Source organism: Scomber scombrus, chromosome 11, assembly GCF_963691925.1.
Source record: "Scomber scombrus chromosome 11, fScoSco1.1, whole genome shotgun sequence".
In the NCBI taxonomy this organism is placed as follows: domain Eukaryota; kingdom Metazoa; phylum Chordata; class Actinopteri; order Scombriformes; family Scombridae; genus Scomber; species Scomber scombrus.
The window spans coordinates 8,527,656-8,590,124 of record NC_084980.1 but is presented as its reverse complement, the minus strand read 5'-3'; the positions used below and the strand labels follow the sequence as shown (position 1 = coordinate 8,590,124).

The 62,469-nt window shown below is 39.8% G+C and overlaps 6 protein-coding genes across 6 annotated transcripts; 3 read left to right on the top strand and 3 right to left on the bottom strand.

Moving 5' to 3' along the window:
- Window positions 1–4,143: 4,143 nt before the first annotated feature.
- LOC133990929 (homeobox protein Mohawk-like) lies at window positions 4,144–11,279 on the top strand. Its single transcript, XM_062429354.1, has 6 exons — window positions 4,144–4,316; window positions 4,700–4,859; window positions 4,990–5,143; window positions 5,368–5,691; window positions 10,535–10,568; window positions 10,869–11,279. The coding sequence occupies exons 1-6, from the start codon at window positions 4,144–4,146 to the stop codon at window positions 11,206–11,208; spliced, it is 1,185 nt and encodes a 394-aa protein (XP_062285338.1). The 3' UTR covers window positions 11,209–11,279.
- A 1,814-nt stretch (window positions 11,280–13,093) lies between these two features.
- On the bottom strand, window positions 13,094–17,805 carry LOC133990920 (ras-related protein Rab-18-B-like). Its single transcript, XM_062429345.1, has 7 exons — window positions 17,622–17,805; window positions 17,160–17,215; window positions 16,981–17,042; window positions 16,228–16,300; window positions 15,786–15,904; window positions 15,412–15,478; window positions 13,094–14,730 (listed from the first exon to the last, which is right to left on the bottom strand). The coding sequence occupies exons 1-7, from the start codon at window positions 17,693–17,695 to the stop codon at window positions 14,558–14,560; spliced, it is 624 nt and encodes a 207-aa protein (XP_062285329.1). The 5' UTR covers window positions 17,696–17,805; the 3' UTR covers window positions 13,094–14,557.
- A 1,978-nt stretch (window positions 17,806–19,783) lies between these two features.
- On the top strand, window positions 19,784–22,599 carry LOC133990988 (patched domain-containing protein 3). Its single transcript, XM_062429432.1, has 4 exons — window positions 19,784–20,497; window positions 20,593–20,714; window positions 20,833–20,978; window positions 21,080–22,599. Exons 1-4 carry the CDS (start codon window positions 19,784–19,786, stop codon window positions 22,597–22,599), a joined length of 2,502 nt encoding a protein of 833 aa, XP_062285416.1.
- A 246-nt stretch (window positions 22,600–22,845) lies between these two features.
- Window positions 22,846–31,140, bottom strand: yme1l1b (YME1-like 1b). The gene is made up of 18 exons (XM_062429230.1): window positions 30,950–31,140; window positions 30,270–30,404; window positions 29,949–30,132; window positions 29,531–29,620; window positions 29,146–29,255; window positions 28,381–28,531; window positions 28,055–28,138; window positions 27,508–27,681; window positions 27,203–27,355; window positions 26,914–27,046; window positions 26,397–26,459; window positions 26,132–26,244; window positions 25,722–25,877; window positions 25,365–25,516; window positions 25,129–25,255; window positions 24,957–25,030; window positions 24,772–24,858; window positions 22,846–24,658 (listed from the first exon to the last, which is right to left on the bottom strand). The coding sequence occupies exons 1-18, from the start codon at window positions 30,980–30,982 to the stop codon at window positions 24,515–24,517; spliced, it is 2,163 nt and encodes a 720-aa protein (XP_062285214.1). The 5' UTR covers window positions 30,983–31,140; the 3' UTR covers window positions 22,846–24,514.
- Window positions 31,141–32,526: 1,386 nt separating this feature from the next.
- LOC133990756 (acyl-CoA-binding domain-containing protein 5A-like) lies at window positions 32,527–37,770 on the bottom strand. The gene is made up of 12 exons (XM_062429160.1): window positions 37,689–37,770; window positions 37,182–37,305; window positions 36,706–36,778; window positions 36,086–36,230; window positions 35,860–35,898; window positions 35,239–35,454; window positions 34,397–34,612; window positions 34,041–34,135; window positions 33,326–33,509; window positions 32,940–33,148; window positions 32,753–32,803; window positions 32,527–32,646 (listed from the first exon to the last, which is right to left on the bottom strand). The coding sequence occupies exons 1-12, from the start codon at window positions 37,768–37,770 to the stop codon at window positions 32,527–32,529; spliced, it is 1,554 nt and encodes a 517-aa protein (XP_062285144.1).
- A 1,138-nt stretch (window positions 37,771–38,908) lies between these two features.
- LOC133991282 (abl interactor 1-like) lies at window positions 38,909–62,132 on the top strand. The gene is made up of 9 exons (XM_062429812.1): window positions 38,909–39,115; window positions 44,866–45,033; window positions 50,610–50,786; window positions 54,800–54,903; window positions 55,209–55,349; window positions 55,529–55,629; window positions 56,487–56,702; window positions 61,664–61,849; window positions 61,957–62,132. The coding sequence occupies exons 1-9, from the start codon at window positions 38,999–39,001 to the stop codon at window positions 62,130–62,132; spliced, it is 1,386 nt and encodes a 461-aa protein (XP_062285796.1). The 5' UTR covers window positions 38,909–38,998.
- The last annotated feature ends 337 nt before the right edge of the window (window positions 62,133–62,469 follow it).

The window sequence follows — 62,469 nt, the reverse complement described above, 5'->3', positions numbered from 1 at the left end:
AGATAACATTTAATTAAATCCTTCAGATGAGGCAATGTGAAAACCTGTTTTATGATTTTAAATTGCATAACTGTGTACATATTGTGTGTATATGCTTAACCCAGTGTGTATGTTTTAACAATTAATGTAGCAGATATGGTAGAATGCAGGCTTTGTGTATTTTTAAGCATCATACACCAAAACCTAACTCTATTTTGGATCATTAATCCAGGACTTTTATACAAAAGCAATATGTTGCTTTTGTATTATTTTAAAATAATTGGCAGCAGCTCATCATTAGTGACACTCCATTAATAAATACTCTCATTTGAGTATCACTGCTGCCTGTCGGCTGCACATTCTACTGTTCTCCTTTACGCGAGCGGCCTAATCTGATACTTTTGGATGGCTGCATTCCTCTAAATTTGTGGTGTTTCCTTCCTCTTTTTGGATGCTGGGCTCAATTGGGTGTGAAGGAGTGTTAATGTGTCTATCATGTTGTGTTTGGGAGGAAGAGGGAGCAGTATGATATGGCGAGACTGTAATGGCTTTCTAGGGACTCGGGCCTTCGCAGACGTACGGGGAGAAAGTTACGACCGCACATAAAAGCTTACAGTAAAAGCATGGTGGGGCTTGACATGGTGGATTAGGCTGCAGGGATAAAGAGCATCCATAAAGTCTCAGGTATTTATCTTACTTTGGCAATGTCAAACGCAATTCAGTACACTAGGAAAATGGTCGCACAGATGCAGGCGTGGAGATGCACTCACTGGTGTGTCTACATGTCTGGTCACCAAAATGTACAAACCAGACTGTCAGGACAACAGTCACACTTCTGCCAGGACTGAAAGCCTGAGCCCAGCCAAGCATGGCAGTATAATTTCATCACACCACTGAGAATCTGCAGGCACCCTCTGAGATCATAACAATGCCATTAAAGACACCAGAGCGATCCAATGAAAACCCACCGTTTTATGTTCACTGCAGCCCCCGCTTCAAACATTACACAGAAGTATGATGTCAATTGGTTTCGGATAATTTGGCTCAATCATGTAACTGTCTTTTTGAAGTATGTAAAAATAAATACGACAGATGTTATACTATATCTTTGTCTTTGCTTGAGATATCAATAACTTTTAAACAACCAGCACGGTAAAGCACACGCTAAAAGTATATGGGAGTAAATTAAACCAACTGAAATCATCAAGGGGAAAGGTTTTCATGCAGAGTACTGTAAATCCGAATATAGTCATCTACTAGCAACTTTGTAGTGAGGGCGACACATTAAAATGGGTAACCTTTGAATGAAGAAATGAAACAATCCTCATAAGAAACCTAAGCTAACTCCTTAGCAAAAAAATACAACCTTGCTCAGTTCGGTACACATTTTGTTGCTACAACCTTACATATTCTGGTATGACCACCTATAACTGCTCACGGTGCCTAGTATCAGCAAACTTTAGATAGATACTGCTGTGTAAATGACATTTTTGACACAAGTCTCTGACTTTATGATTCTCTAGGCTACTTGTTCGACTTTAAAATTACACGTTAGCTTGTTTCGCTGTATTCCTTACCAGAAAACATGTTTGTGGTTCCTGCTTGTAGTCCCCAAAATCTGGGTGAAAGTGAATAAAAGTAAATTGAAAGGAAAAACAAAACTTACAACAAAATTATGCAAGAGTACATTTGATTACAATATTCTCCACTTTTCTTTTATTGATGGGGAATTCTCTTTAGTGGTCACTTTTTTCTGTTTCACTGCTTAATTTTTCAGTTCTGACCCAATACTCTCTTGTGGGCAGGTGTCACAGGGCTGCGTCCCCATTGGCCAATTACTTTTGGAGAGCCAGGTCACTGGTAAGTCATACTTCTTGTTGCACTTCCAGACCATTGACCTGTCCCTCCAAAAGTAATTGGCTGATTGGGATCGCAGTACTGTAACACCTGAACACATGAGAGATTTGTGTCAGAACTAAACCTGAAAAGTTCAGCAGCAAAACTTAAAACTAAGCACTGAAACAGCAGTGAAAAACAATTACCACAAAAGAGGAATTCCTATCAGTGGAGAATATTTTAATAAAAGGTTTTTACTCTTGTCTAGTTTTATCGTCAGTTTTGTAAACAGGGTCTTTTTTTCAATTTTTTCCCCCTATGTCACTTTCAATTTAATTTCTTATTTTGCTTTGATTATTGGGAGATTTTGTTCAATTATTTTATCCCTTAGATAGGTAGCGTGCAGTAGGTTTACCCGTGTTCCTTTTCATATTGCAGAAATTTGATCCTGTGTTTGATCCAAATTTGATCCATGTTGATAAAGAAATATAAATTAGTGCAGCTTTAAAGCAACTGACTCAAGACAGTCCTGGTCATTTTCCTGTGATTTCCACTTGTGGCCACTGTTCAGCAAAAGTGTTGGCATTTAATAGCATGAAACACCCACTGATGGATATTAACAATAATTGGGTTTTTCTTTTGGATATTTAATATAAATATATTCTCCCAACACATTTTGCTTGATGTTTGGTCCTCTGCCTGATACTTGGTGAAAACACACACGTGTGCCAAACTATCCAAACACAAAGAGATATATGTCCTTCCATGGTGGTTTTTACAGGTCTCCTGGCTGTTGAACGTAGGCGTGTTCCCAGCTAATATCAACAGTTGAGCCGGTGAACATATCACAGAGGGACAGAAGTAAATGGTGTGTGATAGCATGTAGCATTCTCCTACCGCTGCTGAGGAATGTGAGCGAGGAATTTACTGCACCTAACGGGGATGCTTCTGGTCCATGTGTTTTTCAGCTTTGAAACCATCGAAACTGAGCCTCCCACTGATACCGCTGAATTATGAACAGGGATGAGAGTTATAAAGTCCTTTAATATGTTCAACGGTTGAACAAGTGCTGCTCAGACTTTGGTCATAACCATCAAAAGTTTCAACTGTAGGCAGGAAGGGCAAAAACATATTTTATCACACTTGTTTGCTTAGGGATTATCACATTATGGTTTGCATGGCAAAGTCATTACTATATATCCAAACAGTCTTACATAAGAATGTTTAGATGTGAAGAGGAAAAACATACGTGGTTGACAGTCAAAGTTGAACCATTGAGTTGTTGATTACTGGTCCCAGTGCCCACATGTTATCATGTAGTTACACTAATGGTGACCTTAAGCTTCTGTCAAACCCTGTTTTTTCCCCCTGTTTCTAAATGTGACAACAAAACAGACACACTGACAAATATGTGCTTCTTTTATTAGATTATCACTGCTCACACTGCAGACAGTATAAAATGTGCACAATTCAGACACTCATGCACATGGCCACACACTTACAGACTCAAAAATCTGACCCACAAATGCAACACTGGCTGAAGATTATAGGCAAAGATAGATTTCATTTTCCAGTGCTTGCAGTGTTGACTCCATTATGGCCCAATTTGTACTGAAATCCACGATCCGCTGCCTAACACGAGGCATAGCTTGGTGGTTTTGCTAGTTATTAGGAACCTTGTAATTACACCCATAAATTTCCAGAATCCCCTGGTAAAACATGTATTATTATTTGCTGACGCGATTTTTGGTAAAACCACAAGCTCCACGAGATTCGTGTGCCTCATGTAGAAAATATGAGAGCATGTCAAACTGCTTAACACAGGCTGCAGTCACACCAGACAAAATCTCACTAGTAAATCTAATGACCACATTTGCTGGTATTCTTACGTGTGCAATAGTTTGCATATCGTGGGGTGGAACCACTGCTTCTGCTGCTGCTGCTGCTGCTGCTCAGCAAGCTTTTCCTCACACAGCTCTCCAAGGAAATGATTGGACGGCAGGAGAGCCAATAGGCAGCAGAGCAGCAGGTTATTTGAACTCTCCACAGTCAGCTCAACTAAACCAGACAACATCGTCTGACTTTTCAAACATTATTCTCTCATAAGTAACTGCGAGACTGTCATCATCTGTCTGTTCGGCCACTCCGGCTGCTTGTCTGGGCTCAGAGAAAAAACCAAGGGAAACTTTTTCAGCTCTTTTTCATTACTTTTACATCAAGCGTATCCAGGATGGGAACCTACTGCATCCACTTACATCTGGAAGTCTGCTGATGCACCTGTTGATTGTGGAAAAATCTGCACGTTTAAGAATGAACAAAGTTGCTGTGATGACGTCTGACACTCTGCTTCATTTGGAGGACAGCAGGAGAGCAGAGGAGAGGAGCAGATTGAACTGTGTTGATATAGCTCAAACTGGTTTAACAGACGGGAAGAACACAGACCTTCTGCGATGCCAGGAGACCACTGAAAGCAGCTCTTCCATAAAGTACAGAAGATATGGGTACGCCCCTTTTGTCTGTCGGAAATATACAGTTTAATCTCTTAATGGTATTAAAAAGGGATTGTTTTCTGTGTTACAATTATTAAATGCAGTTTTATTGCTGTTACTATTAATATTACAACACATCATGTCGTGGTAATATGTTATTGATCTGTCTTTTAATAAAAAAAAGTTCTTTATAGTTCTTAAAAATGGAAGATATGATTAAGAGTTACCATAATAGATCAGTTGCATGACATTGTGCTATCACTAAAATGTCTGATTGGAGGAAGCTTTGCAAGCAGAACAGCTTCAAGATGTTTGGTTTATCAATATCATCAGACCAAACAAAAGTTAATGAAGTGGCGTTGGTGAATCTATTAGGTGATTCTTGACTTCTCCAGGTCTCGTTTGGGTGGGGTCAAAGTTCGCCACAAGAGACAGGTGCTGCAGGATATGGCACGACCCCTGAAACATTGGCTTTACAAACACCGGGACAACCCGTACCCCACCAAGACTGAGAAGGTCTTGCTGGCTTTGGGCTCACATATGACACTGGTACAGGTGAGGCGTGCACATGCAATTAAAGGAGGGGTGCAATAAAAGTGCTTAGCATGTTCAGTGTTGTGTTGATATTACGCTTTGTCACTTAACATTAATTCAGCGCTATCCTGTAATTATGCAATCTGTGCAGGTTTCAAACTGGTTTGCAAATGCCCGACGGAGGCTGAAGAACACAGTGAGACAGCCAGACCTGAGCTGGGCCCTGAGGATCAAACTCTACAATAAATACATCCAGGGAAACGCTGAGAGGCTGAGTGTGTGCAGCGATGACACCGACTCAGATGGTAAGGGCTGGTGTATTTAAGTTATTAGTTTATTATTTAGGTGGAATTGTCCTTTAACAAAAGTCAGAAGACTGAATTTAGATGTATAACTTTGACCACTGAAACAACAATCATGATTTGTACCATCTTATATTTCCATACGTTCATTTGAATTGGTGCAATTTGAAATAAGTCACACTGTTGTTTGCATATTTCTTACTTACATTTGTGTCTGTTTTCTGCAGATGAATGTCCTTTACAAACACCTATCAGCCAATCAGACTTTGGAAGGTCATCTTCCCACAAGGGTGTGCTTGAGAAACAGGGCATGGCCGACTCCGCCAACAGTGACGACAGTGTGTCGCCTCCGTCCAAGTACAAGAGCAGTTTACTGAATCGGTATCTGAACGACACCCTGCGGCACATGATGGCGACGAAGGCCGATGGCGTCACCGCAGCCCGCAAGAGGAGGAGCCACTCTGAGTCATTCAGCTCCAACGAATGTGATCGAGATGTTGTCTCCCCGGCATCATCCTATGAAACAGAGACCAACTTTGTCTACCACATGGGTGAGAGATGTCAGTTTTTGTCTATGTGTGGGTCTTCAATCATCATACATTAGACCAATTAGACTAAAGATTTCCTACTTTAATGGGAAAATTGTCATTTAAGCTCAATATAAGTGAATAGAATCATGGAAAACTTATAATAATGCAAACATTGTGTGCAACATCATATCAACCCCAAATTTTGCATAAATCATGACAAATTAAGCAATCAAATACAATATAGAGGGTAAATTGGAAGGAAAAGAAACAATAGCACCCCCTGTCCACAGTAATCATTAAAACATCCTCCTTGTTAATTGCAGATTTATGCTAAATGTGAGGTAAAATGTCAGTTTAACAACCCTGCTTCCCCTCAGTTCATTTTTAACACACCACTGTGTACAGTAAAATAGGAACAGAACGAACAGAAACTTCCACATGGCTCCTCAGAGCTCCCTGACATTAATAAATCTATGGCATTCCACTGAAAGTCAGAAGCTCTGCGAGATTCAATTATAAAGTTTTAGCGCAACTGGGAGGGAGTTTGACACCTGGTTGCCCTTTCAGACCTATAGGGAGCGCAGCACACTGACAAGCTTCAAATCCGCTAAGGCACAGGAGCCAAAGCCTTTACAAACATTACTAATAAAGATTCATGCAGACGCTGAAATCCCTCATTTTAAAATTGGATGGAGTTTGTGCTGGCTGCTGCCGCACACCGCAAATATCATTTCCATATACTAGAATGTGCCATTTGTTCCGCTTCAGCTTCTTGCCATGGTGGAAATGTCCAGTCCAGTCTCAAGGACAATTACAGAATGTCTGAGACTTTATTCCTCCCAGGGTGAGAAGTGGAGACCTCAGCCAAAACATAGAAACGAAGCAGTCTGTCAGTAAAGTACCGAAGACGTCTCGTAGAGTGGCTGTCACAGCCGCCACTCAGCTGTGAGACCACGCAGAGCGAGATCACTAACATGCGTTTGGCTTTTCTCATCAGTGTTTGAGGGTGTAGATTTGCTGCCTTGACTCATGTGTGCTTTGGCAGCATGTTCCCCACAAGTGTTACTTTCCTACTCAAAATCAATAGAAATTTACATCACAGGACTACAGTTGTGAAAATACTTTTGAAACCAGTTCTACTCTTTAGCGCTTCTCAAGTTTAACTCTAACATTAAACATGGCACGCTTTATGTTCCTTTTCAATTATTTTAGGTTTTCCTGGAAAACAATAAAGCCTATTTCCATCCATCCATTTTCCTTAGACTACCGCTTATCACGGTCACAGGGGAGCTGGAGCCAGTCTCAGCTGACATTAGGCGAGTAGATCCTGTACAGGTCGCCAGTCAATCACAGGGCTAACATTTAGTACAGACACATTCACATACACATTCACATCTATGGACAATTTAGAGTCACTGATTAATCTAATCTGTGTTTTTGGTGTGTGGGAAGAAGCTGGAGTACCTGGAGAGAACCCACACAGGCACAGGGAGAACATGCAAAGTCCAATAAAGTCTAGTTCCAGTCTAAATAAGGTTATTTAATGGATTTTGTTGTAGACTGTGAGTCTTAATCTGTATCCAGGAAACTGCAGTTGTAACTTGAAATATTGGAGGATAGTTCACGATCTTAACAGACTGGTACTTTGGAAATGGTACAAGAGCTATTAAACAAATACGGTATCATTTTGAAAACATAATTAGAGGTTATATGAATTATATAAAAGTAATATAAGACCTCTCTTTACCTCAGTCATTATTGATGTCTGTACTGTAAATGTAAGCTACTGCCTGCCGCTTTGCTTAGCTTAGCACGTAGATTTGAAACAGAGGAAACAGCTAGCATGGCTCTGACCAAAAGTAACAAAATTAGATTGTCAGCATTTATAAAGTTCACTAATTAATCTGTAAAAAAAACTGAAGCGTTAAACAGAGTTTCATTTTATACCTGCATATAAGCCAAGCTAGCTGTTTCTCCTCTATTTTTAGTCTTTATGCCAAGCTAGGCTAACTGGCTGCTGGCAGTACCTTCATATTCATTGCACTCTTACTTCAAATCGTATTTCCTTTGGAGTAATTTGGGGATTCTTTCACACAATATGTGGGCATCGCTGTTGAAATGTTTGTAGAAACTTTTAATGCATCCTGCTGGTCATATTAAGGGTGTTTGCAACCCCTTACGGCTCCTCTGTGGAGGTGAAGTGGAAAGTCAGGCTGCCAGATTCATGACAGGCCCTAACACCATTAACAGGTTTATACTCCACCCGGGAGACAACTAATACAGTTGCTAAAATCAAGTGATGGACTAGTAAGCGATGGCACTACAAGGGCACTTAAAACATACCAGTCTGAATCCCACCGTCAATACACATAATGTGATGTTGCTAAATTCACTGTACAAAGATGTAAAATCTGAATGTTTACACCATAAGATGTGGTAGGTTATGTGACTCGAGTTCATAATATCCCTTACAAGGACTGGAGAGTCATAAATGTGACTAGAAATGTGTTTTATTGGACACAGAGCACCAAAAAACATATCTGGACAAACACCACACTGTGTTTTCCTCCCATTTTGCTTCAAATGAAAACATGCATGCTGAGAGGGGAGTCTCTTTTTTGCAAATACATATCCTCATTGAGGAAATTAAAGTATTACATTATTTTCTCAGTACATGGTTGTTTTCCAGAAATACACCTGTGAGGCTGACTGAAAGTCATTGACGTTAGGACATGAGGGGATTCAAACCCATATTGTGGGAGACCACCAAAGACATAAATCTGCCCATGAAGACATTATTTCCTTGTGAGAGGGTTACATAGAGGATTTATGGTGGTAAGAGAGTATTAAATCCTATAATATACAGTTAGTCTAAGTTTCATATGGAAGGAATAGTCCTACATTTTGGGAAATTATTTGCTTCTAAGAGTGAGAAAGATGAGAATTCGGCTCACATGGCTGTCTATTCAATAAAACTAGAGCCAGGTTAGCTTAGCTTAGCCTAAAGAATAGAAACAGGGAGGAAACAGCTAGCATGGCACCTCTAATGGCTCACTGATAAAAAACATTAAATCCCACATGTTTCATTTGTGGAAAAAAACAAAGTATAAAAACTCCAGGATATGGCTATTTTTTTACTATTATTAAAGTCCCCCTCCACTCAACAAATATGTTTTTCTTCTTGTTCCTTAACTTGGATGTTTGAGCTTCACGTGCAGAATGATGTATGTGTAGGGTTTGACACTAGACGTCTGTTTTCACATTCATCTGCAGACGGAGGACAGTTTATCTGTGCTCACCAAAAATCTGATTTTGAGCAAGATTTGCGACATCACAACAAGTTTGGAGCCAATCCTTGTCTGGTAGTATGTAACTGACAGAAGAGTGATGTGGAAACTTTAAAACTATTTGCATGTTCATAGTTTCTGGAATTGATAATAAGGGAGAAAGAGTAGATGTCGTTTTAAGGATTTTAAAGTGCCAATTATACTTTTCTTTATGGGAAAACCATATCAGACACGCATTATTATTCCAAGCAAAGTATTTTTGTATGTCTTAATACACGTCTGGAGGGGATCTTTAAGTTACTCTAACATGAAATTATAACTATACTGCACCACTGTTGCACAATGTAATATCACAAAAGCAGCAAGCTGCTTCATTACTTGTAAAATTTTGTAGTAATTGAACCCTGCTGTAAATTTGAGCCTCACCAGAGGTTAAACAATGTTTTTTTTTCTTGGTAATAAATACAAAAGAGGCACAGAAGTACTTTCTTGGCAAAACATGTAATGGCTAAAGAGAGAAATGCTTGGGGACGTTCAGTAGCAAAAAAACATAAAATAGCAAAATGATTTACGATCAACAAGTAGTTGCTCTTGGCTCCGGCCTGGCTAAAGAAATCAGACACGGGGATGTTTCGGGCTGTTAGCGTTGAAAGACTGTGTTTCATAGTGGGCCTCTAATTTCCCTGTCTATTGCTCTCTGAAGAAAAATTGGTTTTGACCAGCCTTTATCTGCTCCAATGAAAAGAGGCAATATTCCAAAGCTCAAATGGAAAATATGTTCTACACATATCGCATGCTTATGCACAGGACAGAAACACAAATTGTGTAAGCAATAAAAAATGACTCCAATTTGTTATGCTCCCGCTTCTGAATTAGTCAAAGATAGTTTTTATTCAGAGCATTGTGAAAGAATGACTAATCCTCCCTTCTTCACACCTATAACAGGGTTCTCAAGTGTTCATTCACATGAACAACGCCTGTCTGTCGGTATTTAAAATAAAGATCTAGATATGAAGGGGCAGTTTTGGAAAATGAATGACAAACAAAGTGGACTAGATTTACAGGTGCTAGCAGAACTTTGGAAACCAGAAAACACAGTGTCTGTCCTCATGACACAATGCAGATATCAGATTTTTTTTCCGACTGAAAAGCTCAAGAGAAACACTGCTTTTCATTTGTTTTGGCCAGAGTAGCTGAGCACAGGCAGACTGGTGAGCTCCACACAGTCAAACCTTTCTGGCTCTGCTAAAAAACAACCAGAGAAATACAGGGGATGGATAAGAATGAACTGTATACAAAAACGTACTAACATTTGTATACAAAAATACACAAATTGTATTTGGGAACATGTACTGTACACATGAAGAAACACACACTAAACCAATGCAAACACAGGCAAGCACTCACACACATGCTACGAATTAAAAGCATTCATTCGTTAATACTGTGTATCGCCAACATACAGTCATGTAGCGTAATCCACTGATTGTCATGTGGATATTCTGTTTGCTATTTCACCGCTATCAAGTAAAGTAATTCATGGCATATTAAGGTAAATTCTTTTTCCTCTCTTGCAGACACAGTGGAGTATACTTCAACTAAATATGACAGGTAATTATTATTATTCATTGCTCATTCTGTAAGAACATCAGCTGTTTGCACTTTTCAACTTTCATCAGATTGAAAAGTAATACTTCTTATAGTCTCTCTTGGCAGTTGTTGAAATTGAACCCCTGCCTCCTTGTCTTTCCTTGTCTATTCTGGCTTAATATCAAGGATATATCCAAGCAAATGAACAGTTTCTGCAGTGGATTTCAAAAACTGCTGATTCTTAGGGTAATTTAGGCAAGAGGTGTGATAATATTCAATCAGACTTTATATACGGCTTTTTTTTCTTTACTATATTCACAGTGGCCAGCAGAAGGACAGAGGCCAGCAGAGACGAGAAGACCAAGGCTGGAGGGAGATCCATGCTGCCGTGGCTCTGACTGACCTGGCCCAGGGGCAGAGCTGCACAGCAGACCAGAGCAGCGTGACAGTGTCCAGCGCTGCCACAGGGCTGTGCTGCACCAGAGAGCCCTTCTCTGTTACGAGGACCAATATCATAGACAGGATGTGCATCACAGGGCCCAACTCTGCTCTGAGGCAGAGCTGCACCGCTGGGCCCACTCTCACCAGCCGCATCATCCAGAAGTCCTCTCATATCTCTGAGGTCCAGACTGTCAAAGTCGTCCTGGCAAACAGTGTGTAGGCATTTAAAGTGAGCATCTGGTCCAAGCACTTCATTCCATATAGGAATACCAGATGCTTCAGTAGCCAATGTCTTACAATATCTGTACAGCCTCTGAGACCATTATTTTGCAATGCTGATAAACTTTGACATTTTCAATTATTTTTACATTGTAAAATGGAAAAACTAACCTAATACAATTGAATGTTTTCTCTATGTTCCTAATGTCTTCCTATTGCCTTCTGTTGCAGTAAGTTATATTAACTTCAATGAGACTGGATTATCGTCCAATGCTTGAGTTTGACAGCAGCTATTTGAATAAACCCAATGTGAAATCTGTTGACCCGTCCTTTTGCTTTACAGTACATCATCGCTTTGCAGTGGCTGAAATGGCATAGTTGTGTTTTACTGAACTGTACTTAGTGGCAGTTTTCATGTGTGCAGTTGTAGGTCATTATATCTTTTCAAATTGTGTTTTAAAAGCTTGTAATGTTGGCAGGAGGGTGGCATACGGAACTGAGAAGGGAGATCAGGTTTCATGCGGAGCGCTGAGGTTAAAGCTCCTGTGACAAGCATCAATCCAGTCGAAGACAAATTTGCAGTGATAGTTGGACATGACCATATTGGTTGAAATACACGTCAGTAACTAAGCAGATGTCCATGACATGTGATGGACAAGGCTGAAAACTCTTATGGGACACGTTGCAGTTTTCTGATACAAACTTAAAGCTGCTATAAACAATATTTTTTACAACACTAATGGATCAAATGACCATGTGTAAATGGAAAAGGGTTACTCATATCGACCCAAAGATAATTAACCCAACTTTGTGGTTCTTTTCAGCTCTACCGAGCAACTTATCTTACTTATAGCCCATTATTTTGGTTTTGTAGCCCACAACTTTTCTGTTTTAGTTTGTTCTTGTTGTTCTCATTTTGACCATGACAGACAGCTGTTCTCTGAATTAAAGCTCCAAAAACAGTACAGCACGAACAGCAGAGTCAAAGTTAACAACTAGCAAGCGGACATAGCATAGCATTTAGCAGCTAAAGAGCTAGATATTTCCTTCGGGAGATGCTGGAGAGCTAAGGACAGCTAAAAGGAGACCAAATATTGACCTTCCATTCATCAGGTGGACAAAAACAAGACTGACTTCTAATGAATGCTAATGTTGCTCTGTGTCTAATGTTGGGTGAGTCAATAGAAAACTGCTCGCTAACAGGTTTGCTACATCAACTTAAAAGATGATGTCAGTGTTGTGTTTAGAGCCTGCTGCTTCCAAGTGTCCAAAAAATGTGTTATAGTGCAGGTTTAACTTTTTTTTAAGATGTACTGTGATAAAATAAGAAGGAAGAAACTGGTCTTTTGTGTAATTATAATAGAATAGAATCATTATGTAAGATGAGACACATGATTCTCAACTGCTTTTGACGTTAAAACACAACATAAATGCTAAATGAGATTTTCGAAACTCATAAAACGGAGGTCAACTGCCAAAAAACTTCTAGTATCGGAAATATAGAGAGCACAATAAGCCTCAGGAGAATGTCTGGTACTCTGCCTCTGAAGAGAGACTTGTGGCGAGCATCCTGTTCCATCTGAGGACATCCTGACACCAAACATAAGCTTGTAATCACACGCTGCCCTATGCGACTATTTCGCAAAACACGAATAACAGGGTTTTTCCAATCGTGTCCTGGTTTTTGATCTGTGTTTTTGACATTTAGTGCAAAGAATTTCTTGAGTCTTGCTTGTGCAACAGGCTAGTCATCAACAAAGTATTATGGAAAGAGCACCTCATTCCCATTTCCATTGTAAATCTGCTTTTGATTAGGTGGACTTCTACACAACATGGAAACTAAATTGCAGCTCTCAAATGGCAATTAAACAATAGTTGGTGTTGAGTGACGGCATCTTAAGGTTGTCCTTTATTTCAGTTTGAAACAATACAAACGTTACTGTATAATAACTCGAGCTAATGTCATTCAATGTTAAGGCAGATATCAATTTAACGTATTGCTGAATATGATTCAAACAGCAAAAGCAACAGGAAAAAGTACAAAGGTAAAAGAGTCAGTTGACAAAAACAATGTTCAAGCAAACAGCGATGATACAATAAATCCACACTATACTGAGAAAGCTCTTAGGAATGTTCACATACTATAATGTGAGTAATGCCTTTAATATTGGTAAGTCAGTGGGACATTATATGGACCACAACAACACACAGAAACAGCAAATTAAATGGGGGGAAAAAAACAAGCTCACAGGACCAATCTCCAAGTAAAATCGGCAAGATTTGTCATTTTGCCGAAGCAGATAGGCGAGAACAGCGAGCTCAAGTAAGTAAAAGAACATATTTTATTGCAAGAGCTCTTAAAACTGTAAACCTCACACTTGCAGCTTTTGGAAATGATGGTCCAGATCACACATGCAAACACAAAGACAGGTTTGGTTACAGAAAATTCGACAAGACAGAGATGATTATTTGTCTTTCATATTTCTGTGTAAAGAGGAAGGGGTTGGGGGAGCAGGAAATAAATGTCCTTTTAAAAGCATCTATTCATTCTGAAGAATAGAATTTAATGGAAAACAGCATCAAATGAACAATAATCGAGTTAACAGTAAAAAAATGAGCTGGTGTCAGTACTGGGGTCCATTGTGAAGCATCTTCTTTGGGAGCATTCACAGTGTTCTGGAGCATAATGACAGGCTAATGAGGGCCAACACACCCTCCACATGACAAGTCTCTTCCTGTCCCATCCTCAATCCAACTGATGTAGTATGCATTTAACAAAGCTTGCAAATATGTAGTAGAACATTTTGTGTTTTAACTTTGCAGTTCAAGCGCACAAAGCAGAAGCTGGAAGGACAGGATTGAGGGGACTTCCGTATTGATTACAATGAATTATTTTGAATCAAATTTGACAAGCTATGTACTGTAATCTACAAATTGGTTCATGTTATAGGCACTACACTATTAACTCAATGCCTTAATGTAGAACAGAATCACTGTTGCCATAAAGATCAATTCAAACCAGACGTGTACTCGTATGTTGTGCACTTGACACGGTTAATTTAATTTAAAATACTATACTTCTATAGACAAGAGGCTATTTTAGCATGATCCTTTAGTTCATGTTTTATACAGAAAGTAGTGACGTGACAGCTGATGGTTGAAAAGGAAATGTGCAAACAGCAAAGTCCATTTGACTGACAGAGATACTCCAACAATGAACTTTTTTTTTTTTTTTTTTTTTTTAAAGTACTCAACCACTTCCCCTGCTTGCTTTCTTTCTCTCTTTTCCTTTCAGTTTGTGGTCCGTAGTCATTCTTATCAGGTTGATGCTTTTTTGGTTTTGTCCACTTTCAGGGTATGGAACAGTATCCTCCACATGCCCTGTTACCGCCCTGCTCCTGCTCCCCCAGACGGACCTTCTGACCCTGGTTTTCACTTTCCCAAAGCCCCGGAGTCTGGAGGATCTTCTCTACGAGCTCCTCAAAGGCACACTGGACGCCATCTTTAGTCTTTGCACTGGCCTCTGCACAAAGGAAGGAGGGTTATGAAGATTTATGAGATTAGTTAAAAAAAAAAAAAAATCTGGTAGAGCACTTTCAAATGTTACAAAAAAAGAAAACATAGTAACAGTAATGATAGAGATTTTAAAAATATCTAAGTGTCGACAAACATGACTTACAAAGTATGAAATGACTTCATTTAGGAAGCAAGAGACATCCAGTGGGATGAAGACATCCTCACAGCGGATTAAATCCATGACATCTTCTTGCCCTGCCCTTTTCAAAACCCCTTAATTTAGCCATTCTAAAATGGAAACTCCACAGAAATGTTAACCTAATTTCCCAGAGAGGGCCAGATTGGAGATGGGAATCAGGAACATGTGTAGACATGGATTCAATAAATGAAAGCCGGCTAGATTTTAATCATAATGCAGTTCTGCTGGAGTGGCCGCATCTTTCAGCGCTGCGCTGACAGTAGAGACTCAAAAAATGCCAGAGCAGTATCAACAACATAGCAAACCCAAACTGAACACACGACTTGCTGAAGTGACGTCTTGACTTGTTCCAACTTCGCAATTACAGTTCAGACTTTTAAGTGCAGCATTACGGGAAGTTTTAATGGCACCCAGTTACATTCTGTGGCTCTATTAGTTTAAATGACCATGTCTGACCACGTCTGATTTCAGTCTAACATGGATACTTACCAATAAAAAGCATAGAGTGTTTCCTTGCAAATTTCAGCCCTTCATTTCTGTCCACTTCATGGTCATCCTGAAAATCAAAACATGCAATTATTGCTAAGTGGAGGACACATGGTAAGGGATTTAAGTGTTTTAACAAAATGTCACAAGTGTTAAATGCAAAGCAACAACCATGACTGGTGAGCACACTAACAAAACACGTATGAGTATTTTTTGTGCTTTTTGATTTTCTTCTATTATTTTTCTGTTTATAAAGCTCACATTAAGCCTTATCTTCACATTGAGTCTTATACTGCATATGCTGTCCATTAATACCAGCAATCAAAGGTCTGTCAATGAGATGGGCTGATGACAAAGTGCATTCTAATCAGACTCACCCTATCGATCTTGTTCCCAACCAGCATTTTTACAATGTCGTTGCGTGTTGTGTAGGTTTCCAGTTCATTCAGCCAGTTTTCAAGCTTCGTAAAAGTTTCGCGCTTTGTGACGTCATATACTTAAAAAAGAAAAAAGAAAGACAAACAGAAAAAAGAAGGCATTAGAGGGAATCAAAATAATGTTACTATAGTAACATCTTCCAAACGTTCCACATTGAAGGAAACACTGCCACTGTTATCTTATAGTTGTTAATTTTCACTTTGGATATTTAGCTTAGACTCAATTTCTAAGTTAACAAAATTACAAGCAATCATTAAGCAATACTGACAGTATTCATGTGATCAATGAAGGATCATATATGAGTAAAATGACAAATCAGAGAGGTATGGAGAGATCTATTGATCTCTTGAGGTTTTGTATCATGAAATTATCAGGATTTACCAAGTATGACTCCCTGTGCACCACGGTAGTAGCTGGGTGTCAGGGTGCGAAATCTTTCCTGTCCAGCTGTGTCCTGTAAAGAAAAACACTGAGGTCAACATCAGAAAATGTCAGTAAACAAGTCAAGTCCCAGACTCTCACTTTGACATGTGTTTCCGATATGTCACAAAGTCTCAGGGCTATTCCACTGTGAAATTGGCAACAGCCTAAACTAAAGGCTCTTTGCAGAGTTTCAGGGCCTTTAGTTCTTTTGCAATCCTTAAGACTTTGCTTGGAGGGAATTATCCACATTTCTTAGTGTTGCTATGTTTAAAAACAGGGATAAAAAGTAGTCCTTAAAACAGAGTACTGAAAAAGCTGTAAACATCTCATTTACATGTAGTTGTGTTGTTATTCTTTTTGTTATAATATGATGTTATTGGTTTGCTTTCATTCAATTCAACTGAATGGCATAACTAATAATATATGTATGCAATTATTGTATTGGTTTGATAAAGGAACACCCTGTTGTGTTAAACTATATAGACAATATGAGCTTTACACTTGCCTCAGGCCATATAACATGTGACTTCACTAAGTGCTGATGATAGGACCGAGCCACTTTGAGCCGTCATGAAAGACTCATCTGTGTGAGTTTCTCGCTATGATTTTGTCTGTACAATGTCGCCATCTCGTGGATATGACCTTGTACTTCACCATGTTTTTTACTAACACCACAAATAAACTGCAGACAAAAGCAAACTGATGTCTTACCCATATGGCGAGCTTTGCTTTGTTTCCATCTATCGCCAGTGTCTTTACTTTGAAGTCCACACCTGATCAGTAGTGAGAGATAGAAAGAGAGAGAGAAATGATCTCTTCTACATGATCAGCTTCCAAATATGTGTTTCTGTGTGTATGCACACGTATGTTCATGTATGTGTGAGTTGAACCTATGGTCGCTGACTGCTCTGGATCAAAAGTGTCTTCTGTGAACCTCAGGAGGAGACTGTTGGAGGAAGTAAAGATAACAGGGAAATGAGCAGGATGATGGGCTTTTGTTAGTACACTAAAGGCTCTTTCAGTATTTGCCTCTGTCAATTATAGGAGGAGCTCAGGATGAAAACAACAGGTTTGATGTAGAACATGACTGAGGATGACAAGTATCCCATCTAACAGCAATCAAAAACAGCTGTAAAAAGTTTGAAAACTGTAGCTATATAACATTGGCGTTAGAAAATCACCTTTATGTATACTTGTCAACACCAAGTATGTGACTAAATAAGTGGAGAAAAAACAAAACTAACAATTAGCTTGTGCAGCAGCTGCTGAGCAGTGGAGTTACTTACATAACAAGAAGAATGTCAACATTCACAACAGGCTAATTTAGCTAAGCTCGCTGCACATCCACATACCTGGACTTCCCGACTCCACTTTCGCCAATTATCAACAGTTTCAGAGTCGTCAGCACGTCTTCATCCATATTCATGTAGAAGATAGTTTGACTACCACTTGGAGCCGCGTTTAAAGACAAAATTCACTTGTTTTTAGGACAGCAGGCAGCTAGCGACTCCGGTGACAGCCTGCTGTTCACGCAACTTCCGCCCAATCCGCGACGTGTGACGTCACGATGATTGACGAATTTTTGAAATGTTATATCAATATGGTATTTCATTTCATACAATATACTTAAAATGACAAGGTTTTTAGGCGTTGCACGGTTCTATCAACATGCTCTGTTGAAACTAATAACTTTTCTCCTCACAAGTCTTATCATATGGAACAATGAATGTTTTAAAAGCAGGGTTGAGAAGGTTACTTTGGAAATGTAATAGGTTACAGATGACTAGTTACCCTATTTAAATGTAATAAGTAATGTAACTGTTTCAATTACTTAATCAAAGTAATGTAACTTATTACATTTGATTATTAATTTCCTAATTAATGTTTTCAACTGTTAAGTGTACCCATTAAGCCCACTAAAATCTAAGTTCAGGTTTTCATGGATACTGACATGATTTATACAGGAGAATATTTCTTATAAAGCAAGATTTATCTCTCATATGAAAATGTATTCATGAGTTCATGTAGATTTTGGAATAAAAAATAAAGATATTTTATGAAAAAAGTCAAAAGTGGTACTGTGACACCATTTATGCCCACTTCATTATTTATTTACAAAATATAAAAAACATTGTTTTCACAGAAATAAAAACAGCAATATCTATTCCTATCTATTCAGTAAACTGAGGAAAAAACCCTTCTCCTGAGCAAAATCTTAAAGGTCTGACTTCAGATGTAAACCCTTTTGTATTCATCAACATTTTTATGTTGTAACTTAAGTAATTGTTGTAATTTAATTACACATTTTTTGTGTTTAAATCATGTAACACTGTTACATGTAAGTAGTTACTCCCCAACACTGGTTAAAAGTCAGTGGTTCTCAAAGTTTTTCACGTCAAGGACCCCTAAACAGACACAAATCAGACCAGAGAGTTTTGCTTTTAGGTGTTTTATTAGGATACAGAAAGTGTATGAAAACCATGACCATAATCCATCCAAAAGTAACACAATTCATTGTGTTACTTTTGGATGAAATTATAGTGGAAATAAATTATTCCTCTTTTTGCTGGGGACCCCCTGGAACCCCATTAATTTCCCTGGGGGTCCCAGCCCCCACATTGAGAACCACTGCTAAAAGGAACAATTCACTTCATTTACAACATTGGGTTGACAGAAGCATCATTATAATACTTAATAAAATACTTATTTTATTGTAATGGTCAGTTATTTAACTATTAACTTTCTTAAGGAGAAAACATTCCCTATCAACTTCAAATAAGTTACAGTCCATACCAGTGCTATATTAGAAAAAAAAAGTTATAAAAGCAACATGAAGTTCCTAGATTTGTACACTCTTTATGTAAAAGGTAATGACATTATGATTAACATATGCACTGACAGACATATTAGGGAGTATCTCTTCAATACTAGAAAGTAACACCACATGGGAAGTCTTTTTTTTTTTTTTTTTTTTTTACAGATATTAACCTAGTACAGAGACTTTAAACATATCTTCACATTTTTTGCAGTTTGCTAGTTTACCTTTTTGGTAGAAGTGGACAGGTCAGCCAACAGGCAGGAAACCTTTGATTGGTCTAAATAAACATCCACATTATAAAGTATAATGTGTCTTTGTTCTGTTTCTTTGCTACTCTGCATTGATCAGAGACCTAATCATTTATGTCACCTCAACCATGAAAAGGAATCACCTCGGGGTGAAGCAATGGGAAACCAGTTATAGTACCAAGTATTGAGAAGGAATCAGTGAGCCATACTACACCTACTTTTCTTCAATGGACTCTTTGACTGAGCTGGTACACAAACCTATTCTGCCATTGTTCTTTACAGAGCAGCCCAACACCGTTATTATGCAAATCTCAGCTTGTGAAGGAGCTGAAAAGAGTCTGCAGCACAATAAATACGGCTAGCTGTGAATACACACTGCTCTCTCAGGAGTTTCTGTACTAAATGTGAACCAGAATTTTTGAAGGAGCAAAATCACGTTTTTGCAGCTATGACGAGATACTATACAAACTGCATAGAGAGACCTTTACGCCTCTTTTTTGAGATGATGGGTGCCTTTATTGGATCTCATCCCTGGTGGTTCCTGACTGCTCCACTTATTCTGTCAACAGGTTTGGGGAGCGGGTTTTATTTTCTCAAGGACAGGATGTCCAACAATATTGAAGAGCAGTTCACACCAGTTGATGGACAAGCCAAGATGGAGAGGAAATACATCCAAGAAACATTTCCAGGGAATGATTCCATGTTTTCCAGTTTAAGGATGAACACAGATGGGAATTATGCAACACTTATAGCTACAAGTGACAGTAATATTCTGACAGTGGAGTCACTTCAGGACATCCTAGATTTGGACCTTAAAATTAGGAGAATGGTAGTGCAGTTTGACAACCAGTCATTTGAATATGTAGATGTTTGTGCCGAAGTGATGGGCTCCTGCACTTCTAATGACATTCTAGATATCATTGAATACAACTCCAATAATATAGACATTGTCAATTTGACGTTTCCGTGGTATCACACTGACCGTAGGAGTATTCCCTTATATTTAAGTTTGGGTAGTGTCAAAGTGAATAAAGAGGTAGTTGAAAGTGCTAAAGCCATACAGCTCCATTACTACTTACGAGAGGACAACAAAACAAAAACAGACTTGTGGTTGGAAAGTGTCATACATTTGGTCTCAAATGAATCATCATCTTCCATTCAGGTAAGCAGAATTTGAACCTACACCAGATTTGGTAACATGATCATGATTTCAGAAAGTGGTATTTGTTAAATGTATTTAAATTATCTCTACTGTAGGTGTCATACTCCACTTCCATGTCGATGCAGTGGGAATTTGAGAAATCTCCATCTTCAGTCATCAGTTTATTCTCCATCACCTACGCCATTGCTATTGCATTTTCAATTTTTTCATGCTGGAGGTCCGTAAAAACATCAGTTGAACATGTGTTGTGGTGAATTTGGATTGATTTATCAAATATGAGCAAATATTTTGTAAAGTGGATCTAAAAGACTTTTAAAAATCTCTGTGCTTTTTAGGTTGGATAATGTGAGGACGAAGGTGTGGGTGGCGTCCTGTGGGGTTCTCTCAACAGGTCTGGCAGTCCTGAGCGGTTTCGGTGCAATGTTGTTGCTTGGCCAACCTTTTGTCATGACAGTTGCCTCCTGTCCTTTCATGATATTAGGTATGTGGTTTTGAACATCCAGGTCTACGATGTCCCACTGTCCAAGATTAAAAAGTTAGAAAGATAATTAAACAAAAATTTTGTATCTTTTAAATCTGAAGGTATTGGACTTGATGACATGTTCATCATGATCTCCTGCTGGCAGAGGACCCGAGTCCTGGATAGTGTTCCCGAAAGGCTGGCTGACACCTACAGGGATGCTGCCATCTCCATCTCCATTACCACCCTGACTGATGCTCTAGCTCTCTTCCTCGGCGCCATCTCGCCCTTTGGCTCAGTCCAGTCCTTCTGCCTCTACGCTGGGATCTCTGTTTGCTTCTGCTATTTGTACAGCATCACTTTCCTGGGGGCTTGCATGGCTTTGAACGGACGGAGGGAAGCTGAGAACAAGCACTGGTTCACATGTGCCAAAATCCCAGAGGATTCACCACCCACGGATTCAAAAAGTTCCAGTATGTGTTGTGCTGGAGGGAGCTATGATCGAGTCACTGAAAAGGAGGAAACGGAGCCCATGAGTCAAATCTTTGAGCGGTTCTATGGCCCATTTCTCACCCACAAACTGATTAAAGCATGTGTGTTTGTAATCTATGCTAGTTATCTGGCTGTTAGTATATATGGTTGTTTTACCTTGAAGGAGGGACTCGATAGAAAAAATCTCGCTCTGGATGATTCCTACATCAGTACTTACTACAACACTCAAAGTCAACACTTGTCTGAATATAGCTGTAATGTGATGGTGGCAGTGACGCAGCCCTTCCCCTACTGGGATGAGGATGAGCAAAAGCATCTCTTTTCATGCATGTCAAATTTCGAAAACTTGAATTATGTAAATGGGACTTTTGGTTGGTTTCTGTCCTTTCAGCAGTATGCAAATGCAACCAATTGTAGCATACGTTCGCAAGAGGCTTTCCAAACCCATCTGCCCCATTTTTTAGAACTTAACTCCATGTTCAAACAGGACATCAACTGGAGCACAGACAATCAGATTCAGGCCTCTCGCTTCTTTATTCAGACACTGAACAAAACTCAGATGAAGGACATGATGATAGGACTCAGGGAAACAGCAGAGGAGTGTCCAGTTGAGCTTCTGGTGTATCACCCTGCTTTCATCTACTTTGACCAGTATACTGTGATCATGGACAACACCATTCGAACCATTCTGATGGCTGTGATTGTTATGCTAGTTGTCTCACTCATCCTGATACCCAGCCCCCTTTGTTCATTATGGGTGGCTTTTGCAATTTGTTCAGTCACTGTTGGCGTGACGGGGTTCATGTCTCTGTGGGGTGTTCACCTGGACTCCATTTCTATGATCAACCTGGTCATGTGCATTGGTTTCTCTGTGGACTTCTCAGCACATATTTCTTATTCGTTTGTCTCTAGCCCCAAGAGTGATGTCAACGGGAAAGCCGTGGATGCCCTGGCCCATTTAGGGTATCCGATGGTGCAAGGAGCATTGTCCACTGTTTTAGGAGTGGTGGTGCTGTCCATGTCGGGGAGTTATATATTTAGGACTTTCTTCAAGATCGTGTTCCTTGTGATTACTTTTGGGCTGCTTCATGGCTTGGTGTTTATACCAGTATTTTTGACTATATTTGCAGCATGTTGGAAGTGGTGTTAAATAAGGAATGGTCAAATTTACACATTCAATTTTAGTACTTCTTTTGCATTTTATTTTTGTTTGTTTAGAGTTATACTCAAACAATTAGAGAGAACAGTTCAAAATCTTATCTGGTTTGACATGTTAGATGTGTAAATCTGTTTCCATCTGTCTGTTTGGAACAAATGTTGCATTTTGTACAATTTTGTAGAAAAATAAACCTGCTGTATGTCCCCAACCACTGACCCACACACCAAATATCACAACTTTTTATTTGGGCTCCTTTTTATTAATTTCAGTTGCACCAATATTCATCCACCATTGCCATCGCATTGTTAAGAGATTCTGTCAATCAACAGAAGACAGCCATTCATTTTGCACACAGCATAAAAGCTCTTCTATACATCTTTATACAATGTTCCCATTACACTCCAATCATATATACAGCTAGACACAAGTAAAAGGCTGAGAAACGAATGAAACCAAAAAGGTTTAAGTTTAACTTAAAACCTGGCAGCAACCTTGACAACCAGGTTGTCAAGATTTCACGAAGAAAGAAACCAATGTTCCAAAATGCTAAAATATGGATATATACACTTACGCTGCTGGAACTATTTGTTTCAAAATTTAGATATTCAACATTTAAAGAGGGGTAATTTTCCTTCAATGTACGAGGAAGACAAGTCAGAAAAAAGGATATCACTTTACAAATGGAATTAATGTTCAGTTACAGCTGAAGCTCCATGTGTTTGACACACTTCCTCACACCCAGAGCGGTGCCAGTTAATACTGAACTTCTTCTGCTGCCATGTGCAAGAATTTGTTTACAATACAAAGCGGTATGGAGCATAAGATGCCGGTGAGAAAATCCCTGTGTTGAGGTACAAAGGAGATGGTGATGGATAATAACAGAAAAAAACTGGCCTCATAGTTTGTCTGAATAATCTTAAGATTATAATCTATTTTGATAGATTAGGCCAACATTATGACTTTAAAAATCATGAAGCTTGAAATGCTCTATCACTACATAAACTCAGCTTGTTGCATGCTGGTTGAGGCTGAGCAGCAGTTTTCTGTTACATCTGTACACGCAGCATTGAATTACAGAACATAAAGAACGCACAAGTATCTTTTTGATTTGTACACTTGCCAAAAAGTGCTGAGATTGTGTAGTTCAACTTTACACGCTTACATTTCCTCCAAAAGGCCACCTTTAAAAATAAGCAATAGGGCTCAGACAAATATGGGAATATGCAGAGGGGTACAGCATGACAGGAGAATGTATATGCATGATCTTTTCAGTGATTAAAGAATCACAGCAAAAACACTGCAACATGACACGTCTAGGTGCCAGCTTGAGACACACATAAGCTGAAGGTGAATATAGCCTATATCTGACTTGAAGATATAGTAGACAAATAGCATATAAACACAAACACTAGAGGCCAACAAACAGTTGCTCTTTGGGTTGATGGTACATGCCACTCAGAATTTCCTATCGACAGGATGAAAAAAACTGAATATTTAGACTTGGCTTAACAGAATGTCTACATTTGTACAAATTTGTTGACAATAAGAATAAGAAATAAGAATCCTATCCAGCTGTTTTTTTTAAATTTCAACTGACATTCACATATTATCTCCTCCTACCAACTGATAAAGTGACCTGAGCAACATTCACAACATTATCTGGAATCAGACATCTATCAAACATATTCCTTTGCTGGAAAGCATGAAAGCGTTCCTACATATCTGGGAATATATATGAGTTTACACAAAGGTGACAGCATGAAGATACGACATCCTCCCCCACGAGCACTCTGCAACATACTTTGTCTCTGATTCACAGCTGATGGGCCCGTGCCTCTCTCTGTAACCCCTGAGCTCTTAAAACCTTCCTCGTCGACCCCCTCGATTACCACCATCCTGGCTGGTTTCATCTGGTCTCCAGGTTCTTGCCCTCCAAGACCAGCTGGATCTCTTTGGCATCCAGAGTCTCATACATGAGCAGTGCATCTGCGAGGCTCTTGTGCTCCTTGGCATGAGACTTCAGGAGGGCTTTGGCACGCTCATAAGAGTCCTGGGGACAGAAACAGAAACGTCAGACAGGAAAGGTATGACAGGAAAGGTATGACTGGGTGGTTGAACTGGTTTTCATGTTCAGCTGTTTCTAAAATAGAAAAGCACACACACCTTCAATAACAACCTGACTTCATGCTCCACAGCTGCTTGCGTCTCTGGGCTCTGCTGCGTCAGGTCAGCGTAGGTCATCACACCCAACTGAGAGAGAGACAGTGAAACGGGATCATAAATATACATAAAATTATAGCAAAATTGTAGATTATGATGGATGTGCTGTACAAATATTATGACCAGACCTTTTCACACATTCCAAATCTGGTCACCATCATCTTAGCGATCTTGGTGGCGCTATCAAAGTCGTTTGATGCTCCTGGAGGAAAATAATTGACATGTATATAACCATACAGGTATATGTTGCCTTTTTAAAATTCTGACAATGTTCCCTTTCCTTTAGGAGCTCTTTCTAACCTGTTGTGATGTATTCACGACCGAATATGATCTCCTCTGCTACACGGCCGCCCATACTGACGTCCATCTGTGCCAGCAGCTGAGAGCGAGTCTCACTCCAGCGATCATTCTCCGGGAGCATGGACACCTGTTCGGAGGACAGAGTGAAAAAGGAAGAGAGAGAGAGTTAAAAGTGTAATGTGAAAATATATGTTCAGAGTTAAGTTGTTTACTTTATTAATTCTTGATTTCCTTACATGTCCCAGACTCGGCCCCCTGGGCATGATAGTGGCTTTGTTGATTGGCATGGCGTCTTTGGTGTAGTAAGCTACAATGGCGTGACCTGATTCATGGTATGCTGTGATCATCTTGTTCTTCTTGTCTATTTCTGCACTCCTCCTCTCAGGGCCTTGAGGAAAAGAGAAGAGACAGAAAATAAACCATGATGGCCATATTATTAGTTTAATAAGAGCGGTCCTAGTATCTGATTAAGCCTTTGCTATGACAGATGCAGAATAGGGATTTGTAGAGACACATGTTATATTGTAACAATGGCAGAGACACAAGTAAGTAGCATTTCTTAAACCAACTTGCAAAGTTATGTCTCTGCTCACCCATGAGGATTTTGTCTTTAGCAAACTCCAGCTCCTTCATGGAGACCATGTCTTTACCATCAACTGCCGCCTTCAGGGCAGCCTGGTTTACCAGATTTTCCAGGTCAGCGCCAGAGAAGCCCACCGTGCCCCGGGCAATGATATTGGCCTCAATAGCTGCAGAGATAAATACACGTCATCCACAAAGGACTCCCGGTTAGTTTAGTATTCAGATTGGGTTTCAGCAAAGAAAACATTCATACAATATTTAGCCAGGTCATCTTATTAAAAAATACTGTTAAAAATACTGTACCAACAATACAGTCTGTGCTGTGCTAAGCAGTTGTATTTGCTGTTTCATAGTGGCTGAAATATCATATAAAAAAAAATTATTGCAGCAAATCCAGGATTATCTGATGCTTATTTCACACCTGGATCCACTTTAATCTTTTTCAGGTACCAGTTGAGGATCTCCGTGCGTCCTTTCACGTCTGGTTTGGGGACAGTCACCTGCATGTCAAACCGTCCCGGGCGGATCAGGGCACTGAAAGGAAAAATCAGCTGGTTAGCGAGATACTAATACTGTGTCATACAACTCAGAAGCAGTGTATCAGAGCTACAGTGTATACTTTGTGACTGACAAGGAGTGCCGACATTTTCATAAAGCAGCAGGAAGAAATGCAGAGGTAAACGTACTTATCCAAAGCCTCTGGGAAGTTGGTGGCTCCGATGATGATCACACCTTCATTTGGTTTAAATCTGCAAAATATTAAACACAGTGTACATGCAGGTCAGTGTCTGCAGTAATTCTCTTGATTTTTGCAAAAAAAAAAAAAAAAAAAAAATCTTCACCACACTTTAAATTCATCTGTGTCACAAAGCAGTTATTTTTGTGTTGACCAGAACCACACTTAATGGTGCTAGGCATCTTTGTGACTAATGCGACTGAGTTATTTATAGTTGTATAAGCTAATTGAAGGCAATGCTTCAAATCAGTGAGCAGGATTTCTTTATGACAGAACAGGATTTGCAGGATTTTTGCATCAATGTGAATAATTTGTCTGATTCCCTACTTTACTAGATTAACCAGCCTCCTGTTGGATGCACATGCAGCACTTCTTTTTGACCACAAATATATTTACAATTAAATATGAATTAAACTAACCCAACATGCATGACCGACAATTAAACAGTTCAAAATGTAAGTGATTACCCATCCATCTCAGCAAGTAGTTGGTTGATGGTCTGTCTAGAGTAAGGGTGCATGGGAGACTCGATCCTTTTTCCACCAACACTGTCCAGTTCATCAATAAAGATCACACAGGGAGCATTACCTTTAGCCTCCCCTGAGAATAAAAAAAGGCAGTAAAATGAGATTAAGTGTTATTTCCTGAAAGTGAAACAATCAGACAATCCTTGAGGTAGGAAAAATAAACTTTACATAGCATTTAAAAGAATAAAAAAAGGGAGCGAGAGAATAATTAAAATGTTAAAAGACCTACTAAAAAGGTTCCTAATGCGGCTGGCTCCCACTCCAACAAACATCTCATCAAACTCTGACCCGGAGGCGTAGTAGAATGGGACATCTGCCTCTCCTGCCACCGCCCTAGCTAGTAGGGTCTTACCAGTCCCTGGAGGGCCAACCAGTAAAACGCCTAGGGAAAAGACAGGTAAGAACAACAAAATAAGACAGAATGAGAAAAAGATTTAAAAAATAAATCTTTGATTGGAATAGTGCCACAAACTCATCTTTTATAACTAATCTTTAGAGCATAGCACATGCACTATAAATGTGTGATAGCTCTACCTTTTGGCAGCTTTCCTCCCAGAGCTGTGAACTTCTGTGGGTTTTTCAGGAACTCCACCACTTCCTGCAGCTCATTCTTAGCTTCCTCTACACCTTTGACGTGCTCAAATGTCACGTTTTTCACCTGGACAGGATCCACTGCCGAGTCCAGGCCTGATGTGGTTCGGAACCGCACTGTCCGAAATGGTTAGATTAAAGTTCGAAAATCACACTGCATGACATAGTTAATGAACACAAAACATGCATTTTCTATTACTAAGAGTTATTTAATGACTACATCTATGGCATAAATTAGTAATTCAACTCCACAAGTTAGAATTCATTGTTCTTGCCTGCAAGGATCTTCAAACACTTCACTCATGACAAGCTTAGTTAGTTTTCTTTTCAGGGTTAATAAATGTTGCTCCGATTAGTTTGCCAGGTAAATGCTGAGCTTGGTTATTATTAATAGTAATATTTTAATCTATTAATATATCAACATATATGCAGATTTCATGTATACCATTAAATCAATAAAACACGTCTAGAAGGGAAAAGGAGCCTTTACCCGATATGAAGGGGGTCTTTGAGATACCATAGAGCCCAACAAGGAGCAGCACCAGCAAAATGAGACGAGTCCTTCTCAAAGAGTCTGAACAGATGGATACACGACAGGAAAACTATGCATCAGTACTATTTAATGCTTCATATTGGAACGTCAGTTTATGGGCTATGTATGGTCAAATGTTTGTTCATGCAGAGTGTAATACAACAGTCATGTACATTAAAGCTTTCAGCATTTCAACCTCCAGAAGAAGAAACAAAAGGTAGGTCAAGTGGCATGAGCTGCCTCTTCTGCCTTCAAGAGAGGAGAATCTCTCTATTAAAACTTGCCTTGTGTGCGTTGTGTCAGGGCTTGAGCTTTCAGGAAACCTTCAGCGAAGCCCCTCTTAAAAGAGTCCTGCTGCCCATCAGGTATGTTCTTGTTCTTCAATATGCTGTCTAGATTTTCCACTTCAATCCCCTTGTCACGTGTCAGGAAACCCTGCAGGAGGAGGCATGATTTCTCAGCAGTATTCGTAGAGCCAGAACACTCCTTCACTTTTACCACATTTTTATTCTCCACATGCAGGCCTGAAAACATGAGCTGCACCTGCTCTGTTTTTATACTGAAGTGTACAAGAGCTGGAAGCATTCTTTTATGTTGCTAGGCAACTGGAAAGTCTGCAGCTGTCAATAATTTAGTTAACATAGCAGCTGATAGTATTGACTAACTAAATATGAAAAACCACACAGTCCATTTCACTCATGAAAAAGCCTGTTGCTCATTATTCTTGTTTGTATCAGATCTAATGGAACAAATGCACACCTTTGTTCGCATATGAATAACTTGAAGAGTCAGATGGTTTGTTACACAGAACCATATGAGAAGTCATCCTTGACAACTGTTTGGAAAAGGGCAGGCACTTTCAAGAAATATTTGACAGGTGATTGGATGAACAATCTATCTATCACTGTCTTACATTGAATAATTTTCTATTTGAATCTAAGGGCATTTCTCAAAAAAGTAAAAAGCGCCTGAGTCAAGTCAAAATGTAAGGGCCCACACGGTGACACTTTAAAACTGTGTCCTTTATTAAAAGATGGATGACAGTTTACCTTCATGAAAGATGGTGTAAACCCTTCAGATTCTACTGGGCGGTCGAAGGATGACTGTAGTCTTCTGGTTTTGTTCCTTAAAGTCTTAAAGCCTCTGCTCTGGACCCAGACTTGAAATGTAGAGTAAGTAGATGATGTTTAAGTAAACTTCAAAATAGAAACCTTTTAAAAAATATATGATTTTGGATTAGCAAAAATAACATTAAATTGATCATTTTGATCATTACTGGAACATTTTTCATTACTTCAGGAGTACTGTTTCTGTATCACATTTAAATGACAGACACAATTCTATTTACTCCTTCATTAGTAACAACAAAGTAGAAAGCTTTAGATCAGTGAAAAACTATTGCACTGCTTACACATGTGTCTAACTCATGGTTACCTGAATAGTGAAGCTCTGTGCTGAAAGCATGAAGGGGAAAGGGGTGCTGCCTGGAAAAAACTGGGGCTGACATGGAACTACATGAGAACCCTGGGAACAGAGGAAAAAATATGTTTAGTGCACATGCATAAGAAATGAAATACTGTTTACTGTGACCTCTTACAGAAAAAAGGGGAAATGAAAACAGACTTTCATCAGACTGTCATCTAGTAGCTTATTAGAGTGACCACAAAAGATGAAATACACCACACACTGGTTAGTGAAAGTTTACCGCCTCCGCTAACCAGCTTCCTGACTGAAACCTTGCATTCCGATGCACAACACTGTGTTTAAAAGGAGCAGGGCTCAGGCACATCTACTTAACTGGGAACAAGGTAATGGATGGGAGGCTTATTCAAGAAAAGATACACATTCCTACCATGCTTGTTGTGGAAAAAGGAGGATGTAGAGAGATGAGAAGTCCTCCAGGCTGTTTGACCACCGATACCAAATGGAAGCGATGCCTCCTGTGGGCTGAGACGTGGTAACACATGGCTCTCCAGCTCATCCAGCTGCTGTGCTCCCAGGTCTGATAAGCCAAGCTCCCGCAGGTTTAACATAGGCTGCAAACACATGCGTTATAAATGTGTGTGTGTGTGTAAGAAATGTGTCTTACATTTCCCACAAAGCTACCCTGGAACAGGTTTTTTGCTACTAAAGTCATGCAGGGCTTGAAAGTATGAGGTATCATCACATCTACCTCTGAGCGGTGTAGTTCTGGGTCTGAGGCATGCTCCTTGTGTATTTTTGATTTGCTGGTGGCACTGCTGCTGCTCCCCACTGAACTCTTCAGAGAGTGGAGGACGTTGAGGAGGTGACTTAGGGGTACAGTCACCTGTGATCACATGTAAGCCAACAGTGAGTAAAGTGGCATGTTATGCACGTTTAGGAAAGATCATACATGTTACCATTATCAACAGAGATATTGGTTGTGTTGATGTGGCTACCAGGTGAAGCATTTTTTTTAACCACTTACATGAACTGCATCAAGCTTATGATCTAGTTCTAAATACGTATGTGATTATCGATTATTAGTAGAAAAGTCAGTTACACTGCTGTTTATATGCCAGCCGTCAGCAGTCAAATATCTCGCTCACTGACGCAGTTTCCCATCTGGCGGCTAAGGACACCCTGAACTCAACAGAGCACTGCGGTTCACCAAGTTAGCTCCTCTCAACGTCCTGCTCGACATTTATTTCAGTTCATGACATACATACTAATACAATGTCCACTGACTACAATAAGAAAGGTCGACAGCAGTATGAGTGATAAGAGTTGAGTTTAACTTAACAGGCTAGTACGTTCAACTTCACCTGGGCTGAGACCAAAACAACAACAATGCTAATGTTAGCTCGGCCTAAAGTCACTAGGTTTTCCTACCTGTGGTTGTACGGTCATTGTCAGGGAAAACATGTTCAATCCTCACAGGTACAAGACGCTCGTTAACCTACGCAAGTTGTACCTACGTCCCCAAGAGTTGAACGTCTTTGTTGCTTTCACTTTAACTTTCTATAAGCATGCATAGCAAGTCCGACAGCTGAGAACAAACCGGATGTGACCTCTATCATATTGTAACACATTTTATGGTCGTGTCTGGATGGTTACCCTAGATTTGTGAAACTTGCGAGATTTGCGCGAGCTGTTTCTTAATTGCGCTCGTTTTAAAAAATAATTGGGTTTTTATAGCGCTGTGGTTAAAGTTTGGTTAAGTTTAGGCACAAAAAACATTTGGGTAGGGTTACAGAAGAATCATGGTTTGGGTTTAAATGATCAATCTCGCGAGATTTTTTCGCGGGTCTGGGGTTACCATTTAGACACAATCAAGTGTTGTATTACCGGCGAGGATGAATTCCGTTTTTTCCCCCCGTTTTTTCCCCCGAATTTCCGTAGTTTTCCTAAAATTACATTATATTCTAAATTAGTCTGAAATATCACAAATATGATATTGGCTTTTATTTTAACATATACTTCATGCACAGTAGTTCATAAGCAGTCAACACCACTTTTACACACTCAGCCACTTATGAGCATCAAAATCTGAAATTCACAAAAGTAGAATGTGTTTGTCCCAAGAATGAGTTTATTGCATGTTTAACAACACCAAATTATATAACATATAATTATATGCTGATGCTTTATATTTCTATATTTGAAAGCACTACACTCTTCCTCTTCTCACTCTTAGTCTGTGCAGCTAACGATGAATAAATATATATATATATATATATATATATATATATATATATATATATATATATAATGCTATATGGATTGTCTGTACTACAGTATCTTTGATACTATTGCACTGAAGCTATAAAATACATATATACACATGTCACCATATCTGTCACCTTAAATGTCTGTTTAGTCTAAAAATAAATGTCCGACAATATAAAGGGCTGATGTCCTTAGTCCTCAGAAAAAATACTGAGCAACATTTGATACAAAAAGAACCTTAAATTAACAGTTAAATGCACAATGAAATAATTGTCGATGACAATGAGAAAAAATCTGCACCAGTTAAGACCACAACTATGGTATTATCATGAATGTATGACTATTAAAAGTTGACTGTTACTGTATGATATATTGAGCTCCCGGTGATCCAAACTGAAAGAAGCAGATCACCACCTAATGCTAGATTCACTGTAACAAAACAAATGTCCCTGTATTAATATTACACACACCTTCCCTTTCTAAAACACCTAAAAACACTCCTTGAAGTCAGTTTCTGCTAGTTTCTCATTCAATTTCCTCTGTGGTGCTTCATCTGTGAGTCAAACAGATGTGCAGCTAATTCACCCAGCGTTCACTGATTGATGACAGCAGTTTTCAAATGATTCAGGTGATTTTCCTGTGAGGAGAAGAATTAAAACTGAGTTTTAGTTGTCTGTCTGTTGATAGTGTAACCGTAAAGCAGTGATGATAGACCTGGAAACATTTGATCAGTATTCTGCTCACCGTCTCTTCCGCTGTAAATAAAGCTGGACAAGCCAATGGGCGATTAGAGGCCAGAGTGCTGTCAACGTCACTGTGAGTGGAGAGTGGTCGAAAGGCCACCAAGACGGTCTCAGAAACTATAAAAAGAGATAACTGGTGTAAAGGCAGTGCTTGTTTCAAAACTAGATACTTAATTGTCATTTTCAATCTTAGGCAAACGTGGAAAATATTTTTTAGAGGGACCTTTCGTGTTAAAGGTAGTGAGTCCTCCTGCCTCGGTGAAGATGATCCTGACTTGAATGAAAGAAGAAAATATATCAAATCAGTAAACACTCGAATGTGACATGACATATTTTACACCGATATTCACACTGTAGTGTAAATTGTTTGTAATCAAGAACATGACAGAGCGCCCAGGTTTTTTTTTTACCTGTGACACGGTGAGCACCTCCAGAGTGTGCAGCCTGTGCAGCACGTTGGTCATGTCATGCTGCAGCCTGAGCAGAGCCGTCGCTATTTGCTCGTTGATGTTTCCCCTGGAAACACGGTCAGGATGTCTGCGCTGTGACACGCAACAGCAAGCAGCATCGACACTGACACTCAACTGAGAGCTGCAGGCAGTTTTTGGTGACTGGGACCCTGAAACAGGAGGCAGAAAGTGACAGATGAAAGCTACAACACACAACTGTGTTTGTGTGCCAACCTGTGATGCCTTTAAATGCCTAGGAAGGTAAACTAAGAGCATATTTTTAGAGAGAAGTACATTAGGGATGCAATGTCAGTATAAGTCAAAAAAGTTCACTGCTGTAGCCTCACCTCTCTCTCTTCTTGACAAAGAGCTGTTGTGAATGGTTGTACTACTCCTTTCTTTAAGGTAGGAATCTCCTGTGAGTACTTGATCCTCTCCTTCATTAAGAGTGGTGTTGCTCTCAAACCACAGATCATTTTGCCTCACTGAGGCAGCTCCTGATCCAGGTGAGTGGACTTTCGATGTTGACAGCTAAAAATGAGAGTCAAGTGCAGTTTGAATAGCTATTAATAAACCAGAGCACCTTAAATTCATGTTGGACTGTAATGTAGCTCTTCACGACTTGGTTTATATTCTATTGACAAATGAACAGTTGACATTTTGGAAAATACACATAATTGCTTTCATATTGAGAGTTAGGTGAGAAGATTGATACAACTCAAATATTAACCCATACAATAAATGAGCTACAGCCTATAGTATAAAGACTGGGAGAAAGTAATTGCCATGTTATAACTTGCTTGTTTTATCAGGAGGTTATGTGCAGAAATATTTATTGGCCAGCAAATTCTTTAAGCCTTGTCCTGTAGTAAGCTTGCTGTTTTTGGAGGGAAGCAGCAACCTGTTTCCTGGCTGTAGCTTTGTATTTACCATACAGACACTGAGAGAGATATCGACATTTTCATCCAACCCTCAAGCAAGAAAGCATATGTGTTTATTTCACAAGTCGTGGGGAGACTAATCCTTTAATGTGGAGCACACTTAAGAGGAAGGATATCACACCTCTTCCATGGCTAGATGCTCCATTGAATCACAGAATTCTTCATTATCCGAGTCTGTGGATCGGACATTTTTCTCAGGAACAGCATTACTATGATCTGTAAGATGCAGAACACAGCCCACCAATGATGAAAAACATGTACTGTTATTTACTGTACATCTACTGAGTAAAATAATATTATTTATATTTTTTATATTTTTAATAAAAGGCAATGTTTATTAAATTTTGTGTTTTCAAAGATTTTGCAGAATAATAATCAACATAGACCGTTTGAGGTATGTGTCATTAAATCTGGTCCTTTTTCTAAACACTGCTATACAATCATATGAGTAATTTGTGCACACATGTATATTCTTACCACTCAGGTGTCCGTTAAGGTGCATGTACATATTATTCTGTGCCCTGGACTCTATGGAACAGGCCAGTTCTTCCTCCTCCACCTCGCTGTTGAGGGAGCTGTGGGTCCCATTGGTGACAGAGGACATGCTGGGCTCCACGCTGCTGCTGGACCCCCTGGTGTCAGACCTCCACCTTTTGCTCCCCACCGCCAACAGCCTTGAGTCAGGCCTCCACTCTGATACAAGGAGAGAGGCAGGAGACATAGTTTGACAAAGAATACTAAGAATGAGAGTACTTTTTTAATGTACTTTTTTTTTTTTTTTTTAATTTAGCCATTTCTCACCCTGGGTGAAACCTATGCAAATGACTCTCTTTTATCTCACTAAAATAGCATTCTAAATATCACGCATTTACATGAATATATTCAGAGGAAAAACACATCATGTTCAGTCACTTCACAAGAAAACTATGTATGTTTCACACACTTCAAATGAACAGTGAACTTAAGGGTGTTAAATTTTAATGGAAATGTAACTAATGTGAGCTGCCTGGTCTTCAGTGACAATTGTTCCTACTCCCTTTTAAACTAATAATAAGCAGATAAAATAAAATAATGTAGTGCATATACAAAATGAATGCCTAGAAATGAGGATGAGGATCGGCATTACAGAATATATTCTGATATGTGCCTCATACATGAACGCATACCACAGTATGTTCTGTTCACACAAGCATTGACAGTAAAGAGGGAATTTTTTTTTTTTACATTATGCAGAAAATACTTGGTGCTCTGTTGGTGTGTGTCCGTCTACAACGCAGCAAACTTCACAGCACAAAACAACTACAACTACAGATCGATACCTTCTTCCTTCTCCATGTCTTCGTCTTCTGCATTGTCTTCTTCGTCGCCATTCTCCTCCTCCTCCTCCTCACTTTGCTTCCAATCACTACTTTCCTCTATTCTCTCTATTTCACTATTTTCTTTGCTTCCTTCTGCTTCCTCACTACAGACAATCATGCCATGAACACAGTCTGTTTCCTGATGGTTTTGTATATCATCCCACAGATCCCCGTAGCCTGAACAGCAAGGAAAACAATTAACTCTTGATCAGATTACATGTTGTACAGTGTTAATCTGTACGAAGCAGTGACACACACTCCACTAGTGGCACACACTACATCTACATCACAAAGCACAAATAACTATGCAAGCCAACAAACCATAACACTGACTAACTACAGCAAAATACATGACAGATTACACCCAGAAACTCTCATTCAACTACGTCCTCACAATTCCTGCAGTGCATTTGAATTATGCTGAATTCAGCCAAGGACGATGTCTTTGACAGTCAAATGAAAGGCCAAGGAAAGCAATTTAATTAGGTCATAAAAAAAGAAAAAAAAGTGCACAGCCTACACTATGGGACCACAAGCAGCAATCTTTCAGCTCTAAGTCTACTGCAAACACAAAAGACTTGCCTTCCATTACCGGTTTCATAAATGGCTTGACCAGCTCATCTAGTGATAAAAAGACACACAAGAAAGGTTCACTCTGTAAAAAAATGTAATCTCTCAAAGAGAATTAACAGCAGGATTACATCCCACTTGAGCAGCAGTGCCCTCAATGGATTGCTTTATGTTTTTTTCCTTTGATGTGCCTTCAAATATGGACTTATTGTGGCAGATTTCTGATAATGAAAAGTACCTGCGTGGTTTGCAAAAGGTCTGGTGAAGGGTTTCCGGTCCACTTCATTTTCTTCTGCATCTTCTCCTTCCACCTCAGCGTAGAAGTTGCCGAGTTTAAGCACCAGGTCAGACACTTCATCTGAGATCGGCATGGTCTCCAAAATCTGATGACGCGCATAAATCATAGAGTTGATTAGGAGCATAGTAATAATTTGAAATTGTTAGAATAAAACTGTGTATGTATAATAGGTGATAGATAGATGTAAATAGATGTTGTAAATGCTGTCTACTTTATTTGTAGAGTCAGTCAGTTAAGGTTGATTATAAACAGCTGCTTACTGGAGGGCATGAATGCCACTTAAGTGCTACGAGGCAGAAAATTATTTGCAAAAGCAATGTCTGCTGTTAATTAAAAGGTACGTCATTGGTGAACAAATATGCAAACAACAAAAAAGAGACTGTTTTTTTGTTAAGAATTAAATGTCTGCATCAGATTCAAATGAACTGTCTTTCCATTCAGCGTCTTTAGGGAGGTGGAGATCAGAAAGCAATTAGAAAACCTGCATTTTAAAAATGTTGATGTGTGTGTTTATTATTCATTATGCTGATTCTGTTCAGCTTTCCCCTGAAAAGATTTACCAGCTGGATGTCCTCAATATAATTCCTCATGGCTTCCTCCTTTGTCATATCTCCTAAAGAGCTCCATGCGTCCCTGGCAACACAAAGTCATGGGTCAACATTAAACACTGAGAAGAAAGCGAGCATTGAATAAGCAAAAATGTGCAGTCAGAGAAGCATTAAAGAAAGTGGTGCAGAAATATAATTAAACTTAATCTAATCTGTATTACTGCATGATTATACAATGGATATACCTGCAGTACTGTTAAATATGTCATAAGTGACTGTGGCTTTAACCCAGGGTCAGGATGGGCAGGATCTTCTAATAATGTGGAATAATATGGATTTAACATATTTGTTTTCTTTCAGGTTAGTGTGAAACAGCAGTAGCAGTAGCTGTCTCTGGGGTGGTCATTAACCACAACTACTCTACTACCATTTAACAGTGGACTATAACACTTACATGTGAATTAAGACAACATATAATAATTAATCACCATTTAGCTTTTCCAGCTGAGTCCCAGAAGCCGGATGGTCTAGGCATGTCACATGGCCCAAAGGTGGCCTGCTTATAGTAACTGTAGAACATGAGCATCATGTCATCAGACGGTTGGAAAGGACCTGAGAAATGAAGGAAGGAGAGCAGATGGAGTCATTACAGAGATGGGGCATCATAAAGGGAATTGCTAAAGTTACAAACCCCTGTTTTCAAACTTCAGGCCAACTTGAAACTGTATTAAAAAGCATTAAATGTTAAGATATGTGAGGTATACATAAAATGTTATTGCACTTGACTCAGTTAATCAGCTCTTATCCTTACAGCAGCTTTATCAATAAAGGGCTAGCCAGGAGTAACAGCTCTTAAAAGCTCTGCAATGTAGGTCAGTAACCTGGAGTGTTTACACACCAAACAGCAGAGACTCAAAAGCACATAACCAAACACCTCCAATCAGCCCAACAGTTCCATCACGTTCATTCTTTTCCATATACAGCAGAATAATCACCTTCTTCAGGCAAACTCCGGATCACTTTAACTGCAGCAGCAAATTTAGCCTCCAGGCTGTGTTTGTCCTCCTCCTGCGCCATGCTGAGTCCCAACAAGGATGACAGGATGGAGTCTTCACATCTTGAACAAGAATATTAAGTAATGATTGTTGAGAAAAAAAGAGGCAGTTCAGAAAGTGTCCAGCAAGGGACAGGTCAACACAATTTATACATCACTGCAGCTTCTTATCTTATCTATGGACGCACACAGTTTTCTGTTTAATCGAGGAGATTTTAGGATCATTTATAGAGCGCGTATAGGTTTACATTGAACTGTTTGTATTCTAAATATAAAATGTTTATCTGTATGGTGGATTTGTTAGACACTCACCATACAATTCACATTCGCCGGTGCAATAATCATCATTAGCCGGGTATCTGTCTGCAATATGCAGCAGAAAACCAATCTCGACTCCGGTCAAGGATGAGCGAAACAGTCAACGTTGGATACTAAAACATATGTGGGAAATGTAGTTTTTATTGACCCAAGCCTCGTAAATGATGGGGGAGGGCTCAACGCTTACTCCTTCAATACCCACAAACCCCTCTAAGAGGGGATTTAAACCGCGGTGATGTATGGGAGACGTAGTATACAGAGGTCGTTCTGGTTTTGCCTTCAGAGCAAAACCTTTGAGTGCTGGCTTTAAGCATATTGTCTTTGTGGAAAAAAATTGTGATATAGTCTGTAAACGGGGCTTTAGAATGTCATTGTAAATTATTTATTTATTTATTTTTACACTGATTTATTTTAAATCAGTGTAATTCTTTCAGTTGGTTATCTCATGTGACATTACCTGAAAAAACACTGTTGTAGAATTGCGCTGGTTTGTATCATTTTAAGTTGATTTATGTGGGATATTATACTCTCTGTTACTTTTATTATACGGCTTAATAAATAAATACATTTATGGTTTTTGATGAGTCAATTAAACTATTAAATCAAGTATTTCATCTGGTCAATAATAATAATAATAATAATAATAATAATAATAATAATAATAATAATAATAATAATACGTTATTATTAATACGGGCGTAAATGCCATCGCAGTGAAACACTATTGGTCAGCGAATCTTCTCCCTGACTCTCTCAGCCAATCAGCGCCCTCCGTTTATAACGTAGTTGCGGTCTGTGGGCCGTTGTGAATCGGAGGCCAGCGGCCCCACAATGCCAGGCGGGGGAGCCCCTTTCTCAGCAGCACAGCACAGCATCACCGCCTCGCCTCACTGAGAAAGGAACAGAGAGGAGAGAAATGCAAAGGGATGTAAGATGGCAGAGCTACAAATGCTATTAGAGGAGGAAATCCCTGCCGGTAAAAGAGCTCTGGTGGAAAGCTACCAGAACCTGTCCCGGGTTGCGGAATACTGTGAAAACAATTATGTTCAGGTAAGAGAAAGCTTGTCGCCGATAAATGTGCGGATTTTTCCCCCCTCTGTTATCTCCGTCGTGTCTGCGGTGCCGGAGCCGAAGTGAGTGAAACCACAGGCACAGGAAATGCTGGTCGTAACGAAAGGGATCCTCAAACCGCTAACCGGATTGGCCTTTTTTCTTCCGATATAATGGTTCAGAGGCGGCTGTATGTCGTTATTGTGTGTTACGGTGCTAGTCGGCCCGGTATACCGGAGCCGTGTTCACATTTACAGGCTACACTCGATGTATTGAAGGCTGCTGCTGGAGGTTTTTAGAGGGTGTGTCGTTGTTATGACCAAGTGGTTTGTCACTGACTGCATTCACTTTGATAGGCACCCTCGACCTTCATTGAAAAAAAGAGACGTTAATTATCCTTTTATAAAATGTTTTTTTTTTTAACTTGATAATAACCAAACAGGCGTCACGTTTAGGCGACACAACGGTGTTATAACGGGACATTTCGCAAACAGCCATTTCACTCACGAAAATGTTAAGCTAGCAAAACTGTAAGTGCTAGTAACATGTTATGACTGTTATTAGCTAGCAAAGGAAATAGAAGAACACAATTAAGTGCTTAGCTCACTAAACTCGTTACAGCCGTAGCCTGCTGAGGACAGACATCGTCCATCATCAGTAGAACTGCTATAATGATTTGATTCATTATTTGTCTTTCCCATCAGCATATTGAATAAGCCTCCAAGCATGGGTGTGAAATTACATATCAGTGTATATCATTAAACAGGCCGAGTCCTTAAAGAAGTGGGGGAAAAACACAAGTCATGCAAGAGTCTATGTATGTAATGTCTATGGAAAGCATGTCTATGGTGCTGGTATCATGTGTCCTACTACAGGGCTCAAAACATGTCCAGGGGATCATTTGCTTGTAATCAAATGCATGGTGCAGGTTAATGATAGGCGTGCCTGCTTGTTTTTGCATACCCAGACTGAATGTTAAAACAGTGTCAGGAAAAGTATGAATATATAGTCTAAATCAGTGCTTCCCAAATTCATGATTGCCATTTCTTTGCCTACAAAATATTGTAAAATGTTTTTTTTTCTAGCAGCACCAGATTTCTCAGGAGGAGTCAATCATTAAATTAGAATCTAACATGTATACAATATTAAAACATGTTTGAGGATCTCTGCCCCGAAGACTTCTTTTGAATAAACCCCTTCACCCTGTTACTCTCCCACATTTGGGAGCGCTTTCAGTCAACTTGGGCGAGAGTGTGAGCTGATGTCGGAGACCATCGCCGGGTTGAATGCTGTGGTGTGAACAGCAGTGTCTGTTGACAGGACCAGCACATGCCAGAACCCCCCGCTTGTGCTCCAGCGTGGTCATTTTTTCACTGTGGTTGCTGAGAAAGCCCACAGCTTTGCCGTAATAACACGTCAGATCGCTTTGCCCTGCTTGTCATCAGAAATGCTATGTGGGTTACACGGCTCAGATGCACTTTTAAATTCTGGCACTACTGTGTTTTTTCACCTCATTATGATGCAGAAAGTAACATTTTATATAAAGTCTTTGGTTGTCGACGTATGAAGCAGAAGGATAATAGACTGTGTTGCTTTGGCATAGAGAAAAGGTGGCTGATTAATCGACTTCTAGATGTTCACTTGAAGATGGTTCATGTTTCAGTAGTCTGGGTTATTGTGTGGACCATAAATTATGTTTTTTGTGGTCTGTAATAGTTTACATATCGTTAGGAGTACTTGGTTGACTCACAAGTTGGCTGAAATCCTATAAATGAATCCTAACAAGAATTATACTTCCTTCACCCTGAGTCAACTCTTCATGTATGTTTGCTGATTGATGATGCTCACAAATCTGGAATCTAGAAATCACTTTTTTTTAAAATCACATTTGAGGTGGAAAAAAAAACCCCATGTCAGCAGGTCACAGCTAAAGGAAATGGAAAAGTGTGTGTGTTTGTGTGTGTGAGAGGTGTTTGCAGACAGACCACAGACTCAAATTTCTAAAATGTTGTTTAAGTGTTAAGAAGAAAAAACCTCAACATGTTGTAGAAATTGTGTTGCTCCTCACATGAAGAAGTAAGGATTAAAATGAACAATACAGGCAAAACAGTATTTGAAGTGAAGAAGAAGGAAAAGTGCTGACCGACGGTGGCTTTTGGTCACAGCTCCTTCCGTCAGCATCCATCCTCTTTACCACAAAATATTTGCATTACATTTCCTGTATCTGTACCCAGCATGTCACATGAATAATAACTATACTTCTTCATTCATCTTATTATATGAATCACACGCTGTGACTAATGTCCAGAATGCACATTGAATCAGACCATTCATTGTAAGTTTGTCTGGTTTTAAAACAGTTTTTTTTTTTTTTTAGGGGAAATGATTCATTTTTGAGTTTGCTGTTAACAGCATCATTTTTATTTCTACTTCATTTGTACACCGCTGTAGGCTGTCTCAATCCATTTCTATAAACTGATGCGTGATGCTTTTCATCTCCTTTACTCTACAACAGCATGCATCTAGAATATTATTCCACCAGAATATTCATATCTGCTGTATGAAGATACATGTATGTTGCTTCCCCTGAATAATGATTTCTTCAAGGACATTAAAAACATGAGCTGGAATCCTTCATGCGTATAAACACACTTGAGAAACAACAGCCGGGAATGAAAAGTAACACGAGCGTGGTGCAAGGCAGTTTTATTTCATGCTTTATGATCGTGTGCAGTAAACTGGACACGGACTATGTTTCTGTACCTTCAATAAAGTGCTGAACCCAGCCTTTTGCTTCTAGTTGTTACCATGTTTTAGGCTATTTTGTCACAGCATTTAAATTAATTATTGAGTTTATGTATTCACACTATCAGCTCAAATTGCACAAATTGCACAAAACACCATACTGGCAATGCATGGCCCTGATATGTAGATCCAGTGTGTGATGTTGGAAAAAGACTGAAGAGTTTATTCTTAGATGAGATGTTTGAAACGAGCCATTTGAACATTTGACAAACTCCCATCGAAACCAGAGCCCAGCTTTAGTATCTCTCTTAAGGCTCCTGCATACAAAAATAGCAACTCTTTTTTTTTAAATATGTAAAAATGAACATTGTGCTATTTTTGGGAACACATGGGCTTCAAATTAGTCCTGTCATCTACTTTGGTGTGTAGGATCAGCTGATATTGGCATGCACACAGATCTGAGGCCTTCACATTTACTCTCCAAAAATGTGTCATCTTAATATTAATGATATTTTGAAAAACTTTTATGTTCTCCAGTTTGTTCCATTATGAGGTTTACATGTCGAAACTGCCAAGTGCCTATCAACCAAATAGAGAGCTTTTTAACCAATAGATATCAGTGTCACATTTTTCTCCAAACATTGAAGAAATTAATTTGGATTCCATGATTTCAAAATCCCCCTTCAGCTCACATGACCCTCACCCCCCACCCCTCTGACTCATAGCTGTTTCATTCATGACTCACCAAGTTCACGATGGTCCAGCATCAGACCTGGTGTTCATTATATGATATGACACCCATAAATTACTTTATTTTAGTGTGCTGTCTAAGTTGAGTCTGATGTTAAACAATGAAAAAAAGCCTTTCCTAAACTCATTGTTACATGACACAGAATATCTGAAAGCATGAGAGAGAGTGAGTAATGTGGCAGAGAGATGTAGGCCACTATCATCAGGGTTTTTCTATAAAAGATGTTTTAATTAGTTTGAAGTTTTAACCTCTCTGTAAATCCCTGCTAACAACGCCCTTCCTCTCCATCGTACTGTGCTAAGCCAAACCCAACAGTGTTTACAGTGTTTCACATTTGACATCATTGAGTGTGACTGATGAGAATAGTAAAATTCCAGTAATCTGTGCATAATAATATAATATAATATAATAATAATATAAGTTAGTGTTTCAGCTGAGGTATGAACTGCCTGCTGCAGCGTCTGTAATAGTGCTGCTGTCTTTGTGTTTTACAAACCGACAGTCAAAGGTCGACCATGTGACTGATCCCCCAGCAGGTCCCACCAAACACGGGCAACAGATGATGGGGGCCGCAGGTGGCTCACAAGGCTGCAGGTGGGCAGGTGGTCATGTTGTGTAGTGGGGTCACGGTTAAAGGCTGCTCATCTCCTTAATAGGATGGGAAACTACAACCAGCTAAAATGCTAGTAAAAGTTCAAATATGTATTTATATTTATGGTTATACCTTTATTTATGTTTACTTCTTTTATTCATTTAATTTTTTATGCTGTTGTGATAAATACTGCCCTCAAAGAAAGTTTTGTTGTATAGAAATGTGCATTGACATCTATCTATCTATCTATCTATCTATCTATCTATCTATCTATCTATCTATCTATCTATCTATCTATCTATCTATCTATCTATCTATCTATCTATCTATCTATCTACAAGATTTCATACAGACTGGTTAATTTGAACATTTATCTGTTAGAAAAAGTTAGAAAGTTAGAAAAGTTAGAAAAAGACACAAAATAATCATAGAGACCAAACAATAATAGATCAAATACTCTTAAAGAAATTGTTGCACATTAAGACAAATATGTTCATCTTCTCTCTTGCAGAGAGTTTAGAAGATAACATCTGCCAGTTATGTATGTATGAAGTTATTTTTTAATCATATTTGTATATATTTTTTAATTTTTAGCAGGAAAAAGTAGAACATAAGCAGCTGTGGGTCTGCCTCAGCCTAGAAACTGATTTGCAGCTGGTTTCCTGTGGTCCTACAGCGAGGACAAAAGCAATACAGATATAAAACAATACAGGCAGATAATAAAAGTTAGACAAAGAATATTCGTCATATATACAGGCTGAAAAATGGCTATTTTTTAAAGGAATGAATAGTCAATAAAAGTAACAATAGTAACCTAATTTTAGATGTATACAGAGAAATTACACAGAATTCAAAGGGAACAGTAAGGTTATTGATTATCGAGACACTAATGGTTACAGTTTGGATCCAGAATTTCTTTTTTTTGTGTAAAATGGTAAATGTTTGATTTTTCTCCTCATTTGAACAACTTTTGGTAGATGAACTGAGAGGGGTGAGGCAGGGTGTGGTGGTGGTTAACACTTGGTTTGGTGTAAATTTGGAGACCCTAAATGAGGAAGTGATGAAAAGGTTGTTTTTTTTTTACTGAAAATAATAAGTTGCAGTTCTTCTTCCAGTTTTCTAAAAAAAAAACACTTGTCAGTCCTCTTTCCAAACTATAAATATGTCCATTCAGTCCACTTGCTATTTAAAGGCATCCAGAAACAGATGGTTTGTGCAGCCTGGTGGCGATTTGGGATCCTGTGAAATGTCTTGGCATTTCTGCTCACTGGGCTCAGCTCCCACCATGCACCTGTCCCATTTTGTCTATCTGAGTTATTCGGAAGTCATTGTTGTCCAGTTCCAGGCCGCTTCACATTCAACAGAGTCGTCTCCCCTGAGCCTCGTAAACTCTTGTTCACAGCTTGTTGGATCTTAACAGGGCTTTACAGTTTTAAAAAAACAGCAGATTCTGTCAAATAGTGTCTCTTGTAGAAAACTGCCCTCTCACTTCTCGCTCATAAAACTGATAGGACGTAACAATGAGAGTGCATCATTTCCTCTTGAGTGTTTTTTGGAGCTTTACCTTACTTCCCTCTGCCAACTTCTCCATTTCTGTCCTTCCACTGATTTTTCTGACTTCTGTTCTCCTTTCCTCTCTCTCTCTCTCTCTCTATCTGCCAGGCTCAAGACAAGAAGAAGGCCCTGGAAGAGACCAAGGCCTACACCACCCAGTCTCTGGCCAGCGTGGCCTACCAGATCAATGCCTTAGCCAACAATGTGCTGCAGCTGCTGGACATCCAGGCCTCGCAACTACGACGCATGGAGTCCTCCATCAACCACATCTCCCAGGTACACAGCACCACAGGCCGAGAAAAACAGCCACCACTGCATAAGCACTTCAGAAAATGTGAAATAAGCGTGAAACAAGAATCATCAGAAAAGTCTGAAGCTTCTCAGAAATCCGTGAACCACGAGTTTCCAAAATGTGCTTCTCAAATCAGCCAAAAAAGAGTCTAAAATTGGATTTTTTTTTTTACAATATGTACTTTAAATTCTTCAGTAATGGGCAGAATCTTTATTTAGCTCAACCACAAGATATGGAGTTAACCAGGCCTTTATTTGAAAGATTTATTTTGATAGAAGCAGTTTTCTGATCATCTTCTCATCTAAACTTCCTCCTTGTTTACATGTTGTCTAATAAATCCAGCATCATGTATTTTTTCCACAGCACTCATTCTATGAGTACAACAACATAATCATGTCATACTCACCACTCTTGTCATTCTGAGCCTCTCATATCTAACTGAAATACTGTTTCCATTCACTAATGATTAAATATGACCATTTGCTTCCTGTGTGCAGTTTGTTTTCTATCACTGCTTAGCTACTGTCTGTACTGAAACTCAGAACATTTCCTGCATAGATGTTACATACATATTTATAGCTTACTGTGGCTGAAGGGCACAATCCCTCTGGTTCCTGGTTAGCTTTTCATTTTAAACATCTGCAGTAAGTGTTGAGTTTCACTGACAGCAGCTGAACAGCAATAAAAAAAATAAACTGCTGACAAGAAGTGATTTGAATAAACGAGTGAATAAAAACAGGATTTCTGCAAAAAAAAAGACATACTCATGCAGAGTTGGTCTCTACAGGTGACGTCAGCCCTCATCGACCTGTCCTTTATTAGCCACGGTTGTTGCTTGAAAACCAGCTTTTATTTATGAATATATAGTACTCATGTTTGGTTGTGCAAGTTAACAAATTGTGTCATATCTTCTGTATCCTGTGAGGGGAAGCTGTGATTTGTTTATTACATTTATTTAAATACAATATAAACAGTGGTTGATATTATCTTGTTCCATCACACCAAACTGTTATAAAGACAGATATAACAGGGGGGCCACACTGGATCATACTGGAGCTGCCAAAACCTCCACAACCCCTCTCCAGTCACTCTTGCTTCATCAGCAGTCCTGTCTCTGTCTCTGTGCTTCACGCGGCCACCCCTGCCCCGTCAGCCAGTGAATGTCCCCCCCCGCCCCCCCGTCCCCTCCCTGTGTGCTTCATTAAGCCCGCCGGCGATGAAGCGAAATCCTGACGCCAGCATTCTCGCCTGGTTAGCGTTTTCGGCTCCCGCTTAACTCCACAGGCCGCGGGATGGAGCAGAGCGAGGTGATCTCTAATGACGAGCAAAGGAAAGTCTTTTAGATATCAATCATCACAGATAATCAGCGGCTGGTGTTTTAAGCCCCCCCCCATGATATTTCTGCTGCAGGCATAATAGCACTAGAGGGCATTGTAACTACATTGATTGACATTGATTGAGCCTGTATGGCTGCTTAACTGCTGCTGGGACTGACAGCATTTTTCCTTAAAATAGCCCCAGTCTTTTCATCATGATCAAAATGAAACTTGGTCACATTTTTGATTCGTCATTACAGGAAAAAACACAGGTGGAAAGTGGCTTCCAGACGCAGCCTTACCACCTAATACAAGCCCATCACACTGTTAAACAGAGCGGGATAGTAAGAAGAAGTTTTTTTATGATCTCAAACGGTATAATCAATCTTGAAACACTCTTTCTCTTCACCGAGCTGTCTGTTCTCTGCTAGTGTCGAGGTACGTACAGGAAACTCGATACTCTGATACACCACCAGTGAAATCACCTCCTGTATCGTTTCCCAAATGCGTTTCACTTGCAATTGTTTCTGTGGTTGCCATGGTCACACTGCGAGTCACGCCAGCAAGTTTGAAAAGTTTAACCATCATAAATTCCGACGGCAGTGACAAAGAGTGGCAGTCACCCCACCTCTTGTTGCCACTGGCAACCGTTCGCTGTCTGAAAAGCACAGTTAGAATCACATCAAGATATGATGGTGCTATTAATATCAGAAAGATGGATTGCTAGTTTTGCATATTGTATACTTTTGTATGAGAATTAATACTCTTATTATTATATAGCTCCATTACTTACATTTTTTATGGTAAGCCCCGATAAGATAAAGGAAAAGGAGACATCTCATTTCTTGGTTTCAGGAGTTCAGGTTGTTCAGACAGGTATCTCTCCAGGTCTGTCATTCAATATTCTATTTGTGATGTGTCCAAGAAATTAAATTTTAACTTGCCTGGTTGTGCCAAGTATTTTTCTGGCTTTGGTCGCGCAAATCGTTTTGACGTGAAAAAGTTAGACTGGGAAAGGAAAGAGGAAGCAGCCAAACGTTCCCCCTGCCAAATCCAAGTCTCATCTGTGGATTTAAAAGCCCCTCTGCAGAGGAGGCTGTCACAAAATGATACGAGCACGGCCGCTAACTAAATGCAAATCAGCAGCTTATTTAATCAAAGCAGAGCTGTGGCAGCACATGTCCTCGTGTGTGTGTGTTTGTGTGCGTATCAGTAAACGTGAATGGTTGTGCCTAAAACTATGACTGTGCATTCAGCGGCGGCGTCTCAAGCCAAATCAGTAAACGGGTAAACAAAATGGAAGCACCTCATTTTGATTCTTTTGCAATTCAAAAACATAAAGGCGCTTCCCATGAGTCTCTCCACCCCTCTTTTTCCATTTCCTCGAGTCCTGCCGTCTGCCAGTTTGCTTTCTGATTCATCTCTTTCCTTTTTTTTTTCCCACAAAATTTGTCATTCATCAGCTCGATGACCCACTTGTGCCTCTCTCAGCTCCATTTCAATTGGTCAAATCCTCTCAAGTGCAGGATCAACCTAGAATTAGTTCAGAGTATAAATTCAAAATATGATAATGACACAGAAAGGGACACTTGTGAGGTTTTATTCACCACCCCGACAATATTACACCCACAGCAGAAAGGTCTCAAATTGTAGACTGGCTATGAAGCTACACATGAGATCATTGATGTATGATATCACACGTTTCCTGACACGCCTTGGACTTCATTATATTTTCCTCCTGCCAGTAACACTTCAACACCAGCAGTTATTCTGAGAAGCTGAATAGGAACCACAGCTCAAGAAACATCCTTAACGCTTGACATTTGATAACATCTACAGATGCGACCATGTGCAGCACCTTCCCTTTTTTTTTCGTTTGCTGCACTGCAGTTGTAAAATATCTCCACCCTCGAGAGGACTAACTAAATGTTTGACAGCATGCACTTCAGACAACTTGTTTCACTGTAGCACAGAGAATAATCATTTGCTGAAGCGCAGATTTATTAGGACGCGACTATAGATCCAGCAGTGAGCGTCACAGCTGCACCATCTGTTCCCACAAACAGGCTGCAGAGGGTGAGCAGACAGCCAGATGTTTATTAGAGTAAAGAGATTACAAAAGAAAATGAGATTGAGAGAGAGAGCAGGAAGGGCAGACAGAGGTCTGTCGTCAGCGATTAGGTAACAGTTATTATGTCTAGATGTTTCATGAAGATAGCTTCACTTAGATAACTCTGTTTGAAGTCATCTGAGTGTAGAGGAAATGCTGAAATGATACTGACAGGATTCAGTTGTCACCTACAGATGTAACAGTGCACCATGAATCTAGAGACTATTTCATTCCATCAACACTCTCCTTTCTTCTTAATTTCTTAATGTCTCTCTCTCTCTTTCTCAGTCTCTCTGTCTCTTGTTTTTCTCTCGCTTTCACTAATCTTCGCTCCACCTCTACTCGTTTCTGTCACCAGCAGGAAACAGGCTTTTTTCTTACTTCCCAGCTGAACCTGGGCGTGTCCCCTCAGTTTCCTCTCCTAAAAAAAAAAAAAAAAAGAGCGTTACATGTCCTCTATACACTGTGTATCTCACACACTTTATGCCAGACACAGAGGGAGTTTTGCACAATACGTATGAGCCTTTCGATCGCTCGGTCAGATTCTTCGCCTACAGCTCCCAGAGAGTGGCGTCCGTAGCGGCGGAGCTGTCGGGCTGACTGGATGAGATGTTTGAGTGGGTGATTGATGAGTGACCTCGTTGCTGTGCGGGTCTCAGACACACATCTACTTAAAAAACACACACAGACACACACATATATATCTAAACATTAAAACATTTTTTTAAATGTCTCTTTTTTTAATTGAATGCATAAAGGCAAAGAAAGGATTCATATCTACCTCACAGCGGCTTTAATAACACACACACTAACAGTACCCTCGTCAGCATTCTCCTCCCCAGTGTGACCTCATATTCTGGAGACGAAGCTTTCCGTCCTCCCTCATTCCTCACTGCATTTCCCTCTCCCCTCATCCCCTCATCACTCCTTCCAGTTTCATCTATCATTCATAAATTGAAGGCCAATCCATGCAGGACCCCGCTGAGAGTGGTAATGACTGTAATCTCAGTGGAGATGGAGGTCACCGGTATTTTCATTCGGTCCCGGTGATGAGGTTTAAGGAGCGCTTCCGTCAAATGGGCCCCAGGGTGTAGGCCAATGAAGCAGAGTAGTGGGTCAGTAGGAGCTCAGAGGATGGACCCAGAATGTCCAAACAGGAGGAGGCTAAGAGACATGAAAACCACAGAGGAATAAAACCACACCTTCTTAGTTTACATATTTAAAGGGGCAATTTACCCATTTTATACATCACACTCAGTTTAGTTATCATTTTAACAGAAAGTTTGTGTTACAAACTGGAGGTATAAACAAAATGGGCATTTACCAGGCATTAAAAGCTCTAAGAAAAGGTGCTATTGAGTTGCATTTTGGGAAATGGAGGAGCCAGTGTTTATGGAGCTTGGGCCATACAAGGGCCTAAAAGCTGGGACTTTGACCACTTATTTCTAAATCGGTCTCTTACAAATCCCCAATTGTCATTTAAGTACAATAGTAAATCACTGGAGTGCCACTCTCAGTGTTTATTTAGCTGGTTTCTATTTCCAGTTGATATCAAACAATTTAGGCTGAATAGGAGCAGCGGCCCACTTGTTGATGAATTAATGAAATGTATTTTTGTAACTGTAGAGTGAAGCATGTGTTAAATATAGACTTGATGTGTGCAGGCCAACAAATGTTCTTTTTTCTGTAAATCTGGCACTCAAGTAATCAGAGGGTCTCAAATAATAGTGTTCTATTTGAACTAATGTAGTAACCAGTCTCAAATACATGCAGAGAAACAAAACAAATCCACAGTCTGCTGTTGTCATAAATTGAGCATCATTTTTATTTCCAACAACCTTTTTTTCTTCTTCTTTACTTTCGTAGTAAAAGCCCTTCATGGAAATAAATGGACTGTATCCCACTGAGCTGGTGGAAGACTTAATGTGAAACAGATGAAGGAAGTGTTGAATTTACATTAACAACAAACAATTAACAGGAAAACAGGAGCAGACCAGGAGAAAAGGAGGCATCCTACTCAGAAATACTTGGTCACATATGTGTATAAAACATGCAGAAATGTTTCTGTATCCTCTCCTAATGAAAATGACTTACAGTAAATCCACTCACATCCCACTTTGTTTCTCTCCTGCAGACTGTGGACATTCATAAGGAGAAGGTGGCACGTCGAGAGATCGGCATCCTGACCACAAATAAGAACACTTCTCGCACCCACAAGATCATCGCCCCGGGCAACATGGAGCGGCCAGTGCGCTATATTCGAAAGCCAATCGACTACACGCTGCTAGATGATGTTGGACACGGCGTCAAAGTAAGACTGATTTTGGTCATCATGACAAAAAACCCCAAAACAAAAAAAAAAAAAAAAAACCTTTAAAAGACCAGTGTGTAATATGTATGGGGCTCCATATGCCAAAAAAAGTTTCTAGCTTCCAGATTTGCTTCTGCGTTATGGGGCACACTAAATATGCCCAGTAGTATTTCCACCGCTAGGCCACCCCCGAGAAAATGTACACATATAAAACCTCCATGGATAAAAAATTCGTAATAGAAAGAATCATGTTGCAGTGTTGCAATGTTGCCACACCATGTTTCTACAGTAGCCCAGAACAGATAAACCAAACACTGACTCTAGAGAGGTGTTTTTTTTGCAGGTTTCACAGCCACTGTACGCTCTCCTACACACTTGCAATCTTCTACCTGACCATAAAAAGCCAATAAATCCTATACACTGGTCCTTTAAACAGACTTAAAAGTCAACAAGTCTCTATGTATTTATTCACTAAGCATTCTTGTTAATGTTCACTTTTTTGCTGCTTCAAAAAGCAATTCCACACTTCCTCCAGCTTCATCACAAGCAGGCCGGTACAGCTAAATCCCAAAGTCATTAGTGTGATATATCGTCTTCATTTCCAGCGTTGATCAATTTTGCAGGACAGGAAAACACATACTTAGTCGAGTTCACACCTGGCACTTTGATGCCTGCTTACATAATTCACTCAGACGCATTCACTCACACCGCGAGCCAATCAATACTGGCCTTTTAGTTAATTAAGTACGAAACTCATGGAAATGTAACCGACACTCATAAGATGCTAAGTTGGTAGCAGACTTTGACAAAACTGAAAAAAGCTTTTGAGTGTCAGAGTTTTTTGTTCATGCTCAGTCACAACTTCCAAAGCTGGAAGTTAATGGAAGTGTGTTTTTGTGTTTGTGGCGTCCGGATTAAGCGAGAAACAGACATCTTGGCCGAGTGTTACTCCACGCCGTCAGTTTCTCTTTTGAATCCCGGGAACGTATTCTTTTCAACCCTTTTCCGCCTCATTCTTCGATTTTTTTATTTTTTTATCCTCTCTCCCTATGATCCATCCGCTCTCTCCTCTCTCCCCTTCTGCTTCTTTTCCAACAAAACATATACGTGCATATGTGTGTGTGTATTGATTGCTGGTGTCGTAAATTTCCGCATAGCGTTTTGAGTCATCCCTCTCTCTCTCCGTGCCTCTTCTCTGCCTGTCAAGACAGTGGCCGTTTGCTGACTTTCAAACAACACAATTCAAATTCAAAAGCTGCTCTTTCCCTCCTCTTGAGAGCTGCTTCACACTGAGTTTCTGGCATGGCCTGCTATGCTAATGAAGCATCATTCATGGGTGCTGCAAATGATGGATCTCCTGCAGAAATCAGCGCAGATGCAAGAAGAATTTCAACCCTTTTTTTTCTCCTTTTCAGATATACTTCCATTAAAAAATTAAAAAACAGCAGTACACGCTGCCAAAACATTACTCAGATATGTGTAAAATGGTCTGTTTTAGGAGTCTACATTTGTTCTAATCAAGTTTAGTTTTTACATTTTTTTTTTTTTTTACCAAGTTTAGATGATTTAAAGAAGGAAGAAAACCTCTTGAGGATTGAAGTATCCCTTGCTACTGGATATTTGAGCTGTTCATTTCGAATTCTCTGTGATGTCTCTGTCTGGCTTTTGTGTGTGTGTGTGTGTGTGTGTGTGTGTGGCTGCATGTGTGTGTTCATGGATGTGCGTTTGTCTGGCTCGGTGCAGACAGAAATACATATCACATTGCATATCCCCCCAGAACCTTCTCTCTTTCTCTCTCCCTCTCTCTCTCTCTCTCTCTTACATGTCTGTGAATAATTCAGTAGGATTGATATGATTTCATACTCTGCACCAGCCACTAGATAAAAAAAAAACAATATTCTGAGAGTAGTATATTATATTTGCTGTTGTGTACATGCTCATGTTGTGGGTGTGGGTGTGTTCATCCTGTTAAAGAATCAACACCTTATTAGCACTGCCAGTTTCGTCTCGGATCCCCTCGAGCGTTTGAGGCATGATCATCACCCCTCTGCCTTCCATCTAAATTATCAGGGGAGCTCACCCATGGATGGATGGGAAGCACAGACTTGAGCATGGAAAGACCCATTCACACATTTACGGATGACTGTGCTCTCCCTTTTACTGGCATTACTGGCAGTTACCGGGGCGACATAGTTGCAGCCACGCCAACAGTCCTGAACTTCACCTCTCTCTGCCGTTATTTACGGCCCCGCTGTGCTTTACTACCCAAGCGCAACACTCAAGAGCGTCAGAGCAGCCACATGTAACTCATGCATTGCTCATTATTTGTAGTCTAATGATAAAGTGATCCCGAGTCTGATTACAGCCTGTAACACACGTCTAGACACTGACGCATACAGAATAGGCTCATAAACACACAAATCAACAAGGCTGTGGAGATGCTTCACTCTGTGTTTTTTTATTTTATTTGAGCAACGGTACAGTGGCAGTTTAAGCTTTCCTGCACTTTTTTTTTTTCAAAGCAGCATGTAGAAACTGGAACAAAAGGAAGTTACTTCTTCCTTTTCGTTATGTGTATGGTGGGTTTTTATCTTTGGCAGACAGGTGTGTGTGAGTGTAAACAGAAATGACTAGCATTCAAAAAGATTCTGTCTTACACCGATGATGGATGCTGGTAAGAGTTTATTGCAACAGATAATATGCCAAATGTTGTGATAAATATTCAACTTAAATGTGACTCAGAATGAGTCAAGAGATGTGATTAGTACTGAACCAGTTAGTTAGTAAATGATTAATCCTTTAAATTCACGAGGCAAAAATGACAAAAGTTTGCTGCTTTTCTCTGATTTATGTCTTAGTAAATGAAAAGACTTGTTTGGTTTTGGATTGGTGGTCAAAACAAACAATTCTCAGCCAATGAGATCATTTTTTGCCCTTTTTATTTATGTTACAAAATCTATTAATGTCATTGAAAACTATAATTTTATATTGGTACATACTGTAAATGGAATGGTATTTGGGTTGTATTTATTTAATAATTTCATAATATAAACACATTCAGGTTATTTATTATTCTGTATTACTGCATCATCAGAACAAAATGTTTCTGTTTGGGATAAATATGATTCATTGAATGGACTTGAAGCAGATTTTTAGCCCTTAAAATTGCATTATATTTCTTCTATTACTGTCTTATTGTTTGTCTCTTCTCCCTTAGTTTTTCAGTTTATACCTATTGTATCTTAACAACTTAAATACAGCTTACAGCAATGGAGAACAGAAGTATGGTTCATTCATAAAGCTTATATTTCACACTGACTATCACTAAAATAACTCAAATCAAACATCCACTTTTAAAACCATTAACCAACTCTGTCTTCTCTTTTTGCCTGATTGCATTCAGTGGCTTAAAGCCAAGGTAAGAGATGGTTGTCTTTTTCTTCTTTTTGTCATGTATTGACCAAACTCCACACAGCCAAGGGGATCCATACAAGAATTTTAGATTTTGATGATGTGGGATTAAGTTACCTGATTTATTACAGTGCGACAAATCATAATCATTATACATCAGAATATATTCAGCTGTCATTAATCTATCTTATCTGTTGTGGATTTATACCTAATGTGAAATTATCCCATGCATATACTATAAGTTCAGCTCAATGTTTATAATGTGTTACAGTAAAGAAAAGTGGTAATAGATTTTACATTTTCTTATCTATTCATCCATATACCCATTAATAAGTGACATCATCCCATTTTTACATGCATATTCACAATTTCTCAATCTAGGCAGCCAGTCAATTGTTACCTTTAAGTCTTACTGCTGTTTCTCTAAGAACTTTTATGTATGTAAAGCTCAATTGAAACTACTCAAAGTTTTGCTTAATTATTATCAGGCTGAGTGTTTCCTCAGCTTAAATATTCATTTGCAAGGGGAAACACTGCTGTCAGTTATTCAATTCAAACAAACTCTCTTTTCCCTCCTTTTAACTTTTTCTTTGTTCCTCCAGCAACATGGGAACAATGCAGCAGGGCGAGGAGGGACGCTTTCCAGGACCAACCCGCCTACACAGAAACCCCCAAGCCCCCCAATGGCTGGTCGTGGTACACTGGGGTAAGAACTCCTAGTTTAACATGTATGGTTTGTTAAAATCACGGTACTCCTGATTTAGTCAGTAGGGTAGTCAGCCTACCGATTTAGGGACTGATTTAGACTTGAGATAATTGATGAATTCCTCAAAGGTTTACAACTCCAGGACCACCTGACCATGGTTACATTAACTAACAGTGTCCACACGGCTCTTAAGGCCTGGACAACAGTTTTTGGGTTAATTTTTTCTTCTGTACTTCCTCTCTTTGCATGACGATAGCAGTAATGAATTCTGTTATCTCTCTTTCCCTATCTGTATCTTTGTCCAGGCGCAACACTCCCTACAAGACACTGGAGCCAGTGAAGCCCCCGGTGGTGCCCAATGACTACATGACGAGCCCGGCTCGACTGGGCAGCCAGCAGAGCCCTGCACGCACAGCTTCGCTCAACCAGAGGCCCCGGACACACAGGTAGCACACATCCTCTAAACTGTGCACTCAGATTGGTGGCCAGTGTGTGAAAGAGCTGTGAATCTGTTGCTGCAGTCACGGACATTATGACAGAATGACGTATGAGAGAGTAATGATAGGATGTCAAACGTAATTAAGGTTGTCTCACACATCCTTATTCCCTTTCTCTCTCTCTGCAGTGGCAGCAGTGGTGGAAGTGGCGGCAGGGAGAACAGTGGAAGCAGTGGAGTGGGTATCCCTATAGCAGTTCCCACCCCCTCCCCTCCCAGTATGGGGCAAGGTGAGTTCCCAGCAGCTGCAACCTCTCATTATTGCTCATTGGGTGTCCACAGATAAGCAGTAACTACTGGGTTTGTTGTGTATTTTCTGTACCCTCCCTGTGTGTCATTCTGTGGCTCTTATAGACCGTTTTCACTGTAGACATTATGACTTGTTATTGGGGCAAAAGCAAGAGTTGATGGCTCAGTGTGTATGTGTGGTGTAGTGTTTCCCAGTAAACCACGACAGCGAACCAGTATGCACAATACCAGGAGCTTGAAGCTGGGACAGATGAAGGGAAGGCAGTTGTGGTTGATTTCATCAATCTCACCTGTGCTTTTCCTGTCATGATATGAGCAATAGTATGCATTCTTGTCCTGAACATTTACTGCCACACACACATAATCAAATTCCATCAAATTCAGCACAGAAATGGTTAAAATGTTGGCCGATATCAAATGAAGAACGCCATAACATCCTATAAAGAAGGATGTGACGTGATGGTATACGTAGATGATACAGCTTTCTATATTGAAGATAATTATGTAAATTCTAGAAAAATTGACAACTTTTAGATTTATTAGGGCTATATTTTCACCTCATCTTTTATATTAACCCATAGAGAAGTGCTACAGGTACATAATAATATTACAATGTAATGTGTTGTTTTTTTTGCATAGAGGGTAAAGAGCAGTGTGCGCACATACTTAATGTTTTTAACCGTAATGTTTTATTCTAATGTGTACATATGATTTATATTGTATGTGTAATTTATGGTGTTGAAATACTATGTTTATATGATATGTTATGAAATGAATATGTACTCTAAAAGGAACTGATGGTAATGCTGCCGTCCTCTCACCTCCCCCTCTCCCACAGTGGCGACATCTTCAGCCTCAGTGCCCCAGGGTCCCGGATTGGGTCCCATCCCCATGTCCCAGTTCGGCACCATCTCCCGCCAAATCTCCCGTCACAACTCCTCCACCACCTCCTCTGCTTCCATGGTGTCGGCCACCGGCACCTACCGCCGCGCCCCTTCAGTCTCCTCCCAGCAGCCCCACATCAACGGGGGCCCAGCCTACCCGCAGAACTCAGGTAACTCAGCTTTAATGTCTGTATTTAATAGTTTATAGGTGTTATATTGGACGTGGTTTGGTAGAAAGTTGGTGTGTAGAAATAGTATGCCATGATAAGTGTGTGAAATTAGGTTTGTGGGATGATAAAACTACAGTTAGAATATAAAAATATCAAATACAAGAATGTTTTATTTCAATGTCCTAACATCTTATTAATATTTTATGATCTCAAATGTCAATCTAGCTGGTGTTTTAAAATGTCCTGAGAAGTCTTATTTAATCTGGCGAAACAGATACATCCAGCGGTGATCAAATTGAATGTAACATGTGACAGCGTTTGTTAAATTAGCGTACTGTCCGTTCTCTGCAGTTGTTTTATTCTCCGTAGTAAATAATTATGCTAATCTGCTTTAAAAAGTCCATTGGGTTTAAAAGGTATGCATGTACTAACCCTTCCAGAAGCTAACGAAATAAAAGATGATTGATAATTAGTGAAATCAGGCTTGTTGAAACCTTGTCACCCCAGAACTGCTTGTGTCATTATCATTTCTAATTGAGTTACTGCATGATCCCTTTAGTCATCTGGGAGCTTCTTTATCAGGAGAGGCAGGTAGGCAGGAAGCACTTTCAGATTTCGGGGCAGAGCAAAAACAAACAGCCGCTAGACGAGGGGGGGAACCCAGGACGTACACGTGCATATTTACTGTCAGAGGAGCAGAATTTATTTTGGCAGGCATCACTCTGAGCCATTCTCCTCTAATGGCTTCGCTCTCAAAGGACAAGCATCATCGTTGGCACAGAACAGAGAAGGAGGAGGCTGTCTTGTCTTGTCTGGGAGGAGAGAGACAATGATGCAGAGCTGCATCAACCAGGGACTTTAACTGCTAAGTCAAATGATCCCTGTGATGTATACTCGTTGAAATTTAATTACAGTGAAAGATATGCGTGCATTTCTGGTGACTGTAATAGAAGGTTTTTTTTGCAGTACAGGAGCTAGTTCCAGTACATACGGAAGCTTGCGGCTCTCTCCTCCAGCTCAGAGGGTGCAGCTGTAGAGGGATGCGGCTCCGCGGTGAGAGCAGCGCGGAAAAATAAGACATTACTACCCAGCGAGATTACAGCCGGCCCTCCATTACGTGATTATGTGATTTATGAGTCAGACCTGGCATGCATGTGTGTGACATCATGTCTTTGAGTGAGGACAGCTGTGTTTCTCTTTGTTTGTCTGTCCATTTATATATTTTTTTTCTTTCTTTTTTTTACAACAAAGCCTATTTTTAAGGGCAGAAGATAGAGATTATATGAATACAAAGCCTTTCAGCAAAAGGTGTGACTGAACTCATATGTCACTTTAGGTCCACACACACCACTCTTATGAACATGTAATTGAACTGCCAGTAGGATCACATGTGGATGCTACAGCTCTACCTGATCTATGTTATGTCTTTCTGTCACCTTGCCTCTGTTATTTTTTGGGGGCGGTTTGTGTAGCTCTTTGTACCTCTTTCACTGTAGCAGAAACCTTCTGCTGTCTACAGCTTTTGCTTTTGACTTAAAACAGATGCTGATGAGGTAGATTCTCAAGCTGAGATGAGATGAATGCCTCTTTAGCGCAGCTTGGGGAAAAAAAGCAGCACAAAAGAACGCTGATTGGAAATGTGTAAATGAGTCGCTCAGCAATGCTTCCTGCACTGTTTTCGCTTGCTCACAAGCTTTTTATTTTTATTTTTTCTCTCCTCCCTCTCTGCCTCAATTCTGCCGTTTCACTCTCGTCTATGATGTTTTCTCTTGTCATTGTCTCCCTGACTGTCACCCACCACCTCCCATCGCTCTCTGTCTCTGCTGCTTCCTCTGCTTATCTGGGTGTTGCCGCTCCAGTGTCTGTGGCTCCTCCGCCTCCTCCTCCAATGGTCCAGCTGACCCCACAGATCCCTCTGACCGGCTTTGTGGCCAGAATGCAGGAGAGCAGTAAGTACTCAACACATACATAGACATGCACACACATATAGGTTTGCTAATATTTCCAAAAATGCAAAGAAACTATGTACTTTTCATTAATTCACATCCACCTACTCTAAGAAACTTTCACTCACGCCCATTTGCAGGAAAAAACACATATGAGGGCATCTCCATATATATACATACATTATATACATGTAGTGGAGGCAGCATAAGTGGAGACATCTCTCTTCATTCATCTTAATAATCTGAAAACGTCTCAGCATCCACACACTGCTTCACATTCACACTCAGCTCTGCGGCTTGCTGCACTCAGCACACCTTTTCTTGCACTGCGTGTGGGGCTGAGGGCGCCCGTGTCCCTCAGATGTCTGTCTGTTGCCATGGCGATGGACCGCATAAAACGTGTGTCCTGTACTCCCTGTTCACCGAGGAGAGAAAATGTGACCTGATGCCGTGTCCTGATTCTCCAGCCGCCCGTCTGGAGAAATGCGGCTATGTAGCCATCTAACTGTCTGCATGTGTCTGTCAAAGTAAAGGCAAGCAGCCAAAACACTGAAGTGAAGGACACGACTGGGTATGAGTCATCCAATTCCGATACTGAACAAATTATTCTTAATATACTGTAGCTTCATCCTGCCATAATAGTTTGCTGACCATCTGTATGCTGCTCTGAAGCAGACACTAAAATAATTAATAATTTGTACCATTTTCATATGAATAAATGTCTGCTACACCCAGGTCATTAAATCTTTAACATTTGCTCTTTAGCCAGTGTCTGGAAGGTCTTTCTCTTTACTAGTCCACTGGCACGCAGGAAGTGCTGCATTTTAGCAAGAATGATTATTATGTAAATGGAAGAAGAACTGGGTACTTAGTATGAGGAGCAATAACCACCATGACTGAGCAGACAAAGAAAAGAGTGCCACAGTCCAAAAGAGGTCACAGCACTGGAAACACAGCGGGATGTTTAAGTGCAGTAACAGAGAACTCGATCTCTTCAGATTACCAGTTTTATACTTAATAAAACAAATAGATACCCAAACAAATGCTGTAACATGTTTTTAATAGAATATATTTAGGTTTGTCTGTCAGCGTGAATTACTCTGTCAGAGTAATTTCATTACTGTCACATAGGCTTTTTTAGGCAGTGGTTGATATTAAGTCAGATATGGTCCTTGCCAACGATGTGTTTATACTTTGACTAAAAGTAATATATGCAGTGCTTATTAAATTCTGACTGATGTGTCAGTCAGCCGATATTATTGGCTAATATTGGCCTATCACAGATATATCAGCATATGTGTTGTCTCATATGCAACAATATTTTTATTTTATTAAGATATATAACAGCATTGTATTTATATTTGATTCTTTTTCTTAATTCAGGCTATTTTTAGTTTAGTTTAGTTTTTGTACTCCCTTATATCAGTATCGGCATTGGTCCCCAAGATCCAGTATCAGTGGGGTCCTAGTGTTTAAACAGACCTTTAAAATGGGTAATCGATAGGACTAATAAAGTCTGAGAGAAGCATTTTCAGTTCTTAATGCTCCAAAGGATTTATAGTCAGTTGTTGGACCAGTGGAAAGAGGTGTGTAAGCAGGTTGGAATTAAGGAGACACATTGAATTTAGTCCTGTGGCGCATTATCACCAGTTGTTTAATTCAACAGCAGCAGTCTTATGAATAAGTTAGATAAGAGGTGGAGAGAGGTTTTTTGTTGTTTTTTTGAAATCACTGGACATGTTACTGAAAGGCTGCAGGGAGACTTGCTTCAAGAGAAACTGAGTGAAAGACAGAAGACTGAAGAGGTTCAGTGTCAGGGCCGGGTAAGGCTTTTAAAATCGCACTTTATGTAACGCTGAGCCGCGCATATTAACACCTCGCACTGGTGTGAACACGCACAGAGAAACGATGAGTCCTTGCCTGCAGCACCATCAGCCATCAGACACAGAATCACTCAGACTGAATGCAGAAATTCACCCAGGTCATTCTCAGTTCATTCTCAGCAGGTCTTTCAAAACAGACTCAAGGGAATATTTAGGTGTTTGTCCTTTTTAAAAAGAGCATTTGCTAATATTTCAAAGGAAGAACGTAAAAACAGAAATCCACAGAACCAGCAAGTAGTTATTTATTACTTATTATTTTTCCCTTTGAGGGGCAATAACTATAAAAAACATCTTATTGTCTTTTGTACAAGTAGTTTAAAATGATTTGTTATTAATCCAGCTCTCTATGGTATGATAAAGAACTGAACAGTACAAGTAATACTCTTTTGTTCTAGCATCTATAATAATAGTGTCATGGCTACAGGAGAATAAGATCATGAGATACAAACTCACACATGGTGGGTATTTTATAGGCTGTATCGAGTATTTTAGAGTCCACATTTGTAAATGTTACTAATTGTAGGACAATAAATACATGAATGCATTATTTCCACACAATATTGGCAGAGTGATAAGGCTTTAAAATGTGTTCATGACCTCAGTATTTCTAAAATCTTTGATGGAACCTTAATACTAGAGAAGTAGTAGTAGTGGATTCTGCCTCACATATGAGTAGAAAACCCCCCAGAGCTGCCCTCTAGTGGATATTTAAATATCTGCACATTTACTGTGAAATTGTCTGCAGAGATCTTCATTGTAAAAAGATTCCTATCGGTTTAGATGATGGTCGTAACGCAAAAAATAATTAGACAATACATCGGCTAGTTTAAAGTCTAGAAAAGAGCTTTAATGACTTCCTACTGAAATAGAATAAGATTTCATGTTATTTCAGCCCCATCATCTGTCCACAGTACACAGTAACATTTCCTCATGCATGAAATAATTCTCAAATATTGTTACAGATTGCTGCACCATTCTGGACCTTGACCTAGTTCATCCAAAAATAAATAAATAAATAAAATGGGGGGGGGGAAGTATAGAATTTTGCAATTGAAAATTCATACAAACCTGCAATCTGTAATCTTTGTGCTGCTCTTTTTCTCATTTCTTCCTTCTCTCCGTCCTCCTTCAGTAACAGACAGCCCAGCTCCGCCTCCTCCGCCTCCCCCAGAGGACATCGGTGTGTTTGAGGAGCCCTCCCCACCACCTCCTCCCCCACCCGTGGACTACGAGGAAGAGGAGGCCGCGGTGGTCCAGTACAGTGATCCTTACGCTGACGGAGACCCTCAGTGGGCCCCCAAGGTTTACTTAGAGAAAGGTTAGTGCCTGAGAAAACTGCTCTGCTGGAAACTGTTTTTTAAATTATAAACCAATAAAAAAAACTATGGTTAATTTTCTTTCTATTTATTTTCTACATTGTCCTAGTTGTGGCCATCTACGACTACTCCAAGGATAAGGAGGATGAGCTGTCCTTCATGGAGGGAGCCATCATCTACATAATCAAGAAAAACGATGACGGTTGGTTCGAAGGCATCTGCAACGGCGTCACCGGACTCTTCCCAGGAAACTACGTTGAGTCGATCATGCACTATGCTGACTAAAAGAAAAAAAAGAAAAAAAACAACCAACAAAAACACACACGCACACACAGACACACACAAAATGGCAGTGCAGTTTTTAAAACAGAGGTGAAACAGTGAAGATGTACAGACGTATGCAGTCCGGCGATAGCAGTTCACACAGCTCCCATATTGAATGAAGTGCCATGGTGAAGTCTTTGGAATTTACAAATGGTTTTCTTTTTTTTTTTGGCGGAGCTTGTGCTTACACGGTTTTGTTCTGCTCCTAAAAAGAATTTAAGAAAAAAAAAAAAAAAGGTGTCGCACAAAGAAGGAGGGCGCCGAAGCTTTTGGAAGAGCGGGGTCTGTTAGTTTACAC

Bases quoted from the DNA above. Each gene is read 5' to 3' on its own strand.
- LOC133990929 (XM_062429354.1), top strand. From the start codon at position 4,144: ATGACGTCTGACACTCTGCTTCATTTGGAGGACAGCAGGAGAGCAGAG. The intron at 4,860-4,989 runs GTGAGGCGTGCA...CAATCTGTGCAG, and splicing joins CACATATGACACTGGTACAG to GTTTCAAACTGGTTTGCAAA. The intron at 10,569-10,868 runs GTAATTATTATT...CTATATTCACAG, and splicing joins ACTTCAACTAAATATGACAG to TGGCCAGCAGAAGGACAGAG.
- LOC133990756 (XM_062429160.1), bottom strand. From the start codon at position 37,770: ATGGCGCAGGAGGAGGACAAACACAGCCTGGAGGCTAAATTTGCTGCT. The intron at 34,613-35,238 runs GTATCGATCTGT...TCCTTGTATCAG, and splicing joins AGACATGGAGAAGGAAGAAG to AGTGGAGGCCTGACTCAAGG. The intron at 34,136-34,396 runs GTAAGAATATAC...TGCATCTTACAG, and splicing joins CCTTAACGGACACCTGAGTG to ATCATAGTAATGCTGTTCCT.
- LOC133991282 (XM_062429812.1), top strand. From the start codon at position 38,999: ATGGCAGAGCTACAAATGCTATTAGAGGAGGAAATCCCTGCCGGTAAA. The intron at 50,787-54,799 runs GTAAGACTGATT...TTGTTCCTCCAG, and splicing joins ATGTTGGACACGGCGTCAAA to CAACATGGGAACAATGCAGC. The intron at 56,703-61,663 runs GTAACTCAGCTT...GTCCTCCTTCAG, and splicing joins AGCCTACCCGCAGAACTCAG to TAACAGACAGCCCAGCTCCG.
- LOC133990988 (XM_062429432.1), top strand. From the start codon at position 19,784: ATGACGAGATACTATACAAACTGCATAGAGAGACCTTTACGCCTCTTT. The intron at 20,498-20,592 runs GTAAGCAGAATT...TCTCTACTGTAG, and splicing joins AATCATCATCTTCCATTCAG to GTGTCATACTCCACTTCCAT. The intron at 20,979-21,079 runs GTATGTGGTTTT...TTAAATCTGAAG, and splicing joins CTGTCCTTTCATGATATTAG to GTATTGGACTTGATGACATG.
- LOC133990920 (XM_062429345.1), bottom strand. From the start codon at position 17,695: ATGAATATGGATGAAGACGTGCTGACGACTCTGAAACTGTTGATAATT. The intron at 16,301-16,980 runs GTAAGACATCAG...TTTTCTTTACAG, and splicing joins AAGCAAAGCTCGCCATATGG to GACACAGCTGGACAGGAAAG. The intron at 15,479-15,785 runs GTGAGTCTGATT...TTTGATTTTCAG, and splicing joins TTGGGAACAAGATCGATAGG to GATGACCATGAAGTGGACAG.
- yme1l1b (XM_062429230.1), bottom strand. From the start codon at position 30,982: ATGTTTTCCCTGACAATGACCGTACAACCACAG. The intron at 29,256-29,530 runs GTAACCATGAGT...CTACATTTCAAG, and splicing joins CACAGAGCTTCACTATTCAG to TCTGGGTCCAGAGCAGAGGC. The intron at 27,356-27,507 runs GTAGAGCTATCA...TCTTTTCCCTAG, and splicing joins GGGAGGAAAGCTGCCAAAAG to GCGTTTTACTGGTTGGCCCT.